Source organism: Leptodactylus fuscus, chromosome 2 (genome assembly GCF_031893055.1).
Source record: "Leptodactylus fuscus isolate aLepFus1 chromosome 2, aLepFus1.hap2, whole genome shotgun sequence".
NCBI lineage: Eukaryota > Metazoa > Chordata > Amphibia > Anura > Leptodactylidae > Leptodactylus > Leptodactylus fuscus.
In genome coordinates, this window is record NC_134266.1 from 114,841,697 (window position 1) to 114,913,785 (window position 72,089).

General features: G+C 43.3%; 1 protein-coding gene across 1 annotated transcript; it reads left to right on the forward strand.

Moving 5' to 3' along the window:
* Window positions 1–5,247: 5,247 nt before the first annotated feature.
* LOC142195022 (arf-GAP with SH3 domain, ANK repeat and PH domain-containing protein 3-like) lies at window positions 5,248–54,096 on the forward strand. The gene is made up of 24 exons (XM_075264520.1): window positions 5,248–5,725; window positions 13,434–13,506; window positions 15,147–15,292; window positions 15,894–15,968; window positions 16,052–16,101; window positions 16,925–17,021; window positions 17,130–17,215; window positions 21,355–21,430; window positions 21,529–21,615; window positions 22,126–22,229; window positions 24,488–24,557; window positions 28,090–28,177; window positions 30,681–30,729; window positions 34,187–34,347; window positions 34,447–34,580; window positions 34,675–34,766; window positions 35,689–35,869; window positions 35,966–36,051; window positions 38,329–38,444; window positions 46,365–46,432; window positions 46,510–46,611; window positions 51,064–51,250; window positions 52,752–52,920; window positions 53,011–54,096. The coding sequence occupies exons 1-24, from the start codon at window positions 5,585–5,587 to the stop codon at window positions 53,093–53,095; spliced, it is 2,523 nt and encodes an 840-aa protein (XP_075120621.1). The 5' UTR covers window positions 5,248–5,584; the 3' UTR covers window positions 53,096–54,096.
* Window positions 54,097–72,089: the final 17,993 nt, after the last annotated feature.

Consider the following 72,089-nt stretch of genomic DNA (forward strand, 5'->3'; position numbering starts at 1 on the left):
CTCCCATACTCCAAAGACATACTGATAGGGACAAATGTACATTGTGAGCCCTATATGGGGCTCACAATCTACATCAAAAGGAAAGAAAAAAAGTATTGCCAAGTGGTGGTGATGTGGGGCCCACTTATGAAACCTTTTCTCTGGGCCCACCAATGTGTTAAAACAGCTCTGCTCATATCTACATCATGTGGTTAGGTCACTGTGTTAGGATATATGAATATAAGGGTGCCTTCACACGGAGTAACGCTTTGCGCATTTTGCTACATTGCAAAAAGACGCGCGTTATATGAAAAAACCCATTGAACTCAATGGCTTACTACATTTTACACGTGTATTTTTACACATGTAAAATGTAGCAAAATGCGCGGAGCGTTACTCCGTGTGACGACACCCTAACAGTAATGGGGGCAAGTAGCCCCTCAGCAAGGTGCTCTCTCTGCACACAATCCCTTCAAGGTAATTGGAAAACAAAGAAAGTAGCTGAATCATTTTCTCCAGAACTGATACCAACCTGTGTATCACCTAATAGTAAGCAGGGATATGTAATAACTCGAGAATCCTCACTTAAAGTGCAGACAAGGAAGGGTAGTCTAGTCGCCTTGTACAGGTGCTGTATTTCTCTGTTTCGGCACAATCAATGTGGAAGATAGTGGTGCTAGTGAAAGAGTCCCCTGACCAAATCTAATGTATGTAAGGATCACTGCACACAAGAAGATTTGAGTAAAAATTAGCAGGTTTTTCTTGTTTATTTCTTGATTTCCAAAGGTAAGAGAAGTCAGGTAGTTATATGCATCACAACTAGAGATGAGCGAACACTAAAATGTTCGAGGTTCGAAATTCGATTCGAACAGCCGCTCACTGTTCGAGTGTTCGAATGGGTTTCGAACCCCATTATAGTCTATGGGGAACATAAACTCGTTAAGGGGGAAACCCAAATTCGTGTCTGGAGGGTCACCAAGTCCACTATGACACCCCAGGAAATGATACCAACACCCTGGAATGACACTGGGACAGCAGGGGAAGCATGTCTGGGGGCATAAAAGTCACTTTATTTCATGGAAATCCCTGTCAGTTTGCGATTTTCGCAAGCTAACTTTTCCCCATAGAAATGCATTGGCCAGTGCTGATTGGCCAGAGTACGGAACTCGACCAATCAGCGCTGGCTCTGCTGGAGGAGGCGGAGTCTAAGATAGCTCCACACCAGTCTCCATTCAGGTCCGACCTTAGACTCCGCCTCCTCCGGCAGAGCCAGCGCTGATTGGCCGAAGGCTGGCCAATGCATTCCTATGCGAATGCAGACTTAGCAGTGCTGAGTCAGTTTTGCTCAACTACACATCTGATGCACACTCGGCACTGCTACATCAGATGTAGCAATCTGATGTAGCAGAGCCGAGGGTGCACTAGAACCCCTGTGCAAACTCAGTTCACGCTAATAGAATGCATTGGCCAGCGCTGATTGGCCAATGCATTCTATTAGCCCGATGAAGTAGAGCTGAATGTGTGTGCTAAGCACACACATTCAGCACTGCTTCATCAAGCCAATACAATGCATTAGCCAGTGCTGATTGGCCAGAGTACGGAATTCGGCCAATCAGCGCTGGCTCTGCTGGAGGAGGCGGAGTCTAAGGTCGCTCCACACCAGTCTCCATTCAGGTCCGACCTTAGACTCCGCCTCCTCCGGCAGAGCCAGCGCTGATTGGCCGAAGGCTGGCCAATGCATTCCTATGCGAATGCAGACTTAGCAGTGCTGAGTCAGTTTTGCTCAACTACACATCTGATGCACACTCGGCACTGCTACATCAGATGTAGCAATCTGATGTAGCAGAGCCGAGGGTGCACTAGAACCCCTGTGCAAACTCAGTTCACGCTAATAGAATGCATTGGCCAGCGCTGATTGGCCAATGCATTCTATTAGCCCGATGAAGTAGAGCTGAATGTGTGTGCTAAGCACACACATTCAGCACTGCTTCATCAAGCCAATACAATGCATTAGCCAGTGCTGATTGGCCAGAGTACGGAATTCGGCCAATCAGCGCTGGCCAATGCATTCTATTAGCCCGATGAAGTAGAGCTGAATGTGTGTGCTAAGCACACACATTCAGCTCTACTTCATCGGGCTAATAGAATGCATTGGCCAGCGCTGATTGGCCAGAGTACGGAACTCGACCAATCAGCGCTGGCTCTGCTGGAGGAGGCGGAGTCTAAGGTCGGACCTGAATGGAGACTGGTGTGGAGCGATCTTAGACTCCGCCTCCTCCAGCAGAGCCAGCGCTGATTGGCCGAATTCCGTACTCTGGCCAATCAGCACTGGCTAATGCATTGTATTGGCGTGATGAAGCAGTGCTGAATGTGTGTGCTTAGCACACACATTCAGCTCTACTTCATCGGGCTAATAGAATGCATTGGCCAGCGCTGATTGGCCGAATTCCGTACTCTGGCCAATCAGTGCTGGCCAATGCATTCTATTAGCTTGATGAAGCAGAGTGTGCACAAGGGTTCAAGCGCACCCTCGGCTCTGATGTAGGAGAGCCGAGGGTGCACTTGAACCCTTGTGCACCCTCAGCTCTGCTACATCAGAGCCGAGGGTGCGCTTGAACCCTTGTGCACACTCTGCTTCATCAAGCTAATAGAATGCATTGGCCAGCGCTGATTGGCCAATGTATTCTATTAGCCTGATGAAGTAGAGCTGAATGTGTGTGCTAAGCACACACATTCAGCTCTACTTCATCGGGCTAATAGAATGCATTGGCCAGCGCTGATTGGCCAGAGTACGGAACTCGACCAATCAGCGCTGGCTCTGCTGGAGGAGGCGGAGTCTAAGATCGCTCCACACCAGTCTCCATTCAGGTCCGACCTTAGACTCCGCCTCCTCCAGCAGAGCCAGCGCTGATTGGCCGAATTCCGTACTCTGGCCAATCAGCACTGGCTAATGCATTGTATTGGCTTGATGAAGCAGTGCTGAATGTGTGTGCTTAGCACACACATTCAGCTCTACTTCATCGGGCTAATAGAATGCATTGGCCAATCAGCGCTGGCCAATGCATTCTATTAGCGTGAACTGAGTTTGCACAGGGGTTCTAGTGCACCCTCGGCTCTGCTACATCAGATTGCTACATCTGATGTAGCAGTGCCGAGTGTGCATCAGATGTGTAGTTGAGCAAAACTGACTCAGCACTGCTAAGTATGCATTCGCATAGGAATGCATTGGCCAGCCTTCGGCCAATCAGCGCTGGCTCTGCCGGAGGAGGCGGAGTCTAAGGTCGGACCTGAATGGAGACTGGTGTGGAGCGACCTTAGACTCCGCCTCCTCCAGCAGAGCCAGCGCTGATTGGCCGAATTCCGTACTCTGGCCAATCAGCACTGGCTAATGCATTGTATTGGCTTGATGAAGCAGTGCTGAATGTGTGTGCTTAGCACACACATTCAGCTCTACTTCATCGGGCTAATAGAATGCATTGGCCAATCAGCGCTGGCCAATGCATTCTATTAGCGTGAACTGAGTTTGCACAGGGGTTCTAGTGCACCCTCGGCTCTGCTACATCAGATTGCTACATCTGATGTAGCAGTGCCGAGTGTGCATCAGATGTGTAGTTGAGCAAAACTGACTCAGCACTGCTAAGTCTCTGCATTCGCATAGGAATGCATTGGCCAGCCTTCGGCCAATCAGCGCTGGCTCTGCCGGAGGAGGCGGAGTCTAAGGTCGGACCTGAATGGAGACTGGTGTGGAGCGATCTTAGACTCCGCCTCCTCCAGCAGAGCCAGCGCTGATTGGTCGAGTTCCGTACTCTGGCCAATCAGCGCTGGCCAATGCATTCTATTAGCCCGATGAAGTAGAGCTGAATGTGTGTGCTTAGCACACACATTCAGCTCTACTTCATCAGGCTAATAGAATACATTGGCCAATCAGCGCTGGCCAATGCATTCTATTAGCTTGATGAAGCAGAGTGTGCACAAGGGTTCAAGCGCACCCTCGGCTCTGATGTAGCAGAGCTGAGGGTGCACAAGGGTTCAAGTGCACCCTCGGCTCTCCTACATCAGAGCCGAGGGTGCGCTTGAACCCTTGTGCAGCCTCGGCTCTGCTACATCAGAGCCGAGGGTGCGCTTGAACCCTTGTGCACACTCTGCTTCATCAAGCTAATAGAATGCATTGGCCAGCACTGATTGGCCAGAGTACGGAATTCGGCCAATCAGCGCTGGCCAATGCATCCCTATGGGAAAAAGTTTATCTCACAAAAATCACAATTACACACCCGATAGAGCCCCAAAAAGTTATTTTTAATAACATTCCCCCCTAAATAAAGGTTATCCCTAGCTATCCCTGCCTGTACAGCTATCCCTGTCTCATAGTCACAAAGTTCACATTCTCATATGACCCGGATTTGAAATCCACTATTCGTCTAAAATGGAGGTCACCTGATTTCGGCAGCCAATGACTTTTTCCAATTTTTTTCAATGCCCCCAGTGTCGTAGTTCCTGTCCCACCTCCCCTGCGCTGTTATTGGTGCAAAAAAGGCGCCAGGGAAGGTGGGAGGGGAATCGAATTTTGGCGCACTTTACCACGTGGTGTTCGATTCGATTCGAACATGGCGAACACCCTGATATCCGATCGAACATGTGTTCGATAGAACACTGTTCGCTCATCTCTAATCACAACGCCATAACATATAGTGTTTGGTGATATGTTGAAAATATACTTTATTCCCTACTTACTTATAGGACCTGATGGTCTTTGCCTACTCTAATGCGTACTTGATTTGTCTTGCACTATTGACTTATCTTTTTTACATTATTGATCTATTTCCTTCTTTTGTTTGCCTTTTTTCACATCCTAGCTCTTCTATAGCACATGTAGCTCTTTCTTTGATGTATTATGTACCTCTATTAATATATAGATGTAATATATAAGTTATTTGATACCGTACCATGACTGTAACAACATATTTTGAGAATTTCCTTATATTGTATTAGGGATCAAGCCTGATCAATACTATATTGTGATGCTTATAACTACTGGACTTCACTTACCTTTGGAAATCAAGAAATAAACAAGCAAAACTTGGTAATTTTCACTCCAACCGTACTGTGTGTGCGGTGATCTCCACATACCTGGTACAGGTGAGCACACACTACAGGTCACATAGTTGTACACAAGGAAACATGCTCAGACTCTGCTCCATAGACCGAGTGGTCACGTGAGAGGGATTGGCCCGGGGAGAGAAGAGAGGGAGAGGGAGGGGGAAGGGGAAAACTAGGGAAGAAGAGAGCAGAGACCCCCCTGCTCCTGTGAAGTGACTTTGGAAGGAATAGCCTTCTTTTCATGGTTATTCCACACCCAGGGAGAAGAGCGACGCAGAACTTGGCTTGTAAGAGAAAGTGAAATCAACAAGACGGTAGAGTTCTAGACTGGAGATTCATGATGCCAACTTCACGGAGCCTCTAGCTGTGAAGATCCCGAAGACATTGACTGTCTATAAGGAATGCAGACAGGCAGCGCATAGTGTCCAGAAAGTGAGCAGTCCTGAGAGCATCCTATATTGCGGGCACTCTGCCCCATGCTGAAGGCGGCTTACATCAGCTGTGGTCCATGAAGGAGGTGGGCACCATGCCGGACTCCACACCAATGTCACTGTTCCAGGAGGTCTCTGCAGAACATCTCCAAGGACCATTACTGGGTGTCCTGGGCAGAGTCCAGAAGTGCAGACAAGGAGTGAGTGCCCTGGAGGAGGTGAGGACTGTGTCTATTGTAATGTCTTTCATATGTATTGTTTGTCACCATTTTGCACCCACTGTTCTGTTTATTGCACATCTTGTTTTGGTTGTGGTGTCTTGTGTGTCACACCTTGTGGGAGAGAAGGGTGTGTTCAGTCAGGGTGAGCATTGAAGCAGAGGTGACTGAAATGAAAGGAGAGGGGAGGGGGGATTATTTCTTCATGTCGGTGGCCATAGCATTGTATTACACCCCTTTGCTTCTTCAGTTCCCAGCCTCACTCCCTAATATAAATCCTTCTTCACTTCTCCTTGGCTGAGGTGATAAATAACAATATCTGTTTTCAGGAACCATTCACACTATCAGGAGCAGATGTCACAGATATGTCAGGCACTAACATTTGCAACTTTTTGATCTATCAGTGGTGACCCAGCAGTAGAGCAACACTTTTTAAGGGAGTCTTGTCGGCAGAACCCGGCGTATTATCCCAGCCCTACAGGTAGACAGGTTAGGTCACCTAAACCTAATGTTGTTTTTCGCACATGAATTGCTGCCTTCGTTGCCCAGATATTGCCAGTCTTGTTAATATGCAGATTACCTTCTCACTTATTTCACTGCGGGGACACAGCACCATGGGGTATAGACCAGCCACTAGGAGGCTGACACTAGGAGAATGAGAAGCTGTCGGCTCCACCTCTGGGCTATACCCTCTCACAGACAGTGGACTAAGCCAGTTTAAACCTAGTGTCCGTAAAAGGCAGACACAACCTTTCTTTCAGGTGCAGGGGGGTCTTCAGTGTGTACGCCACACTAGTCATACCCCCTTGCGTGCATAGCGCTCTTCTTCAGTACCTCGCCGGTCACCCAGTCCCCACGCTCTGCTTGCTGCACTAGCGGACGGATTAAAGAAGACCTTTCATGTTTTTGGGCACCTGTGGTTTTTATACACTGCTAGAAAGCTAGCAATGCTCTGAATTCAGCACACTATTGGCTTTCCCGTTATGTGCGCTGGGTGGTAAGAAACATCTCATCTGACAGTACAGATACTGTCAGAAGGGGCGTCCCTCACAGCCTGTCAGAAACGCCCTTCTGACAGTGAAGAGCTACGGGAACGGCACCGATAGCTCTTCACCAGGGGCACATAACGAGGAAGCCGCAAATTCAGTACACTGTTGGCTTTCTAGCGGTATATAAAACTGCAGGTGCTGGGGGACCTGAAAGGTCCTCTTTCACCGATGACCCCATTCCCATGTTGGAGATCCACCAAGGGCTCAGAAGGGTGAGTATTAGAAGATTAGAACATGAGTGAGTATTCCTACTTCTCATCTAACCCCCTTTCCGTTCCTATGCTGGCTCTTAAAGAGGACCTTTCATCAAATCGGGCACATGCAGTTTTATATACTGCTGGAAAGCTGACAGTGCGCTGAATTCAGCGCACTGTCGGCTTTCCCGATCCGTGCCCGGTGTAAAGCGCTATCAGTCCCGGGACCGTAGCGCTTTAGTGTCAGAAGGGCGTTTCTGACTGTTAGCCAGGAACGTCCTTCTGCCTCGCGGAGCCTATCGCGCTGTACAGTGGTGCGGGGAGGAATGCCCCCTCCCTCTCCTTATAATACTCGTCTATGGACGAGCTGTGTGAGCAGAGGGAGGGGGCGTTCCTCCCCGCTCCACAGCAGTGTATAAAACTGCATGTGCCCAATTTGATGAAAGGTCCTCTTTAAGGGTCACATTTGTGAACTTTCTATCCTTTTTCAGAAGACCCTGGCCTCACCTTCCTCCAGGGCATGGCACACTGTGTCCCCCTTTATCGGCCACCTGTGGATCCTTGGGATCTTAATCTCGTCCTTGAGGTGCTTCAGGTTCCACACTTTGAGCCTCTGAGGGAGATTTCTCTTTGCCTTCTGTCCTGGAAGGTTGCTTTCCTGGTGGCAATTACTCTCCAAGTTTGCTGCCCTATCTAGGCAGTCCCCCTTTCTGCTTCTCCACAGGGACAAGGTGGTTCTTTGTCTGTCTAGGTGGTTTCCTCCTTTCACATTAATGAGGACATAGTCTTGCCATCCTTTTGTCCTGATCTCAAGCATCCTCATGGGCGTTCCCTTCCCTGCCTGGATGTTGTCCAGGCAATTTGGGTCTACTTGTCAGTCAGTGACCTTTTCCTTCGCTCGGACGGTTTTTTTGTGTTTCCAAAGGGCCTGCCTGCTTCCAAGGCATCCATCTCCATATGGATTCGATCTGTGATCAAGGAAGCCTATCAGCTTAAGGCTAAGGAACTGCCCTTTTGTGTGATGGCTCACTCCACTAGGGCTGTCGGAGCCTCCTGGGCTATTCGGCTTCAGGCTTCTGCCGCCCAGGTCTGTAAGGCTGCCACCTGGGTTTCCAATCACACTTTCACAAAGATTTACCAGATCCATCCGGTGGTTTCTATTGATGCCAGTTTGGGTAGTAACATTCTGCAAGTGACTGTGCGCTAGGTTGTTCTCATGTCTGTATGTTTCCCTCCCGCTGGGTCTGCTTTAGGACATCCCATGGTGCTGTATCTCCCAGTGAAATAAGTGAAAAAATGGGATTTTTTTGTACTCACCGTAAAATTCTTTTCTCATATTCACTGATCTCATCCTTGTTTTTGTATGGTTGTTTCTACCTGTGTTTTTGTTCTTCCCGGGTTCAGGACCTGTTGGTGGTTGCTGGTTCTGTGTTTTCTTTTTTGTCTCTCTCCTACTGCTGCGATACAATTTGGCTTAAGTAGTACACTGTCTGTGAGAGGGTATAGACTATGAGGCAGAGCCGAAAGTCTTTTATTCTCCTAGTGTCAGCCGCATAGTGGCTAGGAGATGGCTAGTGGTCTATACCCCAAGGTGCTGTGTTCTCCAGTGAATACAATGAGAAAAGGTGAGTATAATAAAAATCCCATTTTTTTGAGCAATGAGTGAGTTGCTGTTTACCTAATTGAAGTAACAACAATGCCCTGATTGCTCCAAATAGCTCATTTGCATATTGCCAAAAACAGAACAGAGACTCCGACCCTCAAGGGGAAAACACTGTTCATTTGGGTAACCCTATCTATCTGCAGGGCTGGGTTGATCTGCTACGTTCTTGTGATAGATTACTTTTCAAATGGTGAAGGGTGACTCAACAGTCATACAACATTTTTCAGTGCTGTGGAGATGGAGCCAGAGTCAGAAAAAAAGTTTCAGACTTCATAATACAGTGATTATTAATTAAATGCATATTTTGTTACATTTTTACTTCCATAGGAGTTAAATCACTGTTTTTTTTTAATGAATTCAAGGAGCTTTACTGCTTCTAACTGACCATGGCTGACAGCCATTTATCAAGGCGTTGGAACAGGAATCTGCCAGGTTGTGGAAAAATTGTGTTGTCGGAGAACTCTACAGCGCTACCATTTTCACGTGACTTTTGTTCACATTTGTCATTACTTCTATTGAATATCTTGTATGAAAACAGAAATTCCTTGTCCATAGCAGTCAATCTGTGTCCAACATTTGCTTTCTGCACTGCACTGGAAAGTTGACGGCAAGACTTTTTATTGGAAAAGGCTGGACACATGAGAAAAATAGTTCAAGTGGCCATCTAGACTATAAAGTTGATGACCCATCCTTTGGTTGAGGTCCAAATCTAGCCAATCGATTAACCCTTTCGCTGCCAGGGGTCTCCGGATTTTTTACATCTCTGGTAGCCAGAGCAATTTTCACAGCTTTGAGATGGGCAAATAAAACCTAAATTGCAACGTTAAAAAATCATACTAACCCCCCATACCTATATATTTTCTGAAAGTAGATACCTGCAGCATTGTCAGAATACCACATAGTACAGTATATGAACAGGCACCTTCATGCAATTTTGATTTAAAGTGTATATTTTATTTAAGCAAAAAATGCAGATAAATGTACATTAGTTGCTAAACCAACCAAGCAAAAAGTCATATGCACCAAGCATCCTAAAAATAAGAGCTTAGCTTGTGTAGAGTTCATAAATATCACTAAGGCTAGGTTCACACCTATACCTGATCTCCGCTCGGGCATTACATTCCCCATTTTTTAGAAAAATGCGGAGAGAAAAGTTCTGCAAACAGGACTTTTCTCTCCGCAGTTTACAGACGGATTAGGTTTTTTCAGCAGAATAGGTTTCCGTTCATGGGGTCCCCAAGCGGAAACCACGAACGGAAAGCTGAACGCAGGTGTGAAGGGCCTATACCTGCATGCACATATCTTTATAAAATCATCAGAATTGGAAGGAAGAAAAAGCTGCTATGATGCTGGAAATGTTGAAAAAGTATCATACTATAAAATGTAGTGATTTCAAGCAGTGAAAAGAAAGTTCACCCCTAAACCCTTTATATTTCTTGAAAGTAGACAATCTGAAGATTATATGTGTCTCAATAGGTTATCAATAGCCATGTCCACCTTCATGTAACTTTGTGATTAACAGAAATAATTAAAACATATATTTACACCTAAAATTCATATTCAGTTGTACATTCACACACAAAATACATGTAAAATAATAGATCGAGTCCACAATTTATATATACTGCATTCATCAACTACAACAAGAGCTCGTACTCTCAAAAATACTGATACAGAAGACAAGCAAGATTGCTCCATCAGGCCTTCCACAGCTCCTGACTGGGACTCTACACTGAGGGTGCCTTTCCACTAGCAGCGATTATCCTTTCCCCCATTGGCCCAAGGGAAGTCCCATCTTTTCACCCAATCCCCTGACTGCTAATGCTGGTAGGAATTCCTGTTGGAGTTCCTACCTTTTTTCTCAGAAGTGTTTTTCTTTATGAGGTTGTTTTTTTCTGGGCTAGCTGGCTTTCTACAGCCCTGTTAGCTACTGCAGCTGCTCAGGATCTCCTCGAGCTTATGCAGCACACAGCACCTGCGAATTGTATTTATTTAGCCTCCTGCAGCATTCATTGATCACACTTCCTCTCCCTGATTTCCCCTAAGGGACCTTCTCGCCATGTCCTCCCGTGACTTGCCAACTTGCCCCTTGGCATTTTACATATGTGCCCGCTGTAATAGAAAGCTACCTTGTGGTCAGCCTGAGCGTTCTCTGCCTTCTGCAGCTCAATATTCTCCTGGCCCCATTCCGATCGACCCTCCCCCAGATTTTCTTCCCTGGGCTATAAGCAACCTTGCCAAACTTAATCTGCCTATGGGGGAAACTCTGGAATGGCTGCCTTCCCAGACTGCCTCTCTGTCGGCATCATCTAGACCTTTCATCGCTCCTGTTCCAGCTATAGGAGCCATCTCCACAGAGGACTAGGAAATCTTCCTACAGGTGAATTTCCTCTTCCCCTTCCTCTGGGCACTCTCCAGATAGGGCCTAAGATCATGGCTCCACTCCTACAGACAGAACCTTGTCTTCCCCTGGACAGTCTGTTTCTCCTGGGGACGACTCTGACTTCTACTGGGAAAATCAGCTAGGCACATTTACATCTGCTACTGCACAGGAGCTCTTACATGCGGTAAGAGATACCTTACAGATCTCAGAGTACCTGGATTCTCAAGAGGACATGTCCTTCCACCACAGTTGCTGTGCCCCTTTGCTCTTCCCCAGTCATGGGGCAACCATATCTTGAGAGAGCAATAGCTTCATCCGTACCATCCCTTGCCTTCCACAAGGAAGTTGGATGTCTTTTTTCAGACCAATGTGTCTCCAAGTGGTCAGAGCCTCCTGTGGCAGACCCCGCGATGACTAGGCTGTCCCAGGCCCCCAGACTATTTTGCCTTTAGCGAATTCTGACACCCTCAGCGATCCATCGTGGACTCTCTAGCCAAGGAGGCTTTCGTAGAGACTGACTCCTCTCCTTGGTCTTCCTTCGCTCTGTCTTCGGTCAGCAAGGTCTGCATCTCCTGGGCCAAATAGCTACAGATGGGTCTCTCCAATGAAATTTTCATTGGATTTTATGAAGAAGTCCCTTCTTCCCCTTCGTTGGCAGGTGATCTTCTCCGACACCAGGCTTTCTCTCCAATGAAATCCCACTCTAAGAGAACCAACTGCTCATCTCTCAAATCCTGACCTCTTCCAAGTACTTCCAAGTGCAATGCTTCCCTGGAAGCAGCTCGGCCGTTCTGCCTGACAGACACTAATGCTGGCAATCTGCCTTACTTTTTGGATCCATTTGTGAAACATTGAATCTGCCTCTAAGAAGGTGGTCGTGGCCCTCCCCTAGAGGCGTCCTAAGCACGAGCCACCCTCCGCCAGGCGCTCTCAACATTTTCACTCCTTATGTGAAAATTTTATGAAATCCAGCTCGGTAACGGTCTTTGGTGCCTTCACAGTTCAGGGTCTGTGGACCTCCCTCCAACTCAATCTACTGATTCTCAGGGCCATCTTCTTAGCCCTGTCAGACTTTTCTCCTCCAAGGACATCCAGCCGACGCTCTTTTGATTCCACTGATGTAAGGTAGGGGTGTAACATCGGTCCCTGAGACAGAAGGTCAACTTGCAGAGGAAGAGGCCACGGAACATTCACAAGCAGGAATATGAGATGCACTCAAAAGACACAGAAGATGGAATGTCGATTAGGAAATCAAAAGAGCGAATCAAGAGCGTCGGCTGGATGTCCTTTGAAGAGAAAGGTCTGACAGGGCTAAGAAGTTGGTTTTTTCACCCCAACCATCCTCTCATAGAAAGTAGGACCTTATTCTTGTCCTTGAGATACTCCAGGCTCCCCTTTTTGAGCCTCTGCATGATATCTGTCTTTGCCTTCTCTCCTGGAAGGTTTCCTTTCTGGTGGGCATTACTTCCATCCACATGGTCTACACAAGGACAGTTGACTTTCTTTTTTGCCTAAGGTAGTTTCTTCCCTCCACATCAATGAGGACATTGTCTTACAATTTTTATGCCCTTGTCTATTTGTCTCTCACTGACTCCTTCTGTCATTTGGATGCCTTGTTTATTCTCCCTGATGGTTCTAGCTAGGGCCTGGTTGATTCCTAGGCTTCAGTCTCCCATTTGATATCTGGGAGGCCTATTGGCTCAAGAATAGGCCAACGCCTCTCCATTTGACTGCTTACTCTATGAGAGCTTTCGGAGCCTCCTGGACTATTTAGTATCGGGCTTCCGCCACCCAGGTCTGCAAAGCTGCCATCTGAGCCTCTGTCCACACTTCCACTAATTTCTACCAGATCCAGCTTGGGTTCTAAGATTCTACTGTGCGCTAGGTTGGTCGCATGACCATGTAATTCCCACCCTCTGGAACTGCTTTATGATATCCCAAATGTCCTGGGACCCCAATGAAATAAACTCACTGTAAAATCCTTTTCTGGTTGTATTCATTGGGGAACATAGATCCCACCCTTATTGTTGTTTCTGCCCAAGGCTGTTTTGGTATCTTTTTGGGTTCAGGACATGTTTGTGATGTTGGTTCCGTGTTCTTTTTTGTTTTTGTGTCTTTCTTCTACTTTTGCGGTACAAACTGGGTAGCACAGTGTCTGTGGAGAGGGTATAGCCTGGAAGCAGAAGTGACATGTCTTAATACTTCTAGTGCCAACCGCCTAGTAGACAAGCCAATGTGTCCCCCGATGAATTCAACAAGAAAAGGATTTTACAGTTAGTACAAGAATCCATTTTTTCCCTATAGGTTAATGGGTATGCAAAGCCCTAAACTTACTGTCTCTGTACAATACCTCACAATTACTGTAAACCATTTCTTACTGTTATCTTAGTGTTATCTTTTGTTTATTTTTTCCTGACAGAGTTTAGAGACAGACCTACATGTTCTGGGCAGGATCCGAAAGAGTGTTCGATCTATCTATACAACAGGTCTATGTGAGTATATTTGAACATTTTGTGCATTTGTGTTAAAAATGTTTTTCATTATAATTTCAGCTTCATTTGTAAGTGAAAAGGAACATAAAATTTGGATTTTATTTTCTGGTTCATCTTCCTAATTTCAAAATCTTTAAATGAATTTTCTTTGGATTCAGATGATCGCCTCCAACTCCTGTCAGACACATTTGGCAGTTCTTATTATCTCGGGAAACAAAGGGTCAGATTAATATTTGTCTAATGTGTAAGGACAGTTTGAGGCAAGTACAAGAATCGGCATAATCACCTTGTGTTTACCTTTGTGTAGGTCCTTAATAATTATAATTGTATGGAAGTAGAGAAGAATATTTAAACTTCTCAGAATCCCATTCAGAATCTCAGAGATGGAAAGATTGCCCTGTCTTAGCCTATCTTGGCAACCCACTGATAAGCTGTTTTGAAGGGGCTGTGGCACTTGCTTGTGGGCTCTTCGTTCTTTAACTTGAAACCCATTTACTTGAATGGATCACTGCTGTAATCCAGCAGCAAGAACAGCCTGAACAGTATGCTGGCCTGACCAACATCATAGTTACAGTGGCCTGCAAAAGTATTCATACCCCTTGAGCTTTTTCACATTTTGTTACCTTAATCACAAACTTAAACATATTTTATTGAGATTTTAAGTTATAGACATACGCAAAATTGCAGATAATTGTGAGGTGAAGGAAAATTCTACATTGTTTTCAAAATTTTAATCAAATAAAAATCCAAAAAGTGTGACATACAAAAGTATTCAGCCCCCCTATATCAAAACTTTGTAGAGCCACCTTTCACTGCAATTACTGTTTCATACTGTAATCATTATGGGACAGCATGTTGCTGGAAGGCAGGGACCCTAACATCATCTATAACTATTATGCTATGAGTCCGTCTCCCAGGATGAAGTTCAGGCTGGTAAATCCGGTGAACACATGGACCAAGAAACTTAGTCTTGTGACTCTTGGTAAGAATTTAGAGTTGTCATTTTTGGTATTGCAGCACACAATGAAAATGTTGTTGAATGTCTGCAGGGACATTTAGCAGAGTTTTCCACTGCAAAACTGCTGAGGCAGAAACCAACCAAAATTTTCATTGCAAAGTTTGAAATCTGCAGGTTAAACCCACAACAGTAATTGAAATATTGCAGGTATAAGGGTAAGTTCACACAGGGTTTTTTGGTCAGGATTTTGAGGCCATATCCGCCTCAAAATCCTGACCAAAAAGACAGCTTCCATTGAAATGGGAGCCGATCAGTTCTTTTTTCTGGGAGCTGTTTCTTCCGGCTCCCAGAAAAAGAAGCAACATGCCCATTCTTTCAGGCGAAACGCGACATCCGCCTGAAGACATATCTTCCCGACTAGGCCTATTCATTTGGGCCTAGTCCGGAGCGGAGTATGCGACTGGATCCCGGTACACTCCGCCTCCGCCTCAGGTTCCTGACCAAAATACCCTAACTTACTCTAACGCCTGCAGCTCAATTACTTTGCACTGTGGGTTTTTTACATCCACGTGGATAGGAACTGTTTAAATCCCATCCAATATGTTGCAACTGTAAATTTCTGCGGGTTAGATGCCTTATCATTGTTTTTGATTCTCAGTTAATCTTTTTCATTAACTCCCAGCTTTTGTGGAAGCGCAGGAGAGTTTTGTGGAAGCTCTACAAGTTTTAGGTTCCAACCAGCTCTCATCCAATAACCATGAACTAACTACTGGCTTCCTGAACTTATCTGTCCTTTCAAGGGAGCTGAGTGCACTCTTCAGTAACATGGTAAGTGTATTTTTATGACACAACTCTCCTTACTTCTCACTTTATGATTCTTCATTCCTAGCTCCCCACCCCTGCATGTAACTGCTGACCTGACAGCACATTTTCCTCTTCATATGGCTCCAATTAAAGAGAAACACCCATAGATCTTGTGGGAGTACGCAGACTAATGCTTAAGTGTGAGAGGCTGAGAAAGGGAAAGTGTTGTAAGCATGGAAGCAAAGGCAAATAATAAACCAAGAATTTAGAACACAGAAAGATGTCCATTTGAACAACTTTGACTAAGACATTCCTGCTTTGAAATAAACAATATGTTACTATTGTTTTTACTGTATTATTCTTTGGCAGCCATGGTTCTCCTTTACTGCCAAGAGAAGCCACAGCCGTTCGCTAGATACGTCAGACTTTTGCAAAGGTCTTTGCATATTCTGCTGATATCAGCAGACCTGCTAATTTAGGCATAAAGCTCCAAATGGGAGACCGTTTGGGCCATGGTTGCCTGTTCAATGAGAGATCTTTAGCAACAAAGCAAAATAATATTTTAGGAGGAAAGTCAGAAGATAAAAAACATATCATTGTTTTAACCCTTCAACGCATTTGCCAGATACATAACATGAACAGCATCCTGTCGTTTCCTGTGGACTCATTACTACGCAGCGATTTAAAAGATGGACGAATGGTGAGTTGGCATTATTGGCGTTTCACCTGTTTAATTGCATACGACCAGATTTTAGGTGCCTCATACCTAATATGTCTTTACAGGAACTCAGGAAGCAGGCAGACAAGAGCTGGAAGGAATGCGAGATAAGAATGTAAGATTACTGCTTATGGGGGGAGTACTATGTGGTTGATGCAAGAACAGTGGTTTTGATGCTGGGAAATGCTCAACTATGCAGTATATTCTAATCCTAGATTTACTTATTTTGTTTGACGGGCCTTACTGAAATAAGAGGGTGAAGGTACACGCACTACTGTTCAGATCTAGTTGCAAATTCACATAGTTTTGGAAGATTTCTTAACAGGAGTCTATGACCAGATCCATCCATATAAAACCAGCACCACAGATAGATAAGTTAGTAGTATCTTCCCCTTCTAAACCTTTGCCTCCATTACTGAGATACAATAGATTTTCAAAATATGCCAATGAGCCATTTGGAGTATTGAGTGCGTCGCGCTACATTACAGGAAAAAACCTGGAAAATGAACATTTTCAAAACATAGTGTTTTTGAAAAATGCAGCATGGTAATTTTACCTGCGAAAACAACAGACTTATATCGAAGGAGGCAAAAATGCAAAGCGCAGTAAAAGCAATACATTTTTTCCTGCAGCATTTTTTGTGGCCTTAGCATAAATAAGATCCAAATTAAGAAAAGAACGTTTTTTAGATTAGCAGCAGAAATGGGGAAATAAATATCACAGATTTTTTTTCTTGCATTGATGTTTTTTAATTTCCTATTGTTTGCTTCTCAAGGAGAATATGGAGACATAATATGGATCTATAGGGACTCCGTGGGTTGCTTTAAAGGGTACATGCCATGCATCTTTGGCCCTAACTTTGAGATCACAGAAAACTACTATTCTTATGTGAAGGAATGGTGAGTTTCAGGTGAGCTCTGGGTTTTTGTTTCCCGCAGGACAAAGAAAGCTCGCTCTGGAGGGCCCCGGTCAGAATCTGACTGTACAGAAGATGCTAACAGAGAGAAAACGCTGTTTCAATTTCACTTATGTGAGGTAGAGAGAAAGATATACATAAACAAACTATGAAGGGGAACTCTCCCTTTTATAACGTTGTTATGCATTCTTCCTTTACACATTCTTCTTTTATGATTTCTTCACTAGTACCTACTTAAATTAGGAGAACTACAAGTCAAGCAAGGTCCTGACTTCTTGGAGTGTCTCATTAAAGCTTTCCATGCTCAACGCAAGTATGTATTTATGCATTTTCATTTTAAAACCTTGTATGTAATTGTATGATTTCATACATTGCCATTACATTATTATTGCTAGAAACAGTACCCATCACTGCTTAGGTATAACATTTGGGTCGAAAGTATCCTATGGTTGTCAAAAATATCACCTGGCAGCTGCTGCACCTCTTCAAGAATTATGACGAAAAATTTTTATATTTTAAAAAGCATAAAATTCAATGGGGGATGATTGGAGTGGAGAAGGAATGGGAACAAAGGGAAGAGAGCAGGAAGGTGAATTATGGGAAATATATAAGGAAAATGTTCGTTCTTGTACCGTGTTAGCCAGTGGGTTGGAAATATAAAAAAATAAAAAAACTTGATACCTTTTTTATGGCTAACTCATAATGATGACCAATTACGACGTTGGAGGATTTATGGCAAATATAGTTATTCCACAGATTCACTGCATGTAAAAAGGAGCAGCAAGTAAAATAAAGTTGAGCAAAGGCTGCACAAGGCAACAGGGAGTATTTAGCACTGCTGTAGATATATTTGCATATAATTTTTGGAAATTGGGTAACCCTTTTAATTTTTCGCTTATTTCATTGTGGGACACAGCACCATGGGTATGGACCTGGCTACTAGAAGGCTGACATTAGGATATCAAAAGATATTTGCTCCGCCTCACTGATCACCCAGTCCCCATTTGCTGCATGGGCGACCGGAATGCCAGTGACCCCACTCCCATGAGCGAGGTCCATTGAAGCACTTAAAGACAGAAGATAACATGTGCATGAGAGTGTAATTGAGTAAGAGAGAGCCCTCCACCCCCCACAGGGCCCCCTGAGCCCCTAACTGCCTCTCTCCTTGGGTCATTACTGGGGCCCCTGGAGTTAAACCATGATTCTACATAATAAGCCCCTTTTTTCTTGAGCACTTTTGGCCCTTCCTTACTACTCGTACTGAGCTACCCTTGTTGGAGGGGGGAAGCGCCCCGTTTCTCTCCCTGTTTCTGCCTTTCCTAGCCCTCCAGTATTTTTTTCAGGCCTTCGTTGGTCTTTCCAGAGCGCTTCTGACCTCAATTTTTTTTTGTGTAGATTGTGAGCCCGATATAGGGCTCACAATCTACATTTTTTTTTTTCCTATCAGTATGTCTTTGTAGAATGGGAGGAAATCCACGCAAACACGAGGAGAACATACAAACTCCTTGCAGATGTTGTTCCTGGCGGGATTCGAACTCAGGACTCCAGCACTGCAAGGCTGCAGTGCTAACCACTGAGCCACCATGTTGCCCCTGGCTGACCTCACTTTTACTCTGGCCTGGTCTGTTTCGAGGTTCAATCTTTTTCTACTAATCCTGGCTGCTCTTGGCAGGAATTCCTTTCTTTTTTTTTCTCAGAAATGTTTTTCTTTCTGAGGTTATTTTTTCTGGACAAGCTGGATCACGGCAGCCCTTTTTGCTACTGCAGCTCCTCAGGATCTTCTCCAGCTTCTTGCAGGACTCAGCACCTGGGAATCGTCTTTGTGCAGCCCACTGCAGCAGTCACGATGGCACTTCCCCTGGTGATCTGGTAAGTTATCCTCTCTAATTTACCTCTTATGGCCCTTTCTGCCATGTCTTCCTGCAACGAGCCAATTTGCCCCTTGGGCCCTCCCAGTGCCACAACGTTTTCACATGTACCTGCTGTAATAAGAAACTACCATGCAGTCATCCTGAGCCCATCTGCTCTCTCTGTCTTCTGCCTAAGTCAGCTCTAGACTCTCCCAGTCTCTATCCAGCAAACACCTCTGCAGATTGAGCGGCTTCCTTACCTCGGCCATGGCAACCTTGCTAGACTTAACCAGTCTGTGGCAGAATCTTTTAGCAAAAAAGTCAATGGTACTGCACACTCTAAGATTATATGTGGTGCTAGCGAAAAAAGGTCCTTCGACCAAAAATATACTAGTGAAAATAGATTTTGCTGCACACTGTTTTGTGATCAAAGGAATATAGAGATTTATTTTACAATATAGTTAACGCCTTTTGACACAATGCAAAAAATTGGCATAGAAAGACAGGCTAGATCAATTGGATATGACGGTTCGGTCCTTAGACCTTCATCAGAAGCGATCTAGTGTGGTAGCAGGCATTCCTTGACACTTATACTGATCCTGCTACCACACTAGATCGCTTCTGATGAAGGTCTAAGGACCGAAACGTCATATCCAATTGATCTAGCCTGTCTTTCTATGCCAATTTTTTGCATTGTGTCAAAAGGCGTTAACTATAATGTAAAATAAATCTCTATATTCCTTTGATCACAAAACAGTGTGTGCAGCAAAATCTGTTTTCACTGTGGTATAATCTTTGTCATGACTATCTTCCCAGATTGCTTAGTGGGGTATGTCTCTGGTGGAGTCCTTTCTGCTGGGAGTGGAATTCTGTGCTCTTCTTTATCGTACTCCCGTGAAACCGTGAGACCTCTCATCCTTGAGGTGCTTCAGGCTTCCCCTTTTGAGACTTTGGTGAGATCTCCATCCAACTTTTGTCCTGGAAGATTTCTTCCTGGTGGACATTTCTTCGCAGGGTCTCTGGTTTGGCTTCCTGTTCTTGAAGCCTCCCTTTTTTGTTCTCAAAATTCAACAAGGTAATCTTTCATCCACCACTTTCTTTTATCCTCAGGAGGTTTCTTCCTTCTGCAACTTCAAGGATATCTTCTTACCATTTTTTCTGCCTAGACCCCAAGCTAAGCATAAGAGATATTTTCCTTGCCCAGATGAGATAGTCCAGATCTATTTGTCTCTCTTTCCCCTTGTCGTTCGGATGCCCTGTCATTCTTACTGAGGGCGGTTGGTTGGCCCTGACTGTTTCCAAGGTTTCCATCTCCAGATGAATTAGGTCTGTTATCAGGGAGACCTATCGGCTTAAGGATCAGTAGCCGCTTCTCTATTCCAACTCTTCCTTGAGAGCTGTAGGTGCCTCTTGGGCTGTTCATAATCAGACTTTCACCACCCAGGTCTGCAACACTGACATCTGGGCTTTTGTCCATGCCTTCTCCAGGTTCTACCAAATCCATTTTGTGGCCTCTGCCGATGCCAACTTAGGTTATGAGTTTTTGCAAGCAGCTGTGCGCTAGGTTGCTCACATGGCCGTGTAATTCCCCCCCTGTGGGACTGCTTTGTGACATCCCATGTGCTGTGTCCCCCAATGAAATAAGCGAGAAAATTTTATTTTTGTACTCACCGTAAAATCTTTTTCTCATCATATTAATTGGGGGCATAGATCCCATCCTTATTGTTGTTCCTGTCCCAGGCTGTTTTGGTTCCTTTTCGGGTTCAGCACGTTAGCGGTGTTTTGTTCCATGTTCTTTTTTATTTTTGTGTCTCTCTCCCACTGCTGCAGTACAAACTGACCAGCACAGTGTCTGAGAAGAAGGTATAGCCTGGAGGCATTGCTGACCTCTTAGTGGCCAGGTCTATACCTATGGGTCTGTGTCCCCCAATGAATACAAGAAGAAAAAGATTTTACGGTGAATGGAAAAATTAAATCAGTGTTTTTGCTGCGTTTTTTTCAGTAGATTTTTATGTGTTCTGGTGCTTTTGAGGAATATAGATTGTTCACCTTAGAATAGGTCATAATTTGAAAGCATGGTTCCAAGGCACAGCTATTTGGAGAAACTGCAGCTGTCCTTTCTTTACTAATAGTCAAGCACCAACACCATACATTGTATAGCAGCTGTGCTTGGTTTTGCAGTTCCTTCTCATTCGCTTGTGTTGGGATGAGCGTCTTTAAGTCATTGTCATAAATGAACTTGATGTCACATAGCCTGTGAAGCTAATGTTGCACTCAAGTAGTGATATTGTCACGTCAGAAGGAACACACAGTCTGACAGTACAGAGCTATGGATGAGTACTGTCAGAAGGGGCGTTCCTCACAGCCCAGCTAGACTGTCAGGAAATTCCTTCTGACAATGGGCAGACATTGGTGCCATTATAACAGCAAGGATATCTCTATCCCCGGGGCACATACCGGGAAAGCCGACGGTGCGCTGAATTCAGTGCCTTGTCACCTTTCTAGTGGTATATAAAACCGCTTGTACCTGAGGACATGAAAGTATAACATGCAGTCAGTTATATAATGCATACTGCTAATAATAATAATAATTGTGATTTAGTTTTTTTCAGGATGGATTAAATGCTACACAAAATCTCCTTCCTTTCATAGAGAAGCTATCCTCATCCCTGCATACGGTGAGCACCATTACCTTTATTCACAAAAATCCAGACTGTAATATTAAGCAGCCCATCCATTTCCTGTCTGTTCTGCACTGAAATCATTCTTTTCTTAGATTCATCAGACTCAGGATGACGACCTTAAACAACTTTCTGATATGCGGGATAACCTGCAAAAACAGTTACAGATAGAGAATAAGGAGGTGAGCTCACTGTGTAACACTGCGGTTTCTCTTGGGGCAGCGTTTCTGTGTGCTGTATGTCATGTAGTGTTACCGCCCTCTTAGCTAATAGACACTGATATGCATCAACAATAAATGGGCTTAGGTCTGTGGAATAATAGATTTAAATGAAACACCAAAATGTTCAGGATGGCACTTCATTCAGAGAGTGAATAATATTTTGCATTTAATGTGTACCTTTGTATCATATTATTATATTTCTATTACGGTATTCTATAGTATATTTATGTAAACTTTGGACAACCCCTTTAATACTTCTGAAAAACAAAATAATATATCAGGCATGTTGAAATCCATGATATATTTCAATGTTTGATGAATCCGGGAGACCCACGTATAAACTTGAAATTGGATTCATTTTCTCTTCTGTGTATGGGAGTCTTTAGGTTTTACTTCACTTTCAAGAAAAGGTGTAACCATCTGTTGAGGGAGTGGTACAATGTAATACTGATTTTACTTTTGTTATCTCAGGATTCATTGAACAAGAAGGATGCGGGCTATAGCTTACACCAACCTCAAGGGGATAAGCAGCATGGAACAGAGAAATCTGGATTTCTGTATAAAAAGAGTGAAGGGTGTGAATCTTTCTTAATTGTATTTTTAGCTATATAACTCATTTTAATTCTTTGAGATGTTTACTATCTCTGTATCTTACCATTATTGGTAACTTCTTATATGCTTTTAATTTTCTCTGTTGCCTTTTTTTCAATCACTACTTGATAGGATTCCTCAGCTTTTCCATAAATTTAATTTGTGCAGCTAAACATCACTTCTGTCCTGCCTAGTCTTAATACTTGATCGCTAAGGTGTAATTTTTTTCTGCATAATCACATTACCTATACAGTAAATTAAAGCATCAACCATATGTTATATATAGTGCATCTGAGAAATTCATTATTCACACACGGGTGATAATGCACATTGCATTATCAAACGCCTGTTGTATTCTGTTGAACACACAGCATGCCTTCTCTCTGGCATTACAAAGAACATTGCAAATGAAATTCCCTTACCTTAGTACAGAATATATATTCAAGTCAAATCTGAAGTTACTAGGGTCAGATTGCTTGCACCAAAACTTTGCCGCTGTTTGCAGGTCTCTTCCTTATTGTAGTGGTTTATAGGCTTTTGACTATATTGATAAAACCTAATGGCCGAGTTTAAAGGGATTCTACCATTAAAACTCTTTTTTTTTCTAGGTATCAAGTCGGAATAGCTTTTAGAAAGGCTATTCGTCTCCTACCTTTGGAAGTGATCTCCGCCGCGCCATTCATTCGAAATACCGGTTTGTATCAGTATACTAATTAGTTCTCTCGCAGCGATGGGGGCGTCCCCCAGTGCAGGAGATGCGATGGGGGCGTCCCCATTGTTGCTCGAAAACCGACTCCAGTGCCGCCTCTGTCTTCTTCTGCATCCTCCCCTTCCTTCTTCGGCTTGACGTCGGACGCCTGCGCAGTACGCTCTGTTCGGCGAACTTTGCCGAACGTACTGCACATGCCCGAAGAAGGAAGGGGAGGATGCAGAAGAAGACAGAGGCGGCGCTGGAGTCGGTTTTCGAGCAGCAATGGGGACGCCCCCATCGCATCTCCTGCGCTGGGGGACGCCCCCATCGCTGCGAGAGAACTAATTAGTATACTGATACAAACCGGTATTTCGAATGAATGGCGCGACGGAGATCACTTCCAAGGGTAGGAGACGAATAGCCTTTCTAAAGGCTATTCCGACGTGTTACCTAGAAAAAAAAGAGTTTTAATGGTAGAATCCCTTTAATACTTGAAGATGCCAAATGTAAGTAACAAAGGATATTAGCTCTCTAATCTTTTTGCCTAAGTTCAGTTTGAGAATGCATTAAAACACCTAACTTTAGCCCAAACAGACATTGGACAGTCTCTGGATGGCTCTCGTTGAAGTGGGAGCTGCATATACTGGCAACTCTCACTTTAGCCTGTGTGCAGTCAAGAGTATGTAGAGAGATGAATAATTCAGAATACCAAACATTTTGGCTCATGGTATCACTTCACCTCCCTTATCAATAAGAAAACATATTTGCTCTATATAACATATTGAGGTGGTATTTTTGGAGTAATTAGAGGAACATTGGATCATTTAATCATTGTTTTATACCACTGTTTGTTGTCTCGAAAGCCGAGTGGCAGTGGAGTGGGAACTCTAGCATGCACTCTAGCACGCTTCAGCTCCATTCACTGGCTGTGGAACTGTCAGAGCTAACCAGTATTGTGCATGGTTCTTCTGACACCTTATTTGGATGGGGTGGCATGTGATGTGATTAGTGGGTGGTTCCGTGGTCAGACCCTCAACAATCATCTATAAAATTACACATAATTTCCTGGAGACTATAGTAATCTAGGACACGTGTATCTCTTGACTCCTATTAATTTCAGCTGCCATTATGCACACACACAATAGTCAACATTTACTAAAGCAGCTGTGCCTAGAAAGTGTCCAAACCTGCCAGAAGACTGGTGTAAGGTATACTGCAAATCTATGCCAGTTACTGAGATCAAACACACATACACATACATGTGCAAGAATAACTAAGATGCCAGAGCCTGTTAGGAATTCTGGCGTGTCCTATGTATGTTGAGGGAAAAAAATTGGGCGGCAATAAGAATCATAAAAGTATAGGAAGACATTGAATTTCCGTATGGCTACATTCAGGAAAGCTGCAATATTTTTAAAAGAACAAGTATATTTTTGTCTTCTACAGTCTCTGTTAATTAGTCTAAATGTAAATAACAGGTACATTCCCTTTAAAGAGTGGACTGTATGGGATTCGTCTATTTGCATAATAAGATTATATATTTTCACTTAGTATCAGAAAAGTATGGCAGAAGAGAAAATGTGGAGTGAAATATGGATATCTGACAATATCTCACAGTACGGTGAGTAAAAACCTCTCCAAATAACAATAATGCAGCTTGTTTTGTTTTATTCCAAGTATATGAAGAGCAAATATAAATGTGTTACGTGTAACTTTAAAACTGTAACCTGTGTGAGAAGAAACTAAAAATCTAAGGAAAACTTCAGCTTGCCAGGTTAAGGACTTTCTATAAGCTCTGGAAACAAATGTTATTGCTCTGTACCTATAGCAAATAGCTGCCTAGTAGAGATGAGCGAACACTAAAATGTCCGAGGTTCGAAATCCGATTCGAACAGCCGCACACTGTTCGACTGTTCGAACGAATTTCGAACCCCATTATAGTCTATGGGGGGAAATGCTCATTTCAGGGGTAGGCAACATTCGATAAAATCATACTTACCAAGTCCACAAGTGACGGTAGGGCTGGATTCTGCTTGAAGTCTTCTCCCGGTGCAGGGTCCCCGCGTCCTCTTCCGGGTGGAATTCACTCTGCCTAGGCATCCTGAGCAGAGCCGACTGCGCATGCGCGTGCATGCACGCGCATAATCAGTCGGCTCTACCTAGGCCGGATGCCTAGGCAGAGTGAATTCCACCCGGAAGAAGACGCGGGGACGCAGTGCGGAGAAGACTTCGGAAAGGTAAGAGAAGAACCAGCGTTGATTGGCAGAATGTATAGCATTCTGCCAATCAACGCTGGTTCTGCATCGAACCTTAAACTTCGAACAGCTAATAGTGTTCGATCGAGTACAAGTATAAGTACCGTAGTATTCGATCGAACACCTACTTGATCGAACACTACTCGCTCATCTCTACTGCCTAGTACTAATTGACGGAGTTTGAGTTCTAGAGTCGCTGTTGCTTTCCTGCTGTTGTCCTTTTTATTTTAGAATCTTATTTTTATAGGTAAGACAGCCTTAAAAAAAAAACAAAAAAACAAGCATTTAGGAAAGACAAAAGAGTGTATATAGCTATTACTGTAGGATATATTATGGTTTGATCCTATACCACTAGCACTGATGATGAAAATGGGAGAATAGTAGGCACTCGTCTGCTAAAATAAGGAGCGGTGTCTAAGGCATGATAAATCAACCACATTGGATATTTCAGCACAATGCTCAAGTCACAAGGATGGAAAGAATGGTGATACTGCTATAATGTAAAAGTGCTGAATTTCAATATGGAGCGATCTTCTTTCATAAGATTATATGACCAGAATGTTGATTCTTACTGCTCCTACACTGTACAGCATGCACAGCTTGTATCTTTCTGTTTACTAACGCTGGCTTCACACCATCGTCTGGTCCACACTCTGAGGTTTCCGTCTTCTGTCATACCGGATCCGGCCGTGAGCGGCGGTGAGCGTTTTATGCTCTCCGCTGCAAAACCGTTTTTTTTTTTAAAACCGGACACAGAGTACTGCATGTCCGACTCTGTGTCATGTTTAACAAAAACGGTTTCATCATGGAGAGCATAAAAAACTCACCGGCGCTCATGGCCGGACACTTTTCAAACCTATTCAAATGAATGGCTTTAAAAGATGCCCGCATGTTTCCGTCTCCTGCGCTGTTTTGTGCAGGAAATGGAAACCTGCAGAACGGAGTCTGGGGCGCAGATGTGAACGAGCCCTAACAGAGTGCTTGGAACATATGATCTCTTAAACATTTGAAGACAACTGTACCTGTAAATATATTGAATATGGTGATGTCTATGGAGACATTTATTCAAAGTAATTTTATATTGACAGGCTTATGATTCATATCAGAGGAACCAAATGCAATGGGCAGATTTACTAGTAGTGTTTTACACAGCAACTTTAGACAGTCTTAAACTGTGCGAAATGTATTTGATGTAAGTGTCTGATGCTGTTTCGTAAATCTAAAAGTTGGTGCAATTTTGTGCACAGAGTCATAGGTTAAAGAGATAATGCAAATATTCGGACCAACCCACAAGGACTACGCAGAACCAGAACTGATATAGCACAAATGTTTTTTTTCCAGGAAAAATAACAAACACACAACGCGTTTCGGAGACTTAGGTGCCCCTTTATCAAGTTTGTATCACACGATTTCTTCTCCTCCCATCATTCATGCAATCTAGTACAGGCATGTAACCTCCATCCTCAGATTGCAGCTGCTTTATCTTTCTTTGATATAATAATCTGCCATCCATGAGGGTCGGCTGTATCTCCTATATCTCCTGAACAGAGCTTCTCCTGAAGCTCTTCTGTCAGAGGATTTGGCGCCGTCTGTGCAAGGTAAAGATGAAGCAGCTGCGACCTGAGGATGGAGGTTACATGCTTGTATTAGATCTCATGAAAAGAAATCGTCTGATGCACACTTGATAAAGGGGCACCTATATCTGAGAAACACGTTTTTTTTTTTCCTGGAAGTAAAACATTTGTGCTATATCAGTTGTGGATCTGCGCAGTCCTTGTGAGTTGGTCCGAATGTTTGCCATATCCTGTATCCTGGAGGTACAGCCTGGTGGTACACAGTGACAGCAGCAATCCTTCATTCAATGTTGAAATTCTTTTTGCCTATTAAGTTGGTTGTGTTATCAACACAACCCCCAAAGATGAGAAGCTAATGTTCTCCTTCCTTACTGTGATAATTCACTACACACTGCTCGGTGGTATTGCTTTTTGTTTATGTGCACAGCTTAAAGGGAGTCTGTCAGCAGGAATAAGAAAGATATCTTTGGAACATGTTGTTTAATAACTCTTCTTCATAGCAGTGCTTGCAGAAGTGCCTGGAAACTCATGCATATGACAACTGGTGATGCATGTCATAATTTATCTGTATTCATCTGTAAGAAATAAAATGGTTGAGGTCGATATATCATGTTTTTTTCTGGCAAACAGGTCATGAAAAAGTGAAATTTTTTGTTGCATGAGACTGTTTTTTGTTTCAATAAATTGCAACAGTTTTTCTCATTTTTGCTCCATTCTTCACTTTTCTAAAAGTGCCTGGAGCGGGACTGCTATCTAAGTGGCCTGGGGGCTGACGGTTCGACCCTCCACATTTACTATTTTACATGCAACTGGCGTGAGTTATACAAGAAATCTATGCTTGTTCCTGAATGGTGTAGATTTCATTTATGGAGAATCTGAATTCCACATGTTTGTTCTATACACTAATATTCTGTTAACCACAGTACCATGCATAGCCAGACTTGTACAGACAGTCTCGATGTGGCAGATCCTTCAGGGAAAAAATAGGCTATCAGTGAAAGAAGAAATTCAGGCTTGTAGGACAAAGAAATCTTGATGCAGGATATGAGTTAAATCAATAAGTCTCTTTAAAAAGGATAAGGCACCCAGAGGCAGGCTTCTGTTTCAGTGTTTCATCAGCACAGAGCAGGGGACTGGTTCGCTAGTTGAGAAGCTATTGACGTAGGTCATTAGGATAATATGTTTGAGAGAATGCTCCTTTAACCTTTATCTAGAATACATATTTTTCTATTAAATAAAGTTATTATCTTGGAGTTTTCTTGAGCTAAATATACAGTGCCCTTCATATATATTTCATATATACTGTTCTTCTTCTTAATTGCAGATTAATCGACCTCCAGCCAAAATTAAATTGCTGACATGTCAAGTGCGGCCAAATGTTGAGGACAAAAGAAGCTTCTTTTTAATCACACGTGAGTTATGGGACTCGGCTTGTTCATATAAGCATGTACAGGCGTGCATGACAGTGTGCATGAAGTTCATACACATGTTGTAATGAAAGGAGGAAAAGGGAACATTTTTATCTCCTTTAAAATGTTGTAAGCGCCAGAAAAAGAAGGTGTAATTGTGTAGTTTCCATCCCTGCCATTACTATGAAATATCAAGAAGGAGCTGTGATTCTGTATGCTACTAATCCTATCACAATATGAAAATTATATCTTTCTCTCTACATCTAAAGAAGAACGCTTAAAGGGGGTTGTTCAGGCTAAAAGTTTATTTATTAATTAGGTGACAAAAATAAAAAGAAACCATACTCACCTGTCCTCGGTGCTCCACGCATGGTCCAGTCCTGCATGCCAATTGTCTTCCGGCAGAAGTACCCGCTGCATGTGACAGGGAAGTACCTGCTGCACGGTAGAGAACCGGGCACGTCGCTACCTGTGATGTCCCCAGCTACCTCCCAGAGGCCGCTGATTTCCCTCAGCAGTATTGGATTAATATTTGGTGTCCTAGTGGTTTACTCATCTACGCATGCTCTATCAGCATGTCCTGTCAGTGCAGGACAGGAAGGGAAACTGAAGATCATTGGTGGGAAGGAACTTGGGATTATTGTACAACAGTGTAACTCTTCACAGCTCGTAAACACTTGAGCTCTCTGCCCTATTATGTAATAAAGTAGTCAGTGGAGTTTATTGCCACCAGGCACCTAACGGAGGACTATATGATTTTTCTCATTATATATCATTGGGGGACAAAGGTCCATGGATAAAGGCATGACCACTAGGAGACTGACACTAGGAAATATCAAAAGGTATCGGCTCCACCCCTGAGCTATACCCTCTCCACACACACAATGCATACAGGTCTTCTGCTTTGTATCCTTTTTTTTATTTTTATTTTCTCTTAAAGGTGCAAGGGGATCTTCAGGTGCAGGGGGATCTTAGTTGCACCATTCTGTGGATGCTGCTCTCTGTCAAGCACCTTGCCAGTGACTCAGCCCCACTGCTGCATCCGCAGCCATAATTTTGGTGAACCCACTCTCATGTTTAGAAGATGACCCCCTTTTACCCGGTGCTGCCGTTTTCTTGTGTGTGAGTTTTAGGCATAATGGTGTCAACCTTCAAGGCCATTTCTTATGCCCAATTCCACTTGTGTCCACTTCAGTTGACACTTCTGGCATGAATGGGTCAGGACTTTGTCCAGCCTTGACCGCTTGATCCTCCCTGGGTTCGCCAGGAATTTATCCCCCTCTATTGGCATGTGATTCTCCAGTGACGCCAGTGAAAGGTCTTCGGTGCATTTATTATCCAGGACCTATGGTCCAAGTTGGAGGCCTCCCTCCATTTCATCCTTCTGGAATTGAAGGTAATTTTTCTTTCCCTGTCTCATTGGAACACTATCGCTGCCCCTTTGAGTGATTGCTCACTCTATGAGATCTGTTGAAGCTTTTTGGGCAGTTGGGCATCATGCTTCTGCCATCCAGGTTTGCAAAGCTACCACTTGGGCCTCTGTCCACACTTTTACCAAGTTCTATGAGATCCATTCTGTGGCTTCTGAAAATGCCAATTTGGTTTGTAAAGTTCTGCAAGCGGCCGTGCACTAGGTTGCCTGTATGGCTGTTGTCTTACTACCCTCTGGGACTTCTTTGGCATGTCACATGGTGCTGTGTTCCCAAATGATATAAACAAGAAAATTAGGGGCAGCACGGTGGCTCAGTAGTTAGCACTGCAGCCTTGCAGCGCTGGAGTCCTGGGTTTGGCAGAAGACGAAAACCTGTCATGCCGAGTCCCGCCATGAGCGGGACTCGGCATGAATGGGTTTGAAAGATGCCTGCAGGTTTCCTTCTCCTGCCCTGTTTTGTGCAGGAAACGGAAACCTGCAGAACGGAATCCCGGACGCAGATGTGAACGAGCCCTAACACACGTTTATTTCACATGCATCAACAGCTAAATAAAAATTGCACGTTGTAAAAGCACCCTTAGGGGGCATTTACACGGAGTAACGCCGGGCGTGTATTACAGCCGTACACGCCGGCGTTACGGCAGACTGCCGAACACTTCCCATTCACTTCAATGGGAGCGCTCGTAAACGCCGCTTGGATGATTGTGATCTTTGATGTTGTTGCACCTTGTCAGAGCACAGTCCATGCCTCAGGATATTAAGAACAGATGTCAGTGGGTTTTCCTAATATTTCATTACTGTTTTGTTTTCAATGGCTTATTTGAATGTTCCCACCCTCAAAGCTAAATCTATTTTTTCTTTCAGTACAGTATGTTTTATAAAGAATGCTCTTACTTCACAGCTCTGTGCTTAGTTCCTAACAAACACTGTCTTTGTGGCCATGTGCTTTAGTGGAAAATATTAGCACATTAACACATCTTTGTATCTCAAGGAGATTTTGTGCTATAATTTTTATGCATGGTAAGTGATCTAATAATATGCATTGCTACATATTTTCCACTTCTTTTCTTGTAGATTACAGAACATATCATTTTCAGGCTGAGGATGAGGCTGAGGCATTTGTGTGAGTAATAAAATAGATTCTTTCTGCTTTTCAAGAGGTTATCCAGTTTCTATTATTGATGGCCTATCTTTGAGATACATTGTACAGCAAGTGGGCAGTGCAGCTCCTGAGATGTAAACAGTACCAGCAGCCAGTGACGTAACGATGTCGGTTGCAGGGGCCCAAAGGAGTATGAGCCCACGACTTGCTGGAAATAGGCGCGGCATCTGGACCACCATAATCGTGGTTGGGGAAAGCCTGGTTCCCTGACCACTTTACCTATTGTTAATGGAAAGGGGACCGCCTGGGCCTCATTCCATTATATGCCAGCCCAGGGGAGTTGACAAAAAATACTTATACGCTCCTGTCCTGGGCTTAGCATCCTTTCTGGTGCTTTTCCAAATGGTGACTCAGACCTCACTGCTGGGGCCTGTGATTGGGCCCCAGCAATCACATGGGATGCGCCGGCATAATGACGTCATTGCATCCCATGTCACCGCTGAGGTCCAATCAAAGGCCCCAGCAGTGACGTCTGGGGAACAGGACCTCAGTCACCGGCAGAAGAGGAGCAAGGAAGATGGGAAAGGCATAAGGTCAGACCGAGGATGCCCCGGACAGATGAGGTAAGGTGAGTATAAGTAAGTGTTTGTTATTTTTAATCATTTCTCCTGGGCCTCTACTTATAGTCTGGTGACTGAGGAAACCGCAGAGTATAATAGAACCGGCTCTGTGGAAGGGGGGCTCTTGGGAGCATATAATACTGTGTGGAGACCACAGTGGGCTATATAATACTGTGTGGGGACCACTGTGAGCATATTATACTGAGTGGGATCACTGTAGGCAATATAATACTGTGTGTGGGCCATTGCGGCGCATATAATACTGTGTGGGGCCACTATGAGCATATAATACCATGTGGGGGTCACTCTGGGGATTTAATTCTGTGTGGGCCATTCTGGAGCATATAATGCCATGTACGGCCACTGGGCAGCATATAAGGCTGTATGGGGACCACTGCACAACATATAATGCTGTATGGGGACCACTGCATCGCATATAATGCTGTGTGGGGGCCACTGCAAAGCATATAATGCAGTGTATGGGCCACTGTGCAGCATACAATACTGTCCCAGGATTGTTTGTATGCCGGGCACTGTGCTGCTCACTCACCATATTCTTCATAACTGCAGTTGTGGGTGCTAAAGCTATATCTCTTTCAAGTATCTAACATATTGCTACAGCTCCCTAACTGTCACTATCAAAAATTCGCTCTAGGGAGGTGGTAGGGGGCCTCTGACAAAAGCTTTCACTGAGGCCCACAAGACCTTAGTTACACCACTGCCAGGAGCTTCACTGTCCTGGAACAGCTGATCTCCAGGAGTCCTGGGTATCTGATCCTCACAGATCTGATATTGATGGCCTGTACTTAGATCTGTATAGATTTGGACTTTGACCTCCTGTTTATTACAGGATATGTTTGATCAGATTTACTATTTAAAATGAGTCAGAATTCTGGTAAAGTTGGCTCTGAAAACTGGCGTCCATGCCTTATATGACATTTATTAACACTTTCTGAGTGTTTCTGTGCCTTGTATGACAAGTGGACAGGGCTTTTCAGAACAGGGCAATAGTTGGATTGGAAAGTGGTGGTGCTTAAAATCCAAGTATTGTACCAAAATTTGAACTCTATTTGTGAAAAAAAAAAATAGTGCAAACTAAACATTCTAATAATGTGCTGGTTTTATAATCTGCATCAGTCTCTGTGATAAGTCTGGCACAGTTAAAACCTATCTAGTTTAAGTTTGCACCATGTGAAACTAAAGGTATGTTCACACTACAGTTATTATAGTCCATGATCCAACACAGAATGAGAGCAACAGACATTAACGGACATATATGGCGCCCCCTATGTCTGCGCCTGTTCCCATCGACTGTAATGTAAAACACATGTTTATTTTTGTAATGGAAAAAAAGTCAAGCATGTATAAAAATAAAATGTAACGAAAGCTTCATGTTATGTCCTGGTTGTTATTAATGTTTGGTGCCTTCATCCTATGATGGAAGAGAGCAACAGGCATTAAATATTAGTAATGTGAACCCAGCCTTAGACATTCTTTGTAAATCTGCCAAATTTTCTGCATCAGAGGAGCAGATAACTTTACAATGAAACTGTCAGTAAGTTATTCAATAACTATACAATAACAAAGGTTCATTTAAAAATAATGTTCTTACTGGAGTGGAGACGCTATTACAGTTGGATATGCTATCACATTCCGAAAGTATTCTCTGCATAGTGATTCTTGGTAAGTCCTCATTTATTTGAAAGAAAACAAGGAAGCACGTATACAGGAAAGCTAAAAAGACCTATATTCCTTTATTTTCAAGATGAATGGGGCTCCCAGATACGGCTGAAGGATCCTAATGGACAAGGCACTGACTGATGTTATAGCTGCCCCCTGGTGGTGGGGCATAAAACTTCATGCTATGTTTCCCCAGCAGTTGGGCAAGGAGACGCTGAGCCAGGGCAACAAAATCGCCTGTTGAGCCACTGGCATTTACATCTCCAGGTTACTTAAGAAGTGATGAGATTATGCCTAAGGGTGCATTCACACGATGTAACGTTGAGCGTGATCTGGCACGTATACACGTGCCGGCAGATGATGCGCTCAAAATGCTCCCATTCATTTCAATGGGAGTCAGGAGCGTATACGCCATGTTATTTTGCGCCCGTAATTTTGCGGTCGCTGCTTATAGAGGTACCCACAGTATTCCGTCCCCCAAATATAATTTATGCCATCGTATATTAAATGGGTTATCCAACTTTGTAATATTGATGGCCTATCCTTAAGATCCTATCCTCTGCTTCATAGTCCGAAGGGAGCGGTGGTTGAACAGGTTAGCCCTGCACCATTCAGACTGGAGAACAAAACACCTCTGTTCTCGTGTCCATTGGGTGTCTCAGTTGTCGCACCTCCCACTGATCTGCAACTTATCTCTTATCCTGTGGCTAGGGAGATAAGTTGCTTTGGTGGGGCCGTTTTAATAGTAAAAGGATTATACCTCTGCATTGTAAAAGATCCCCAGAAAAATAATTTTCAATGAAAACTTAGGTGACAAATGCAAGGCCTCCTAACTTGTTGTTGGATTCTCTACTTGGATTTTGGATCACGCCTTCTTCACTAAAATGTTACACATGTCCCAATTGCCAACATCTGTCGGTATGATGCATGGATGGCTCAAACATACCAAAATGGGTACTCTTCTCTATGCAAATAATGAACCAAATATTGTGCATATTTTTTGAGGTGGTAATGTTTCCACTTGTATGCAGTGTCATTATCCAGTGATGGAAATGGAGAAAAGAGAAGGCCACAGACAAGAGCATATATGATTATATAGTGGATAAACTGTGGTGTCATACACACTGTGCATGAACACAAGTTTATACACTACCTGTTCATTTTTTATTCTCATGAAGATGGATATCGGTTCTTCAGAACAGTAAAGATGAGTCCTTGAATGCAGCTTTCACTGGCGATACAGGCTCAAATGACAACTCTAACCAACTGGCAAAGCAGGTCATTAATGAGATCAGATCTTTACCTGGGAACCAAGTGTGCTGTGACTGCGGAGCTCCTGGTAATGTCTCATATCCCTCCATTCATTCTTTACCTTCTCATCCTTGTTGTTTTATAATTTACATATTTTGTTTCTTTCACTACATCATACTCCTTACAGAGCCCTCTTGGGTATCCACAAACTTAGGAATTCTCATCTGCATTGAGTGCTCTGGAATTCATCGTGATATTGGTGTGCGCTATTCACGAGTCCAGTCTTTAACTCTTGACTTACTGAGCACCTCCGAGCTCTTGGTAGGTATCTTGCTATATTTGAACACCCCTGTGTTTTTCAGTATGCCATGTTTTGCATGTCATTATATCTCAGTATTGCCCTTTGTTTCTTCAGATTGCTGTTTCAATTGGAAATACTAAATTCAATGATGTTTTTGAAGTAGTTCTTCCAACACCAAGTCCTAAGCCCAAGCCCATCAGTGACATGTAAGTACAAGTAAAACATTCTTGTGCACCAGGATTGATAATGGATATATTGTAACTGTTAAGGAACAAGCCACAGATAAAAAGGTGCACAGAAAAAATGGGTGCCACTATTTAGAGGGTTAGTCCTGTTGAGACCAACAGCCACTTTGTCTGCAGAGGCACAAAAACCCTTAAGATTAATCTACAATGCATTAAATAAAAGGGATAATATAATATAAGGGGATAAACCAATTATATAATGCAAGTAAGAAGGAAATAGAGTGATGTTTCAGAGTATCAGAAATATAACAACTGGGAGGGGCTTCTGATGCATGGCGATTTTTGTTGTTGCTGACACAAAAACTTAAAATTGCAATGTAGTCATCATTGATAATGGTGGACTGTAGGACATCATCAATGTTTTACCCAAGAGAACACAGAAGCTGATATTCTATATTAAAGTTATGATACTTTTGTGCCTTCTTCACCATTTTCCTGATAAGGGGACGTGGTGAGGACGGGCAGGGAGTGTGGCAGATTTATCATCAAGTAAGACAGAAATTTGGCGTAAATTATGTGAGAAATGTCCACCAGCTATGAGCTGGTGTGCACTACCCCTCCAGTGCATGGCCCGGGGGAAGGTGTGCGTGCTATTTATGATGAAGCATATGTCTCAACATACTGTATGTGAGGCGTCCCCTCTGGCGCCAATGAAGACTGGCATTACTGATGATCATAAATATGCTCATTGTTTATACTTAAAAGTTGCACAATGTCAAAATTGTCATCCAAAAATATCATCCAAAATCCCAAACACTTTGTTTAAAAATAGGTCATTTGCTGATGGCATATTCCCTTTAAATGGCATATTGTTATTTTAGGATATGCCAGTGACTATTTAACTGTTCACAGTGATTCTGTAGGGATCCATGTGTCTTAATAGGGCTTCCAGGAAAGATTACATCATTGCAAAATATGTTGAACACAACTTTGTGGACAGAGAAAGGAGCAACAATATGCATGAAATTAGAGAGGCTATTCAACAATATGACTTGATAACCTTGCTACATTGCATGGCGAATGGGGCAGATCTGAGTAAACCTCTTCATCCTATGGACAATCAGGTATTCTTCACATGTATTAGACACTACAGCCTTCTGCAAGTATATGTCTCTCACTACCATTTATACATGGGTTTTTTTTTCCCCCTATTTTGAAAGGATGTTGTGGAGTATCCCCTTCACTTTTCAATCTATATGAGTGACAGAAATTCCCTCCCAATTGTAGATTTCCTGATCCAAAATGGGTATGTACATCCTCATCTAATGTTTCATTAATGCAGCATATATGTACATATGTATGTACTGTGGGGAAGGTAGCTCGGTAGAAGCAGTGGTGCGGACCCAAACAGTCAAGACAGGGACACAAAAATGTGCAGCAAGCTTGTTTATATAGAAAAACAGGAAAATAAATAAACCTTGACTTCAGGTACAAATGAGCAAAACAAAATACAGCCTTAACTTCAGGCAAAAATAAAACAAAATCCTGCTCGTCCGAGCAACTAACTAAACAGAAGTTACAACCTAACTATTTGTATGGCTTACTGGCAGCCACATGAAAAACAAGCATAATATTTGTCTCACCGGACTCAGTGTTACAGGATGGACTCAGGGTTACAGGACAGACCCAGCCACCTCCTTACTTCCTGGATATGCCCTGTAGTGCAGGCTCTGCAACCTTTTATGGGCCAGTAACGAGCCTCAGGACCCACATCTGGGGCTGAAACCTATTCCAGACCCACACTGGACCACAGGTCAGGAATCTGGGGCTGTTATAGCGGAACTCCTGCACCTTGCCTTTCACCTTCTCACAGTACATATATACAGTCCTATGAAAAAGTTTGGGCACCCCTATTAAATTTAATCATTTTTAGTTCTAAATATTTTGGTGTTTGCTACAGCCATTTCAGTTTGATATATCTAATAATTGATGGACACAGTAATATTTCAGGATTGAAATGAGGTTTATTGTACTAACACAAAATGTGCAATATGTATTAAACCAAAATTTGACCGGTGCAAAAGTATGGGCACCTCAACAGAAAAGTGCCAGTAATATTTAGTAGATCCTCCTTTTGCAACGATAACATCCTCTACTCGCTTCCTGTAGCTTTTAATCAGTTCCTGGATCCTGGATGAAGGGATTTTGGACCATTCCTCTTTACAAAACAATTCAAGTTCAGTTAAGTTTGATGGTCGCCGAGCATGGACAGCCCGCTCTCAAATGATCTGAAAAGAAAGATTGTTCAACATAGTTGTTCAGGGGAAGGATACAAAAAGTTGTCTCAGAGATTTAACCTGTCAGTTTCCACTGTGAGGAACATAGTAAGGAAATGGAAGACCACAGGGACAGTTCTTGTTAAGCCCAGAAGTGGCAGGCCAAGAAAAATATCAGAAAGGCAGAGAAGAAGAATGGTGAGAACAGTCAAGGACAATCCACAGACACCTCCAAAGAGCTGCAGCATCATCTTGCTGCAGATGGTGTCACTGTGCATCGGTCAACAATACAGCGCACTTTGCACAAGGAGAAGCTGTATGGGAGAGTGATGAGAATGAAGCCGTTTCTGCAAGCACGCCACAAACAGAGTCACTGCCTGAGGGATGCAAAAGCACATTGGGACAAGCCAGCTTCATTTTGGAAGAAGGTCCTGTGGACTGATGAAACAAAGACTGAGTTGTTTGGTCATACAAAAAGACGTTATGCATGGCGTCCAAAAAAAACTGCATTCCAAGAAAAACACTTGCTACCCACTGTAACATTTGGTGGAGGTTCCATCATGCTTTGGGGCTGTGTGGCCAATGCCGGCACCGGGAATCTTGTTAAAGTTGAGGGTCGCATGGATTTCACTCAGTATCAGCAGATTCTTGAGAATAATGTTCAAGAATCAGTGACGAAGTTGAAGTTACGCCGGGGATAGATATTTCAGCAAGACAATGATCCAAAACACCGCTCCAAATCGACTCAGGCATTCATGCAGAGGAACAATTACAATGTTCTGGAATGGCCATCCCAATCCCCAGACCTGAATATCATTGAACATCTGTGGGATGATTTGAAGCGGGCTGTCCATGCTCGGCGACCATCAAACTTACCTGAACTTGAATTGTTTTGTAAAGAGGAATGGTCCAAAATACCTTCATCCAGGATCCAGGAACTGCTTAAAAGCTACAGGATGCGACTAAAGGCTGTTATCTTTGCAAAAGGAGGATCTACTAAATATTAATGTCACTTTTCTGTTGAGGTGCCCATACTTTTGCACTGGTCAAATTTTGGTTTAATGCAGATTGCACATTTTATGTTAGTACAATAAACCTCATTTCAATCCTGAGATATTACTGTGTCCATCAGTTATTAGATATATCAAACTGAAATGGCTGCTGCAAACACCAAAATATTTAGAACTAAAAATGATTAAGATTAATAGGGGTGCGCAAACTTTTTCATAGGACTGTATATGTACATACATATAAATAGATATGTAGAATTTCTCTGTTTTACTGGATGGATGACTTTAATTCCACAGGGGAGCTCTGGATAAAGTTACAGCAGATGGACAAACCGCTCTGCATTATGCGGTCAAATATAATAAACCAGATTGCATACGTCTTCTCCTGAGAGCTAAGGCATCTGTGAATGCTGGTAAGCATGTGTCTATTGTTCCCAGTTTCCAGTTACCTTCTTTATTCTGTTTGTTTGACTAGTGTAAGAATGAGGTTTAAGTTTCAGACAGTCAGTTCTGCAGTCGCAGGACTGTCGCATCACTAATAAGTGACATATTGATTAATTCCTGGCTATTTTTCATTACTGAGGGGGTGACACACTATGTACCTGGATGTAGTTATAGCTGCAGTCAGTTCTGGGGTCACAGGTACAGTCAATACTAAGTGACATATTGATTAATTCCTGGCTATTTCTCATTACTGAGGGGGTGACACACTATGTACCTGGATGTAGTTATAGCTGCAGTCAGTTCTGGGGTCACAGGTGCAGTCAATAGTAAGTGACATATTGATTAATTCCAGGCTATTTCTCATTACTGAGGGGTGACACACTATGTACCTGGATGTAGTTATACCTGCAGTCAGTTCTGGGGTCACAGGCACTATCACTAATAAGTAAGTGACATACTGATTAATTCCTGGCTGTTTCTCATTACTGAGCGGGTGACACACTATGTACCTAGATGTAGTTATAGCTGCAGTCAGTTCTGGGGTCACAGGTGCAGTCAATAGTAAGTGACATACTGACTAATTCCAGGCTATTTCTCATTACTGAGGGGGAGACACACTATGTACCTAGATGTAGATATAACTGCAGTCAGTTCTGGGGTCACAGGTACTATCACTAATAAGTAAGTGACATACTGATTAATTCCTGGCTGTTTCTCATTACTGAGGGGGTGACACACTGTGTACCTGGATGTGGTTATACCTGAAGGCAGTTCTGGGGTCACAGGTACTATCACTGATAAGTAAGTGACACACTGATTAATTCCAGGATATTTCTCAGTGCTGAGGGGTGACACACTATGTACCTGGATGTAGTTATAGCTGCAGTCAGTTCTGGGGTCACAGGTGCAGTCAATAGTAAGTGACATACTGACTAATTCCAGGCTATTTCTCATTACTGAGGGGGTGACACACTATGTACCTGGATGTAGATATAACTGCAGTCAGTTCTGGGGTCACAGGTACTGTCACTATTAAGTGACATACTGTTTAATTCCAGGCAATTTCTTATTACTGAGGAGGTGACACACTTTGTACCTCTCCTGAATGTAACTATAACATCAGTCAGTGCTGGGGTCACAGGTGCTTTCACAAGCTATTTCTCATCAAATAAAAAGTAAGCAATTTATATTTTGGTTTTTTTTAGCAAAAATATTCTTTATGAACCCAGCCTCGGGATGATTTAGGTTAGGGCTACACGGCAACCACAATTTCTAGTCACAAATAGATTGGATCAATTGTGATTAGATGCTGCGATTGTGGCACCTTCAGGTCCCCATGCGACTCCATTCAATAACATGAATGAAAGAGTTCTCCGATGGGAATTGATGCTGAATTGATGCTTTAGTTGAAACACAATAAGAGTGCTGTCACATGTTATTCTGTCCACACAACAGCATCATTCAATGCTGGGGCTTCCTCCACTGTCTCTTAGACTGGTATTACACAGTGTTTTTTCAGGCTGGGTTCACACAATGTGGTAATGCACAAAAATGCATGCTAAAACGCATGTGTCTTTAATTAAAAACTGCATGCGTTTTTCAAAATCCTCATATGCGTGAGAAACTGCATTTGTTTTTTTTGTTAAACATATGCGATTTTTTTTAATGTAGATTGTGAGCCCCACATAGAGCTCACAATGTACATTTTTCCCTATGAGTATGTCTTTTTTTGGAATATGGGATGGAAATCCATGCAAACACGGGGAGAACAAACAAACTCATTGCAGATGGTTTTTTGCCCTTGGTGGAATGTGAACACCAGGCCCCCAGCACTGCAAGGCTGCAGTGCTAACCACTGAGCCACCGTGTGGCCCCTAAACATAAGCAATTTCTCAGGCATTTTAGGGTAACTTTCGACTGAGTTTGTTATACTGGAACTCTGCTCCGAATTAGGCCCAATGAATGGTTACAGGCCTTTGGCATACTGGTAACACACAGAGTGACATCTTATACCCATAACTGCAATTAAAAAATGCAAGCAGTTCTTCAGTAGAAGTAGCGATATGTAAACCAAGACACACAGGTCAATAAAACAATTCATTATGGGTTATTTCTCATTGCTGGCTCATTGCAAATAATGAGAAATAAGGTGGAAATTAATTGATATTTCACTTACTTATAACTGAAAGCATCAATGGGCCCAGCAATTTTGATTTTAACACACATACTGTATCAGTTTGCTTGTAGCTTGACCATATGCTATAACTATGTACTTTTACCTGTGTGTAATTAGAAAATTGGTGATAAATCTAAGTAAATAACTGGAGTGTAGATGGGTTGCTGAATATAACATCTTGGGTGGATTGTGTATTAAAACTGTAAGCAAATACAGATGTCTGGTATACTGCACACGAGAAGAACAATGTGTACTAAGTAATTCATTTGCCATTTTTCTTATATTCTACTCGCATCCTAAAGTTACAGGTCTCTATTTAAATAGGTTATGTCATCTTCAGTCCGGAAATGTTTCATTTAGTAATTTCTTCAATTATGAAATTATTATGTAGCATTTTTTCCTAGAACTGTTATCCTCTTGAAAAAGTTTGAACGAAACTAGTACCTGGGTACATCCATTCTTCCATTTCCCTTGCACAGGAAGTGTCTGTGCACATTTTGACATTGACCTATCATCTAAAACTGGCAGACTGTAGGCAGAGCTGAGCTAAACACAAAGGCTGACATACAGTATTGTAGAAAAGGCAGGTGCGGAAAAATGCTTTCAAGAATAAAAATGTTAATGGTTTATTTTTCTCAATTAACAACATGGAAAGTGAATGAACAAAAGACAAACATAAACGAGAACAGTATTTATTGTGACTGCCCTTTGCATCAATTCTTCTAGGTAAACTTGCACACAGTTTTTGAAGGAACTCAACAGGGAGGTTGTTCCAAACATCTTGGAAATGCTGCATCTTCTCCACATATATAATTGGGGGGAAAGTCATAAATTAAAAATGCATCAGAAATGTAGAATGGTGGTGGTGGTGGGGGGTTTCTACATAATTTTTTAGCTGTAATTTTCTGCATGAGGCCTCTTCTCATGAAAGGTAACCAGGACTTTCTTGACCATTTTAGTGAATTCCTATAGTCAGAGTTCCATAGTATCAGCACTCTTCCAGTTAACTCCACAGATGATGCCCCTTTCGTTACTTACCCCTCGTTCACATCTGCGTTGGTATTCCGTCCGGGGAAGTCCACATGGGTACCCCCCGAACGGAATACCAAACGCACGGGTTCCGTGTGCTTGCCATGCGATGCCCGCACAAATCATGCGGACAGGAAAGTTGATTGTGAAGTACTTTCCTGTCCGCATGTTCTGTGCGGAGATCTGGCGGCAAGCACATGGACCCCATTATAGTCTATGGGGGATCCATGTGCTTTTACTGTACAGCGTCTGCAATTGCGTTTGGTATTCCGTTCGGGGGGTCCCCCATGCAAACTCCCCTGGATGGAATACAAACACAGATGTGAACCTACTCTTATTGTCTAGGTTTGAAGGATTACTGGCAGGGATCTCTATACTGATCATTGATAGATTTATACATAGCCATTAGATTGCCACTCAGTTCTTTTTTTTATTTTTTATTTCCAAACGAAATAACCCCAGTATAACCGTTAAGAATTAGATCTGCATTAAGTTTTGTGTCTCTGGATATAAACAACTTGCTCTCTGTCAATCATACCTAAGGAAATGCTGGTGGTTTCCCTATAGCAAATTAAGCAGAAAGTCCGCAGAGGAAAACTCTGCAGGCTGTCTGTGAAAAATGCAGCGGGAAAAAACGCAATGCGTTTCAGCTGCGATTTATCCCTCACTGCTTTCTCGCTGTGACTTGCTACCTGTGGCCTTAGAATAAAAGTTTTTGGCTTAGAGTCACAATTTAAGTCTTGTCCCTTTCCTGTTATGCCATACTCCTTTCCGATAGGCCATGTTCTTCTTGTCTAAAAAGTTTCTAAAACACTTGATAAATGTGGTGCACAGCATGTTAGGCTGACGCCCCAAATTGCGGAAACACAGCTTCTTTTGTTACAGATTTTGCTTTGTTTTTTTGAGCCAATGCCAACAATGGCTACAAAAGGAATGGAAAATATATAGGAAGCTCTTATACGTCTACCTTCTTCTCAACCTACTCCTGGTTTTGGCTCAAAAAACTGCAGCAAAATCTACACAAAAAAAGCTGCATTTTTGCAAAGTAGGGCCTTAGCCTTAGATGTTTTTTTGGGGATATTGTCACTCCTTAAGCAGAGACCACCATGTAGGTGTGTGGAGGGTTTTGCCAAGTCAGTATCATCCCAACTGTGGACGGCACCATTTCAATCTGATTGGAACTCATCAGCACAATCTAGGGAGAACTGACTTGGCAGAGGTGAGAGACTTCTAGACCAGATTATGGGGATATTGTCACTCCTTAGGGAGAGACCACCATGTAGGTGTGTGGAGTCTTACAAAGCCCTTTTTGCTCCACTGTGGGGGATTATGGGAAGAATATGCAAATATGTTTCCCAGGATTTAATTAGGGAAACACTGCCTCTGTATGCTGCCTTCTATGGGAAGCTCCCTGAACATCATGCCCGACTTTCCAACAAGCCTTTATTGCAATTATGCGGGATTTTGCCAAGTCAGTATCATCCTAACTGTGGACGGCGGCATTTTGATCGATTGGATCTCATCAGCACAGTCTAGGGAGAACTGACTTGGCAGAAGTGAGAGACTTCTAGACCAGATTATGGGGGTATTGTCACTCCTTAGGGAGAGACCACCATGTAGGTGTGTGGAGTCTTACAAAGCCCTTTTTGCTCCACTGTGGGGGATTATGGGAAGAATATGCAAATATGTTTCCCAGGATGTAATTAGGGAAACACTGCCTCTGTATGCTGCCCTCTATGGGAAGCTCCCTGAACATCATGCCCGACTTTCCAACAAGCCTTTATTGCAATTATGCGGGATTTTGCCAAGTCAGTATCATCCTAACTGTGGACGGCGGCATTTCAATCTATTGGATCTCATCAGCACAGTCTAGGGAGAACTGACTTGGCAGAAGTGAGAGACTTCTAGACCAGATTATGGGGATATTGTCACTCCTTAGGGAGTGCAGCATACAGAGTCAGTGTTTCCCTATTTACATCCTGGGAAACATATTTACATATTCTTCCCATAATCCCCCACAGTGGAGCAAAAAGGGCTTTGTAAGACTCCACACACCTACATGGTGGTCTCTCCCTAAGGAGTGACAATATCCCCATGATCTGGTCTAGAAGTCTCTCACCTCTGCCAAGTCAGTTCTTCCTAGATTGTGCAGATGAGTTCCAATCAGATTGAAATGGTGCCATCCACAGTTGAGATAATACTGATTTGGCAAATCCCTGCATCATTGCAATAAAGGCTTGTTGGAAAGTCGGGCATGATGTTCAGGGAGCTTCCCATAGAGGGCAGCATACAGAGGCAGTGTTTCCCTATTTACATCCTGGGAAACATATTTGCATATTCTTCCCATCTTTTTTTTGGTACAAATTATTCCAGAATTCCAGCACATTTTTCTTATTAAATCTCTTTCAACTTCTTTCATGACTTGTATAACACTTTTCTGGCGCACAAACTATTATAAACCTGCCCAATATGTTTGAGTGCTTATTTTTTCATATATATGTGGCAAGCCATGTAAAGAACTACCAAGCTAAATTAGAAGTTATCCTTTCACATAAAGAGCCACACAGCGGTGTAGTTTGACAACCAATAAATACAGCCCTGACTGTCCGCTTGGCACTTACAGTGCAGCTTACAGTTCAGTTGATTTGCTTGTATAGTAGTCATATAGTATATAATAAGATAATATCCGTATGTACTGGTCAGTGATATTAAACATTGAAATGTATGGATTAAGGCATAACTAAACTTTAATTTATTTTTCCTAAATCCATAGTGCAGGTGAAGATAACAAACTGGAAGATAACAGAATAGTGACTATTTCTTCCACTTCCGTCCACTCATCAAATTTGTACAATCAAAGTCAGTGGAGAGGGAAGGCGAGAGCGCCTCAAAGCAGAATGACATCTGCACTGCAGAGCGACTGTTTTCTTTCACAAGACAGTTCTGTTATGAGGAATTACTGTCCAACTTTCTTCTGCCAGAAATGACTCATTTAATGCTGTAGATAACCTCTATCCTCTTCCCTGCTTCTCTCTCCTTAGACTGCAATGTTGAGCCTACAGTGTTGAGGAAATGCAAACGAAATTATGTCTAGCTATTCTGTATGTACAATTTCTACTAATCTGTCTAGTTTAGAGGTATTGCATATAAAGTTGTAGGGAAAGTATGTTGGATAATGAGATATATGTCAGTAGCAGTCAATAATTACAAAGTACATGACTGAATTTTATTTTAGATCATTAGTTTTCAGGCCAAACTGATTCAAAGCGGCTGGAAGCCAGAAATACTATTTTAAAGAAGGACCTGGCAACATAATTTGCGAAGCCCAATGGTTTAGAACCTTTAGAATATGGTCACACTGTGGAAAATGGTGCTGATTTTAAGGTGGATTCCAACTTAAAATCATCATCTAATGACATCCTGGATCTGCCATCCATTGTATAGCAATGGGTTGCAGACAATGAAACAGGATGCTGAAGAAAATGAGGGCCATGGTCGGTCTTGCTGTGGATTCTATGGCTGATACAACTGCAGAACCGGTGACGTGAGTCGCTCTGCTGACTACCCCATTCATACGATTCTAATCAGTGTCAGAAAGCTGCAGGGGAAAGCAGGAGGGGTGAGGAATTTGAAGTGGATGTCTGCCTCAAATTCCTCTTCCATTTCTGCCATGTGAACATACCCTTAAGCCATACCTCCCAACCATACTGAATTCTATGGGACACTCCTGGATTCAACTCCTCTGTGTCCAGAAAGGATGCAATGAAGTTGAATACAGTGATGAAGCAGGAGCGGACAACTCCCGCCTCACCACTGTTCCCCTCCCTTTGTGCTCTGGCTCCGGGATCTTCAGGTGTGAAGTGATGACGTGACATTGTGCTTTCGGCTCCCTCACCACTACGAAACAAGAGTCCTGCAAAAAGCAGCAGCAAGGAAGCGAGGGGAGGTAAGTATCAGCTGGAGGGGTACATTAAACTATGGAGCAGCTGGAGGGTGACATTAAACTAAGGCAGCTGGAGGGAGACATTAAAGCGTGGGTGTACCAGGAGAGAGACTTTATACTGTAAGGTCAATTTGAGGAGAAAATTAAAATGTGGGAGCATATAATATTAGAATTATCGTGTTGGGAGCATGAAAAAGAAATGGATTGGAATGTGCATAGTTTAGAAGTGGGTGGAGCTAAATTTGTCGCTGTGCGCTGTATATTTTGTCCTTCATTCTGTCCTTCGAAAGTTGGGAGGTTTGCCTTAAGCCAGAGTACTAAACGGCAACCATGAATGATGTCATCCGTTTTCCACATTGTGCACTGGCTGTGCTTCCACTGCCCTTTTTTTCCAAGGAATAGGAACCGCGGAAGCAGGCCTGCAAATCAAACAGTAATAGGACCTGTTCCATATTTTGTGGCCCAGACTGTGTAATTCAGTCATGTGTACGGACCCAGAAATGAATATGTCAGTGTGCTATCCAGAAAAATTCATATGGTCGTGTGCAAGGGATCTAAGTTTGGATCTGGTAATGCTGTAGAAGGCTAGACACTAACAGTGATTTAAAATAGAGGAAAGGTAGTTGAAGAACACTTAACTAGTATCTTGCTTTCTGAGATTACAAATATCAAGTAGTAATTATTACCTTACCGACTTACTTGCTCAATGGTTTAACTTAAATGCCCCTTGTTGTTTGGCAGTCAACCATGTGGGATTAACTCCTTTGATGTTGGCTCAGAGTCTTAAACACACAGAATGTGAAGAACTGGTAAGTTGCCACAAGTGGTAATTTTCTATTTCTGTCTGAAATAAGACTCATATTACAGTATATTTAATTGGTTACAGCTGGAAAGAGCAGGAGATGGGAACTTTAATAGTGAATTGGATTTTGACTGGTTCCACATAGAAGAGGAGGCAAGCTATAGTGATGATGATGATGGAGAAAAGGTAATTACTATGTGCTATACTAAAAAGAAGTGTTTTTCAGCATTATGTACCCACATTAAAGAACATATTTATGCTCCATAATCTGTATACATGACATAAATGCCTTTCACGTTTTGGAAACTAAGTATGCCTCCATAGAGCCAGAGTACAGGTTTGTGCAACAGCTACAAGAAAGCTAATGAATGTGGCGTTCATAGGATTCTAAGTGGTTATGGAAACAATGCGGCAGGAAGGAGGGTGTTGTAAGGTCTGTAGAAGTAGATGTCATCCTCAACTTACTACCAAAAGATGTGCTGTGAGGCACAAGGGAAGCCAAAGGTCAAATCGTATGAAGTAGTGTGAATAAAAGTTTTTGTCAACTTTCTTGACAGTGTAGAAACATATTTGGAAAGCGTGTAAAGAGCAGTGCAAGGTACTGCCATTGCTTTTATTACAATTTCCCACTGACAGACTCCCTTTAAGAGAAGATGCCAGTGAAAGCTGAAAGCAGAGCCATACCTGCAGGACCAAGCAATCAGCATAACCTGATGTTTGATACAGACTTGCATACTGACATTACTGTTAAGGGTTACTTACATAAGTATTTTTGTTTCATCTGAGCAGACACATTTTCGATACAGAAAAAACATGTTAAAACGTGTTGCTCAAAATCCCTATAGGCTTCATTTGATTACAAGGACGTCAAAAGTGCATACTTTTGACTCTGTTTTACCTACATACTCCATAATCCATTTTATTTAATAGACAGAACACCATGGCATACCATGTACATACTGGCATACTTTTGTCATCCATCCAAATGAACAGATGAATATGTATACTCAGAGTGCAAGGGAATTGTCCTAAACTTGACCCAGCTCCTATCCCTACCTACTTACCAGACCTGCCCTAGGCGATAGATGGCAACATGGCGACAGTCCCTTCTCTGAAAAAATGTAACACAGAACAAGACAAACAACACAGAAGAGGAGTCAGCAAGCCAAGGGTCAAAGCCAGAGAGACAATGCAGTACAAAATCGTAATCCAAAAGAATAGTCACAAGGGAAGCCAAAGGTCAAAAAGAGTCAAAATAGCCAGCAAATCTGTGTGGCCTGATGACCTGTATATAGGAATTCCAGGACCTGCCCCAGACTTGATTGGTAGATAAGCTGTCAATCACACAGGCAAGGCGAAGAATAACTATTTGATGAACAGAGGGAAACAAAGTGCAGGAGATGGGTGTGGAGGAAATTCAATTACAGAGGAGAGGAAATTGAGCAGTGTTGACACAGAGCAACAAAAAACGCTAAGCAAAGAATCAAGCTGAACACTCCTCCTGTGCCGCAGCATGCGAGCCGAGGGTGACGCAGAGACCCGAACAGGCAGGGGAGGTGAGGGAAAATAACAAACAGCTATTTCTCACTTCTCCTGGACATCCGGTGGACGCTTTGATGTGTTGTAACGTCAGTGAGTCTCACGTGAACACTCAGCAATGACCAAGGGGTATATGATGTCATCCAGGGGCCAGAAGAAGGCAAAATAAGATGCCAGTGGACTGCCAGATGCCCAGGAGAGGTTGGGCTAGATGAGTATAGCTATTTTATATAGGTTATTTTCCCTCACTTCCCCAGGTGTAAAGGTAACAGTAGCAAATACTTTTGTAGCTGACGGGACCCAAACAACCCTTTGCTACCATATAGACACCAAAATTATAGATATAGTAGGTGAAGAAGTGGCTATTAAAGAATTTGCTTTGGAGGCGCGATGGGTTCAAATTACACCTTTGCTTGTCAATATTTTGCAAGCAGAGATATAATGTAAAGCCCCCAGGCCTAGTTTTTTTTTAGCTAGTTATCCCTTGTAAGACATTCTGTAGAGTAATTGTAAGGCACTCAGTACTGTATCTGTTATTACTATACAGGGCAATAACCTTTATCCCGTATGGTTAATTAAGTTGAACAAAGAGAAATAATCATCATTGTTGCCTGTTTGCTTTTATTCCCTATATAAAAGCCTCACAACATGAAAATATGCAGTTTTAATTTTGATACCATGTTCACACCTTGCAAAATAAAGAGAACTCTAGTCGTGAATTGGATGTCTCTCCTGCTTTGAGAACCTTCACTACATACTACCCCATACAGCGCTGTTCACACCCTTCCCTATCCCTCCACCATGCAAAAATAGTTTAAATACTGTATAGTCAAATACAGTTGACTGCTTTACTAAAACTGGCTGTTGAACAGTGGTCGATGACATCAGGGTACTCATAGATGCATGTAAGGATATGTTCACACAGAGTATTTTGCAGGCGATTTTGACGTGGAACCGCCTCAAAATATGCCTGCTAAAATTTCTCCCATTCAATTCAGTGGGAGGCACTCGCTTTTTTTTTCCCGCTAGCAGTTTTTTTTATCTAGCGGGAAAAAGAAACAACATGCCCTATCTTCCCGCGGCTTGAGACATCCTCCTGCTTAGGCCCATTGATTTGGTCCTAATCAGGAGTGGGCTGCCGCAACGGGATCGTAGGTAGCTGCACCAAATAGCCACATGGCGGAAAGGATTTCCGCTGTGTGAACTTACCCTTAGAGGGATGTATCTGGCCAGAGAGCTAGTAAGCATCTATATGCCAGTCTCTACATTGGCTGCCTGTTCATTATAGAATAAAATATAAAGTTATTACTCTCATCCACAAGGCTCTCCATAATGCTGCACCTCCCTACATTTCCTCCCTCATCTCTGTCTACCGCTCAACCCGTGCTCTCCGTTCACTCAATGACCTAACACTTACATCCTCTATTATCAGAACCTCCCACGCTCGTATACAAGACTTCTCCCGAGCTGCACCACTTCTCTGGAATGCTCTACCCCGGACAATCAGATTAACTCCCAGTTTCTACAGTTTCAAACGCAAACTAAAGACGCATCTTTTCAGACAGGTCTATCACAATTTCTAATGTAAACCCTTCCATAATATAATTAGAATCCCCTAAATGTAACTCTCCTCTGTCCCCGCTCCCACATTACCCCACATGATATGATGCCATTTCAGGCTAACTCTATATGTCCAAGCTCCATCCACATGTTAAAGGACACGACTAGTGACGGCTCATAAAGTTTTATGTTTGTGTAATGACAGTCACCTCTATTACAACATTGTCTGACCTCTGCATAAGCAATGCCGCCACTACTACCTCTTGTGTCACCCCCTCTACCTCATAGATTGTAAGCTCTCTTGAGCAGGGCCCTCAGTCCCATTGTGTGAAGTGACTTTCTTTGTTATGTATCTTTCTGTCTGTATTTGAACTTTACAAATTGTACAGCACTGCGGAATATGTTGGCGCTATATAAATAAAATGTATTATTATTATTATTATCATATGGCAGACAGTGAGACACTGTGATGATAGAGCCCATTTATGACATTGGATGTCATGCAGCGGTATCTGTCAACCACAGGCTAATATGGTATCTGTTACACAGATCTGTTGTATTACAAGACATTGCAGAATGGAACAGTATATTCTTCTACTTTTTCATCACTCTTTTTTTTTTTGCAGTATACTAACCTATACTAGCCAGATAGAGGCGGAAATGCCTCTGTCAGTCAATAGAAGCATATGGACATGTTTAGTCTGTATGTCGGGAGCTTTCCCAGTATACACATTAATTGTAAGGAAAATCTGATGTGAACAGGGCATAATTCTCATATTGGTAAAAAAAAAAACAAGAAATGTTCTGATTGTTTGCTAACAGCTATGGCTATACTTCTTTCAGTCTGAACAAAATCTTCCACATTTATTGCCTTCATCCTTCACACAAAGTTTGTTGCCAATGTGACACTGAGTCTTATACTGTAGTTCTTTTAAGGCTTATTTCTTGAGTAGATGAGGTCGCCTTGGAGCAAATTATAGATTAAACAGTATGATATTTGTTGTTGTGCTAGTTATGACAATTAATGGAAAGGTTTTAATACTTCTTACATCATGACAATCTTAGAACATTGTCAGTGTTGATAATTGTTAGCTTCTATCGTTGCCACCTGTCACATTGTGTGTAGTTACTGTGCATGTTTTCTGCCAATAACTGCAGGGTTCAAGGCTTTCTAAATGCTAACAAAAATGATAATGTCCTTGAAGGTTTTCATTGTGTTTGGAATTATGTTTGTGCATGTTTTGATAGAATTATTGCATTATTTAATTTACAAACCATCCTGAGAAAAGAATGAGCCAACGGTACAGTAGGACCTCTTTTAAAGCATACATGTCCTTCCAATGACAATGTCATCAGGATGAAAGCTGTATGGGTGATCTTTATAACAGTGATTGTCATTCGACTTTAGAATAACTCTGTGGAGTCTAATAGGAGCAGTAACTTTCCATTGTGCTTGTGTGTTTCTATAAAGAGAAGTGTAAAAGAGTTATTTGGAGTGGTATTATGAGACCTTCATCTTCTCTCCCTTCTTTCTTGTAGCTAAGCCCATTATCACAGAATCCTGCCTTGCCTTCAGCAGTCAGATCCTACCAAAGACAATCCTCAGTGGGAGTGGACATCACAAACAGAACTTATGAGACCTTTCTTATTCCCTCTAAACCACCACCCCCTAATAGATCTCGGAGTGAGGAGATGCCACCACCATTACCTGCCAAAACACATCGCAGTGAGTACCTATCATATGAAAGGGATTTTTCCCTTTCTTTTTTTACTACATAGCATGGCTTAAAACAACAAGCACTCACCAGTCCTTTCAGCCAGGAATCCAGTGGAGAGGGTCCATTCGGGTTACCAATCTTTGGTCATTTTCTACCTACAAAAGGAGTACCTTACCCATTCAGTGGCTGAGCATTGATGCTCTATATAAACACAGCATCACTGGTCAGATACTGACTGGCTGATGCTCTCCCATGCAGACCAAAAGATCCCTGAGCAATGGAACAGGGGAGTATATAGTGTTTATTATAGAGGGGTTTTCCCATCATCATCTCTCAGCAGCTTTGCTTAGAAATTAACCTCTAAACTAAACCCCCAACCCCTGCCTAACTTCTAATCTACTTCTATTAGAAAAAAATCTATAATTACTCACATTTTCTGATAATCCAGTGACGTTCCGTTTCACTGCTTCCAAACCGTATGTCACCAGTACCCTCCCCCCTCCAACCCCATCAATAATTTGTGTTTTCTGTCTGAGAATGGCTCCTCCCCTCTTCCTTTCTGCAAGCGCTTGCGCAGTCTGCGGGACATGCAAAGTAGAGATGGCACTCCATCTCTACTGTGCAGGCATCACAAGTTGTTCCAGTCTGTGCACTGACTAGGTGAGTGGAAGAGAAGCGTCTCCAGCCTGCACACAGTGAAGGAGAAAGGAGGAGCCGTCTCCTAGAGAGGAAGATAAGGTAAGTATGATACAATGGAGGGGCTAGTATTGGGCGGGATAGCTTAGCTGGGGAGACAGGGAGGGATGTGTAATGGAGTGAGAGAGGAGGAGGGATGGCAGTGAGAAGGAGGTAGTGTGGAAGGTACACAGGAAGCTACACAGCAGGAAGACATACCAAGTAAACAAATACAGAAGATGCCAAGAGCTCCCAGAGACACCCAAAGTGGCAGGGCCAACAGTATGTGCTCGCTGCGAAGAGAAAAAGTTTCCTGAGAATCATTTTCATATGCACATAAAAGGCTTTTTTGGACAAATGGTGGTGAGGAGAAGAGTAGTAAAGGACTCCCTTTAAATCTTATTTATATTTTTAAGGGGGTTGTCCAGTACCTAGCAAAGTTGGATCGGTCAGGGTCCAACAATCCGACTTTGTGCCTCTCAGCTGTTTGTAAACAAATACCAGACATACAGCCCGAATCAGCTCTGCTCTTATTAAGCACTGAATGCAGTATATGGAGCTCTGCGCACTGTCACAGTGGCACCTGGAACTGCAGCTCTGCCCCCACTCTCTTGAATAGGAGCATATCTGATCTCGGCCATATAATTGGTATATGACTTCTGGCTGTCAAAACAGCTGATCAGCATGGGGTCTGGGTGTTGGGCCCTGACTAATCTAATACTCGTGGATAAGCTATCAGTATCCAATTTTGCTAGGTCCTGGACAACCCCTATAACATATTTATAGCTTTAACGTTATTTTTTTATGAATTCTGTTATTTTCCCCTCTTTCCAGAAGGCCATGATTTTTCTTTGCACTCACCTGTCACTTCGGACCGCCCTCTAAGCATTTCCTCATGCCCTCCTACTGGACAGGATTGGGAAGTAGTTTCAGAAGTAGGTTTGCAGCGTCGGTCATCTGAGCCTACTCGATATACAGTTGATCATAGCCATACAAATAGCAGGTAAGACTGATTCTATTAAAACCCCTCTTATACTTCCGGAATGAACTTATTATTTTTTTTATTTCAAACATTTTTGTGTTTATTTTTAAGCATGGATGGAGTAAAGTCTTACAGAAGAGTGAGATGTTCTCAAAATTTAGAAAATTCAACTCAAGCAAGACCTCCGTTACTGTAGACGTCATCATCATGTACTACCATAGACAATGAAGAGGCTGCAGTGCACACATGAATGTCTCGGCGCCTTCAGTCAGCTGAATGGCAAAGATTCTGAGAGGAAGCCCTCCACCAATGTTATACTAAAGATAAGTAATCAATATCCTGGACCTATCCTACCCTGGTAGCACAATACAAGTCTATGTAGAAATATCAGTTTCTTAAAAGTGATTTATCAGACAGCATCTGATGTGAACATATTTTTTTCTATTTTATCTGCTTGTTGCTTTTGCAATATTATATGATTGTTTATTGCAATAAGTTGCAGCTCCTTATGACAACCTTCATCATGAAGACATCAGCTTATCATTGCTTCATTACTCTGAATTTTTCCCTACTGACAACCCTATGCGCCAGCAGTGGATAACATATAAATACCAGGGGAAATTGCTATTATCCTTTATTTATATGCTGTACACACGTTTTTCAGACGTTGAAGAATGGACTCTGTTTGAAAGCATATTCAATTTTAAGACCCCCAAATGGATAACATTTTCGGTAGGTGCATTTCTGATCCACACAGGATGTTTCCCATGGACTGGAAATTTGCCGGAAGATAGCATACTGGCTGTTTAGATTTTTTTTTCCTTTTGCACATGCTGTGGATTCAAGATACCAACAGATGTGCTATATGTACATGCTTTATCATTTCAGATGGAGATTTGGACAGGCACCTTTCTCATTGACTTAAATGTTGGAAACCTAAATAGATAATGAACTATATAAATTGTGAAGCAATTGTTCTACAGTCATTTCTCATGGTCAGACTGACTATTGGATTTTTCTGTAAATCTGGAACAGATATGTGAAAGAAACAATAGAACAAGTGTGACACTTCATAACTAAAGGGACAGTAGCTAGAAGCATGTGGCCTTTTGTTGACTATATCTATTTTTGAGGATTCTATTCATTTTGCACATCAAAGCAATAAATGTGTGTGATGTAAGAGACTTATTTATTAAAACGTTGGAAGACTCATAATAAATATATCTCATACTAAAGAAATAACTGACTTATCATACAGAAGCATCTTCTTACCTGTCCTTCTTGGTGGGACATATCTAGATGTGAATCAGAAGTTCAGCAGCTTTTGAGATGTTTTATAACAAGTTATCGCAAAGTAAGATGCAAATTATTCTGCTTATGTCTATGTATGACCATCCTTATTGTACCTAGATGGGACTACAACCGCATCCAGTACCCAGGCTACTATTGCTTTCACTTCTCAGTAAGTCATACGCCACCTCGTTTCAGCGGACCGTGCAGTTTTGCTGTTACAACGTGGCCAGTAATGATATACAGACAAAAGCAATTGGTGCTCTACTTACTGATAAGTGAAAGCATGGGCAGTCCAAGCTCTGGCCGTAACTCTAGTCACATTCAGATACATTGTGTGGCACCATACTTGCATGCTGGGATATCGTGCTGAATAAAGCAACAACCAGTAACCAAATTGGAGATCCTTAAATGTTTCTGATTGTTCTACTTATGACAAATTAGATTTGGTGCCAAGGAGCCTTAGCCTAATTAAAGAATATTTCTTTGTAATTAACCGTAATTCTCGAAATATTGTTAGAATAATTCTTACAAAAAATGTATTTGTAAGCTATTTTTGGTGAATCAAAAAGGATGAGGTAAAAACAGCAGAATGGTCTATGGCTAAAAAGACAAAGCAAAACTGGTGTAGATATCTATAGCAACCAGTTACAGCACAGCTTTCATTTTTTTAAGATCCAAATGTGAAACGCTCTTACATAGTGTGAAATAAGAAGGAAGAAAAACTTTCTGCATGTTGGGGTCTGTTGTGACAACACATTGAAACTTTCCGAATGGATTTGATAAATGTGCTCTGCATAGAAACTGCATATCGTGTTGGATGGGTGTTAATGGCATGGGAAAAGTCTGGGCTACCCAAAGACATTGGAAGGCAACAGGATTCAAACAATGTAGAAGCAAGTCTAGAAAGTCAACCTAGTGGTCTATTATGGAACTACACTTGTCACAATCCATGGTATGGCATATCTTATGAAAATGTCTACGCTGTAATCTTTGTAAACATTGCATTTCTAAAACAGTGTGGTCCATATCTAAGACTAAGTTTACATTGCATATTAAGTCCTGACGCTGAAGAGTCCAAACTAAGAATATAACCATACACTGCTAACACTCACTTTTATTCATTTAATATGTAAAAGAGTATTCCCATCTCAAGGATCCTATCTGGACTGCTAGCTGCTTTAGTAAAGCTACGTTTTTTGTAGGCTATGTTAAATTATTTCTCCCACACATTATTTTCATGGACCCCTTCTATAGCCATTCTAAATGCAGCGGTCAGGCTCATCTATCAGTCTAGACACTACACTGATTCCTCCGTTCTGTGTCAGTCGCTACATTGGCTGTCTATTAAATACAGACTACAATATAAACTTTTCACGTTCATCAACAAGGCTCTCCATAATACTGCACCTCCCTACATTTCCCCTCTCATCTCTGTCTATCATCCAACCCGTGCTCTCCGTTCAGTCAATGGCCTAAGACTAACACTCTATATTATCAGTCCCATATTTAAAACTCCTGAATTGCATCATTTCTCTGGAATGCTCTACCCCAGATCAGATTAAGTCCCAATTTCTACAGCTTCAAGCGCATCCTAAAGACACATCTTATCAGACCTATGACAGTTCCTAATCTAAACGCTTCCACAGTTAGAATCCCTAAAACTAACCCTTTGCTGTTCACGATCTCACATTATCCAACAGGATATGATGCCTTATATGTAGTGGGGGTGTGGCTGGACATGCTGAAGCCTGCTATGGCTGTAGTTATTCCCCCATCCCCATCCAATAGAAATTAATTGGTATTTATTAACTACACTACACTACAGCCAACTACATCTGTAATTTCATCCATGCACAAGGTACCATCTACACGTAATAGAACACTGACTGGCAGCTCATACAACTTTATTTATATATATATTGAAAATAACCTTTATCACAAAACAGCTGGACCACTGTATATGAAATGCTACCTTCTATGCTGTCCCTGCTACCTCTTGTATCACCCCCTCTACCTCATAGATTGTAAACTCTTGCCAGCAGAGCCCTTAATACCATTTTTCTGTACTTGAATCGTAGAATTTGTAAAGGACTGCAGAATATGTTGGCGCTATATAAATAAAATGTATTATTATAGCTGATAATACGTGGAAGGAATGACTCAGTGCTCTCTGGAGGGGGCTGAGTTTTCTCGCTGTTATGTACAACTCTACAGTCAGGACAATCATTTCAGCTAATTGCAATTTGCTGATAAAGGCTTGGATGGGTTTTATTTCCGTTCTATGAACACAAAGATAACATTGAGTTTATGTACTGTTAGTCCGCTCCCTGTAGAAGCATGGTAAGTGTTCTCTCCAAACTTGTGTAATTTGATATACATTTACTCTGCATATTATTTGATCTGGATTTCTATTAGATTTCAAAGTAATGATAATAAATAATTTCTCATGTTAAAGGCAATGTCTATATCCAGAGGCGTAACTACCGCCATAGCAGCGGAGGCTGCTGCCACAGGGCCCGGGATATTAGGGGCCTGGTGACAGCCACTACTGCTGCTATCATTATACTTGGGGGTCTTTTCGGACCCCAAATATAATGATCGGCGGACCGGGAGAGGTAAGAGAACGTAAAAAACACTGTTACTTACCTCTCCACGATCCTGCCAGGCCTCCTTCCTGCTTGTATGACGTCTCTGACGTCACATGAACCCGGCCAGCTTCCCGGGTCATGTAATGTTCGACGTCATAGAAGAAGGACGGCAGTGGAGAAGACAGCGAAGGTGCCGGGGACAGGTATGAAACAGTAATTTGTTATGTTTTTATTCCCCCGGGTCTACGATTATTATACTCTGGGGTCTGAAAATACCCCAGAGTATAATAATTGTTTATGGGTGTCCACTATGGGCTATAATACTGTGTGCAGGGGCCACTATGGGGGATAATACTGTGTGTAGGGGGTCACTATGGGACATAATACTGTGTACAGGGGCCACTAAGGGACATAATACTGTGTGCAGGGCTTACTAAGGGACATAATAGAGTGCGGAGGAGGGGGTTGGTTGAGGTCGTCGGTGTCGGTTGGGGGGGGGGGCCATGTCAAAAGTTTGCCACGGGGCCCCGTCATTCCTAGTTACGCCACTGTCTATATCTAGTTAGTTGCTTCATAGTGTCTTGTCCATCAAACACTCAAAGCCTGCACACCAGCTTATTGAAGAAGGCAGTAAGTGAGAAGAAGAGACCGCAGGCAAAGCTGCTGAGACAGAAAGATGTGATAATGATACCAACAGTGTGCTATAGTGGAATGTGAAGGTGGATCAGGCCACAGGACATGTCTTCCTGAGTGGTGGTAGCTGTGGAAGTGTGTCAGGGACTAATATAATGGACCAGGCAGCAACACATGTCTCCCTGACTGGTGATGGGCAGTAAGCAACAATTGCAGCATGTGGACAGGCCGCAAGACATGTCTGCTGAGTGATGGCAATACAGCATATCCTGATAATATTATTTTTTTCTTCATTTTGAGAAGCAGGGGAAAATTCCCCCATTTTGTCTTTATAGCGGGGGTCTAAGAGTACTGCCATCCAGTACTCATACCTTTCCTTAATTTTAATAATATACTTGGTACTGAGTAAGATGTGGAGAATACAGCCTACCATGCTTGCCAGTGTATGTGCAAACCCAGGGGCCTACCATGGTTGGTATTCTTCGCCAGGGTGGTCGTCATATTCATCATCATCATCATCTTCTTCTTCTTCTTCTTGAAACAGATAAGGGTCAGCCTCTTCCCCTGGCTGTGTCTGACATATCGAGTCCCTCCTCTATAATAGAGGAACTAGGACTCCAAGACTGGAAGAGGAGGAAAATTCTCTCTTGGATGCAGAGGGCGCACAGCCAGGGAAGGAGGCATGAAGATGATGACAATGACCGCGCTGGCAAGAACACCAACCATGGCAGGCCCCTGGGTTCACACATACACTGGCTACCATGGCAGGCTATATGCTCCACAAGCCACAAAGCGACAAGCGTATTATTAGCATTAAGCAATGGGATGAGTACTAGATATTAGACTCTCACTATGAAGTCGATATGGGAATTCTTTACCCTTACACTGATGCAAGGATGTAAAAGGAGGAGTGGTGTACATTTCCCCAGACTGAAATATCAAAGGAGAGGCCCACGTACTCCGACACATGGTCATATAAAGCAGAGATAGTTTTCCTAAAGAAATAATGGTGGCCAGGTATCCTCCTTCAAGGTTTTGGACATGCCATCAGTTGTTGAAATGCAGTGGAATCCACTAAGTTGTACAGCAGCGATTGCACCGCCAGCAGCTTGGTCAGGTGTGAGTTAAAGGGGCTCTATCAGCAAAATTATGCTGTATGAGCCCCACATATGCATGAATAGCCTTTAAAAAGGCTATTCAGGCACCGTAAATGTTATTTTAATCCCCTCCCCGTTTTAAAATAAAAACAAATATGCAGATTATTCTTTCCATGCACGGTGGGCGGTCGTGCACTGTCTGACGTGATCTTCTGTCACGCCTTCCTCTTCTTTCGGCGACGCACTCCGGTCCTGGCTCTTCCCTGCCTTGATCTTCCTCTTCTTCCGGTAGGCTTGGTTCAAATCCAGAGCGCTACTGCGCACACTCCTGCGCCATTTTTCTCAATGGCAGTTCGTGAGCGCACTGCAGATACGCAGTACGCTCATGTAGTTCTAAGGGAAACTGAGAATACTGAGTTCCCCTTAGAACTACACAAGCGTACTGCCATTGGGATCAATGGCGCCAGAGCATGCGTAGTAGCACTCTGGAGGGAGCGCTACTGCGCACACGCCGGACTTGAACCAAGCCCGTCGTAAGAAGAGGAAGATCAAGGCGGGGAAGAGCCAGGATCGGAGGGCGTCACTGAAAGAAGAAAGAAAGAAGAGGAAGGCGTGAGAGAAGATGATGTTGGCCAGTGCACGACCGCCCACCGTGCACGGTAAAAATCATTTGCATATTTGTTTTTATGGTTTTATTTTGAAAGGGGGGTAGTTTAATTAGCGGTGCCTGAATAGCCTTATACATTATACTGTGTGGAGGGGCCTCTATGTCACATTATACTGTGCGGAGGAGCCGCTATGTGACAGGGACTTCTATGGTACATTTCACTGTGTGCAGGGAACACTAAATTATACTGTGTGAACATGCCACTATGAGACATCATACTGTTTGAAGGGGCCACTAGGGTACATTATACAGTGTAAAGATTCTGCTATAGGACATTATACTGTGTACAGGGGCTGCTATGGATTATTACACTGTGTGGAGGGGTCACTATGATACATTATACTGTGTGAAGGTGCCGCTATGGATTATTACACTGTGTGGAGGGGTCATTATTAGAGATGAGCGAACACTAAAATGTTCGAGGTTCGAAATTCGATTCGAACAGCCGCTCAATGTTCGTGTGTTCGAACGGGTTTCGAACCCCATTATAGTCTATGGGGAACAGATACTCGTTAAGGGGGAAACCCAAATCCGTGTCTGGAGGGTCACCAAGTCCACTATGACACCCCAGGAAATGATGCCAACACCTCTGGAATGACACTGGGACAGCAGGGGAAGCATGTCTGGGGGCATCTAACACACCAAAGACCCTCTATTACCCCAACATCACAGCCTAACAACTACACACTTTACACACTCAATACCACCTCTCTGACAGTAGGAAAACACCTTGAAACATGTGTATTTGGCACTTGCAGTGAGGAGAGCTTGTCACCAGCAGTGAATTTGGCCCTTGTAGTAAGTTGAGGTTGGCACCAACATTTGTTTTGAAAATCAGGGTGGATTGAGCCTCTAACCAGCAGAGTTTGGGCAAATTCATGGTGGAGGGAGCCTCTAAAAACCCCAGTTTGGACCAATTCATGGTGGAGGGAGACTCTAAAAACCCCAGTTTGGACCAATTCATGGTGGAGGGAGACTCTAAAAACCCCAGTTTGGACCAATTCATGGTGGAGGGAGCCTCTAAAAACCCCAGTTTGGACCAATTCATGGTGGAGGGAGCCTCTAACCAGCCCAGTTTGGACCAATTAATGGTGGAGGGAGCCTCTAAACAGCCAAGTTTTGGGAAATTCATGGTGGAGGGAGCCTCTAACCAGCCCAGTTTGGACCAATTCATGGTGGAGGGAGCCTCTAAACAGCCCAGTTTGGGCAAATTCATGGTGGAGGGAGCCTCTAACCAGCCCAGTTTGGACCAATTAATGGTGGAGGGAGCCTCTAAACAGCCCAGTTTGGACCAATTAATGGTGGAGGGAGCCTCTAACCAGCCCAGTTTGGACCAATTAATGGTGGAGGGAGCCTCTAACCAGCCCAGTTTGGACCAATTAATGGTGGAGGGAGCCTCTAACCAGCCCAGTTTGGACCAATTAATGGTGGAGGGAGCCTCTAAACAGCCAAGTTTTGGGAAATTCATGGTGGAGGGAGCCTCTAACCAGCCCAGTTTGGACCAATTCATGGTGGAGGGAGCCTCTAAACAGCCCAGTTTGGGCAAATTCATGGTGGAGGGAGCCTCTAAAAAACCCAGTTTGGACCAATTCATGGTGGAGGGAGCCTCTAATTAGCCCAGTTTGGACCAATTAATTGTGGAGGGAGCCTCTAACCAGCCCAGTTTGGACCAATTAATGGTGGAGGGAGCCTCTAACCACCCCAGTTTGGGCAAATTCATGGTGGAGGGAGCCTCTAACCAGCCCAGTTTGGACCAATTAATGGTGGAGGGAGCCTCTAACCAGCCCAGTTTGGACCAATTAATGGTGGAGGGAGCCTCTAATTAGCCCAGTTTGGACCAATTAATTGTGGAGGGAGCCTCTAACCAGCCCAGTTTGGACCAATTCATGGTGGAGGGAGCCTCTAATTAGCCCAGTTTGGACCAATTAATTGTGGAGGGAGCCTCTAACCAGCCCAGTTTGGACCAATTAATGGTGGAGGGAGCCTCTAAAAAACCCAGTTTGGACCAATTCATGGTGGAGGGAGCCTCTAATTAGCCCAGTTTGGACCAATTAATTGTGGAGGGAGCCTCTAACCAGCCCAGTTTGGACCAATTAATGGTGGAGGGAGCCTCTAAAAAACCCAGTTTGGACCAATTCATGGTGGAGGGAGCCTCTAATTAGCCCAGTTTGGACCAATTAATTGTGGAGGGAGCCTCTAACCAGCCCAGTTTGGACCAATTAATGGTGGAGGGAGCCTCTAACCACCCCAGTTTGGACCAATTCATGGTGGAGGGAGCCTCTAACCACCCCAGTTTGGACCAATTCATGGTGGAGGGAGCCTCTAAACAGCCCAGTTTGGGCAAATTCATGGTGGAGGGAGCCTCTAACCAGCAGAGTTGGGGGAAATCAGGGTGGAGGGAGCCTAGTATTAGCAGAATTGTGCAACGCTTATGGTGGATGAGTATGAGGATGCGGAGGAATTGGAGAGGTTGAGTACAGACATGGAGTTTCATGTTGGGGTGCTTTACACAGGTGGGCACAAAAATGACGGCTCTACCCAGTGGTGGTTCATTTTTATCAAAGTGAGCCGGTCGGCACTCTCAGCTGACAGACGGGTGCGCTTGTCAGTGATGATGCCACCGGCTGCACTGAACACCCTCTCAGATAGGACGCTGGCGGCAGGACAGGACAGCACCTCCAAGGCATATAGGGCAAGTTCAAGCCACAGGTCCAACTTCGACACCCAATACGTGTAGGGCGCAGAGGGGTCGGAGAGGACAGGGCTGTGGTCGGAAAGGTATTCCCGCAACATGCGCCTATACTTCTCACGCCTGGTGACACTAGGACCCTCCGTGGCGGCACTTTGGCGAGGGGGTGCCATCAAGGTGTCCCAGACCTTAGACAGTGTGCCCCTCGTTTGTGTGGACCGGTGAGAACTTGGTTGCCTACTGGAGGAACTGCCCTCCCTGCCGCCAACGTCACATGCTGGAAACATCTCCATCATATTCTGCACCAATTGCCTGTGGCAAGCATTGATGCGATTGGCCCTCCCCTCTACCGGAATAAAAGACGAGATGTTGTTTTTATACCGGGGGTCAAGGATAGCAAAGATCCAGTACTGGTTGTCCTCCATGATTTTGACAATACGCTTGTCGGTTGTAAAGCACCCCAACATGAACTCAGCCATGTCTGCCACAGTGTTAGTTGGCATGACTCCTCTGGCCCCACCGGAAAGTTCAATCTCCATTTCCTCCTCATCCTCCATGTCTACCCATCCGCGCTGCAACAATGGGACGATTCGAAGTTGCCCGGAAGCCTCCTGTATCACCATCACATCATCGGACAACTCTTCTTCCTCCTCCTCCTCCTCCTCCTCCTCCATTAAACGCAGTGAAGCGGACAGATGTGTGGACCTACTCTCCAGCTGTGACGGATCGGATGCTATCCCTAACTCCTCTGTGTGATCTGAGTTATCCCTGATGTCAATCAGGGATTCTCTCAGAACACACAAGAGCGGGATTGTAAGGCTCACCATCGCATCCTCAGAGCTCACCCTCCTTGTGGACTCCTCAAAGACCCGTAGGATGTCACAAAGGTCTCTCATCCATGGCCACTCATGGATGTGAAACTGAGGCAGCTGACTTTGTGGCACCCTAGGGTTTTGTAGCTGGTATTCCATCAAAGGTCTCTGCTGCTCAACCACTCTATTCAACATCTGAAACGTTGAGTTCCAGCGTGTGGGGACGTCGCACAAAAGCCGGTGTTGTGGCACATGCAGGCGTTGCTGGAGAGATTTTAAGCTAGCAGCGGCTACTGTCGACTTGCGAAAGTGGGCGCACATGCGCCGCACTTTCACCAGTAGCTCTGGAACATTGGGGTAGCTCTTTAGGAAACGTTGCACCACTAGGTTGAAGACGTGGGCCAGGCATGGAACATGTTGGAGTCCGGCAAGCTCCAGAGCTGCTACCAGGTTCCGGCCGTTATCACAAACGACCATGCCTGGGCCCAGGTGCAGCGGCTCAAACCATATTGCCGTCTCATCGAGGAGGGCATCCCTCACCTCGGAGGCAGTGTGCTGTCTGTCCCCCAAGCTGATCAGCTTCAGCACAGCCTGCTGACGTCTACCAACGCCAGTGCTGCAACGTTTCCAACTCGTAGCTGGGGTCAATCTAACAGCGGAGGAGGAGGCGGTGGCGGAGGAGGAGGCGGTGGCGGAGGAGGAGGCGGTAGAGGAGGAGGAGGAGGAGGGGGGTGTTCTTCTCGTGTCCCTGCCAGGAATGTTAGGCGGGGAGACGAGGTACACCGGGCCAGTTTGGGAAGCAGTCCCAGCCTCAACTACATTCACCCAGTGTGCCGTCAGTGAAATGTAGCGTCCCTGTCCGCATGCACTTGTCCACGCGTCGGTGGTCAAGTGGACCTTTGTGCAAAGCGCGGAACTAAGGGCCCGCCTGATGTTGAGTGACACGTGCTGGTGCAAGGCGGGGACGGCACACCGGGAGAAGTAGTGACGGCTAGGGACGGCATAGCGAGGTGCCGCAGTTGCCATCAGGTCCAGGAAGGCGGGAGTTTCAACAAGCCGGAACGCCAACATCTCCTGGGCCAGCAGTTTAGCGATGTTGGCGTTCAAGGCTTGCGCGTGTGGGTGGTTAGCAGTGTATTTCTGCCGCCGCTCCAATGTCTGAGAGATGGTGGGTTGTTGTAAAGAAACGCCTGATGGTGCCTTTGATGGTGCAGGAGAAGGAGATAAGACAGGACCAGGGGAGGATGAGGTAGAAGTCAACAAAGTGGCGGAGGCAGATGAAGTGGTGTCCTGGCTCGTCCTCTGGAGTGCATCGCCAGCACAGTCAGCAGTGGCAGTGGCAGAGGCAGAGGCAGAGGCAGTGGCAGTGGCGTGAACGGCAGTCGGCCTTTGTCCTGCCGTTGCTGCCTGCCACTGATTCCAGTGCTTGGATTCCAAATGACGGCGCATTGAAGTGGTGGACAGGTTGCTCTTCTCAGAGCCCCTAATCAATTTCGAGAGGCAAATTGTGCAGACAACACTATATCTGTCCTCGGCGCATTCCTTGAAAAAACTCCACACCTTCGAGAAACGTGCCCTCGAGGTGGGAGTTTTTCGGGGCTGGGTACGAACTGGAACATCTTGGGAGATTCCGGGTGTGGCCTGGCTTCGCCTAAGCTGCTGACCTCTGCCTCTGCCTCTAGCTACCCTTTTTGGTGCTGCACCTGCCTCAACATCCACACTACTTTCCCCGCTTGACATCCCCCCTGTCCAGGTCGGGTCAGTGTCCTCATCATCCACCACTTCCTCTTCCAACTCCTGTCTCATCTCCTCCTCCCGCACAATGCGCCGGTCAACTGGATGCCCTGACGGCAACTGCGTCACATCATCGTCGATGAGGGTGGGTTGCTGGTCATCCACCACCAAATCGAACGGAGATGGAGGAGACTCTAGTGTTTGAGCATCTGGATACAGATGCTCCTCTGTTAGGTTCGTGGAATCGTGACGTGGAGAGGCAGGTTGAGGGACAATGAAAGGAGCGGAGAACAGCTCTGGGGAGCAGGGACAGTTTGGGTTATTGTTCTGTAAAGCTTCGGAATTTTGGGAGGAAGGAAGACAAGACTGTTGGGTAATAGGAGGAGAGGAGGCAGAGTCTGACTGGCTGCTGGACAATGTGCTGTAAGCGTTCTCTGACAGCCATTGCAAGACCTGTTCCTGGTTCTCGGGCCTACTAAGGTTTGTACCCTGCAGTTTAGTTAATGTGGCAAGCAACCCTGGCACTGTGGAGTGGCGCAATGCTTGCTGCCCCACAGGAGTAGGCACGGGACGCCCTGTGGCTTCACTGCTACCTTGCTCCCCAGAACCATTCCCCCGACCTCGCCCACGGCCTCGTCCACGTCCCTTTCCGGGAGCCTTGCGCATTTTGAATTCCTAGTTAGAAATTGGCACTGTATACCAGTAGTAAAAATTGTGGGTGCACGTAACCCCAATATATTCTTTGAATTCCCAGTCAGAAACTGGCACTATATGGCAGTAGCAAGAAATGAGGGTATTTGTATTCCCAATATACTCTTTGAATTCCCAGTCAGACAATGGCACTGTATACCAGTAGTAAAAATTGTGGGTGCACGTAACCCCAATATATTCTTTGAATTCCCAGTCAGACACTGGCACTATATGGCAGTAGCAAGAAATGAGGGTATTTGTATTCCCAATATATTCTTTGAATTCCCAGTCAGACAATGGCACTGTATACCAGTAGTAAAAATTGTGGGTGCACGTAACCCCAATATATTCTTTGAATTACCAGTCAGAAACTGGCACTATATGGCAGTAGCAAGAAATGAGGGTATTTATAACCCCAATATATTCTTTGAATTCCCAGTCAGACAATGGCACTGTATACCAGTAGTAAAAATTGTGGGTGCACGTAACCCCAATATATTCTTTGAATTCCCAGTCAGAAACTGGCACTATATGGCAGTAGCAAGAAATGAGGGTATTTATAACCCCAATATATTCTTTGAATTCCCAGTCAGACAATGGCACTGTATACCAGTAGTAAAAATTGTGGGTGCACGTAACCCCAATATATTCTTTGAATTCCCAGTCAGAAACTGGCACTATATGGCAGTAGCAAGAAATGAGGGTATTTGTATTCCCAATATACTCTTTGAATTCCCAGTCAGACAATGGCACTGTATACCAGTAGTAAAAATTGTGGGTGCACGTAACCCCAATATATTCTTTGAATTCCCAGTCAGACACTGGCACTATATGGCAGTAGCAAGAAATGAGGGTATTTGTATTCCCAATATACTCTTTGAATTCCCAGTCAGACAATGGCACTGTATACCAGTAGTAAAAATTGTGGGTGCACGTAACCCCAATATATTCTTTGAATTCCCAGTCAGAAACTGGCACTATATGGCAGTAGCAAGAAATGAGGGTATTTGTATTCCCAATATACTCTTTGAATTCCCAGTCAGACAATGGCACTGTATACCAGTAGTAAAAATTGTGGGTGCACGTAACCCCAATATATTCTTTGAATTCCCAGTCAGACACTGGCACTATATGGCAGTAGCAAGAAATGAGGGTATTTGTATTCCCAATATACTCTTTGAATTCCCAGTCAGACAATGGCACTGTATACCAGTAGTAAAAATTGTGGGTGCACGTAACCCCAATATATTCTTTGAATTCCCAGTCAGACACTGGCACTATATGGCAGTAGCAAGAAATGAGGGTATTTGTATTCCCAATATACTCTTTGAATTCCCAGTCAGACAATGGCACTGTATACCAGTAGTAAAAATTGTGGGTGCACGTAACCCCAATATATTCTTTGAATTACCAGTCAGAAACTGGCACTATATGGCAGTAGCAAGAAATGAGGGTATTTATAACCCCAATATATTCTTTGAATTCCCAGTCAGACAATGGCACTGTATACCAGTAGTAAAAATTGTGGGTGCACGTAACCCCAATATATTCTTTGAATTCCCAGTCAGAAACTGGCACTATATGGCAGTAGCAAGAAATGAGGGTATTTGTATTCCCAATATACTCTTTGAATTCCCAGTCAGACAATGGCACTGTATACCAGTAGTAAAAATTGTGGGTGCACGTAACCCCAATATATTCTTTGAATTCCCAGTCAGAAACTGGCACTATATGGCAGTAGCAAGAAATGAGGGTATTTGTATTCCCAATATACTCTTTGAATTCCCAGTCAGACAATGGCACTGTATACCAGTAGTAAAAATTGTGGGTGCACGTAACCCCAATATATTCTTTGAATTCCCAGTCAGACACTGGCACTATATGGCAGTAGCAAGAAATGAGGGTATTTGTATTCCCAATATACTCTTTGAATTCCCAGTCAGACAATGGCACTGTATACCAGTAGTAAAAATTGTGGGTGCACGTAACCCCAATATATTCTTTGAATTACCAGTCAGAAACTGGCACTATATGGCAGTAGCAAGAAATGAGGGTATTTATAACCCCAATATATTCTTTGAATTCCCAGTCAGACAATGGCACTGTATACCAGTAGTAAAAATTGTGGGTGCACGTAACCCCAATATATTCTTTGAATTCCCAGTCAGAAACTGGCACTATATGGCAGTAGCAAGAAATGAGGGTATTTGTATTCCCAATATACTCTTTGAATTCCCAGTCAGACAATGGCACTGTATACCAGTAGTAAAAATTGTGGGTGCACGTAACCCCAATATATTCTTTGAATTCCCAGTCAGACACTGGCACTATATGGCAGTAGCAAGAAATGAGGGTATTTGTATTCCCAATATACTCTTTGAATTCCCAGTCAGACAATGGCACTGTATACCAGTAGTAAAAATTGTGGGTGCACGTAACCCCAATATATTCTTTGAATTACCAGTCAGAAACTGGCACTATATGGCAGTAGCAAGAAATGAGGGTATTTATAACCCCAATATATTCTTTGAATTCCCAGTCAGACAATGGCACTGTATACCAGTAGTAAAAATTGTGGGTGCACGTAACCCCAATATATTCTTTGAATTCCCAGTCAGAAACTGGCACTATATGGCAGTAGCAAGAAATGAGGGTATTTGTATTCCCAATATACTCTTTGAATTCCCAGTCAGACAATGGCACTGTATACCAGTAGTAAAAATTGTGGGTGCACGTAACCCCAATATATTCTTTGAATTCCCAGTCAGACACTGGCACTATATGGCAGTAGCAAGAAATGAGGGTATTTGTATTCCCAATATATTCTTTGAATTCCCAGTCAGACAATGGCACTGTATACCAGTAGTAAAAATTGTGGGTGCACGTAACCCCAATATATTCTTTGAATTACCAGTCAGAAACTGGCACTATATGGCAGTAGCAAGAAATGAGGGTATTTGTATTCCCAATATATTCTTTGAATTCCCAGTCAGACAATGGCACTGTATACCAGTAGTAAAAATTGTGGGTGTATATAGCCCCAATTCTATTGCTAGGGGACTTGCAGGGTATTTCTGGGGTGAAGGTGGGGGGGCACACCGTTGGAACGGGTATCGGGGTATATATCGGGTATACGGGAATACACTGACAGTGTATTCCATTCAGGATCCTGGGAAAGCTGGGTTGCGGCGATTGAGCCCGTCAGTGCCACGTTACACTGACAAGCTTCTCCCTGGAATTTAGCTCTTACAAGAGCTGTTGGTTGTCTTCTCCTTCCTATCCTAGCCTGTCCCTGCCTACCCAGAATCTAAGCCCTAGCTAGCTGGACGGAAACCTCCGTCCTCGGTGAATTGCAAGCTCAGAATGACGCGAAGCTGGGCGTCGCTGTTCTTTTAAATTAGAGGTCACATGTTTTCGGCAGCCAATGGGTTTTGCCTACTTTTTTCAACGTCACCGGTGTCGTAGTTCCTGTCCCACCTACCCAGCGCTGTTATTGGAGCAAAAAAGGCGCCAGGGAAGGTGGGAGGGGAATCGAGTAATGGCGCACTTTACCACGCGGTGTTCGATTCGATTCGAACATGCCGAACAGCCTAATATCCGATCGAACATGAGTTCGATAGAACACTGTTCGCTCATCTCTAGTCATTATGGTACATTATACTGTGTGGAGCGGATTCTATGGGACATTCTAAAGGTATGTAGGGGCCACTAACAGACATTTTTGTGGAGGGGCCTTATGGAACATTATACAGTATGGAGAGGTCGATATGGAATATTATACTGTCTGGAAGCCGCTTTAGGACATTATAGTGTGTGTAAATGGAGCATTATACCATGTGAGGGCCAGGAATGGGTTGGGAACTATGTGATGTAGTGAGGTTGGGGGAAGGCGGGCAAGTTGAAAGTTTGCTGTGGGGCCGAGTCTTTGCTAGTTACATCCCTGGCTGCAAAGGAACTGCTGGACCTACCCACTTAGTTCTCACATTTCTGTCTCAGCATCAGGAACATATTTCACTTGACAACAAATAGTGAACAGCAAATTTAAAAAATTGGAGCCCTCTAGGGGCAGGACTTTCAAAATAGTCCTTAGGGTGGAAAACATCAGATTTTTTAATGAAAGTGATTTAAAAATATGTTCATGATGGGGTATATGCGGTGTAAAAAGATAGTGACTTTTTAATTCCTACAATACTATTCTGTTAATAAGACCATAATGTATGCATTATGAAGTAATACTCCTCAGGAATGTTTACTGAAGGGTTGTATCCAGGCACTAAACAGGAGTCAAGCCATATACGTTTTTATTTCACAGAGTTAGTCTAATACTATAAAACAACAATGTATGCCACACTACTGTTCAAAAGTTTGGGGTCACCAAGACAATTTTGTGTTTTCCATGAAAACTCACACTTTTATTTATCAAATGAGTTGCACAATGAATAGAAAATATAGTCAAGACACTGACAAGGTTTGAAATAATAATTTTCTTCTTCAAACTTTGCTTTTGTCAAAGAATGCTCCTTTTGCAGCAATTAGAGCCTTGCAGATCTTTGGTATTCTAGCTGTTAATTTGTTGAGGTAATCCGGAGAGATTTCACCCCATGCTTCCAGAAGCCCCTCCCACAAGTTGGATTGACTTGATGGGCCCTATTTACGTACCATAGCGTCAAGCTGCTCCAACAACAGCTCAATGGGGTTCAGATCTGGTGACTGCGCTGGCCACTCCATTACAGATAGAATACCAGCTGCCTGCTTCTTCCCTAAAAAGTTCTTGTATAATTCGGAGGTGGCTTTGGGTCATTGTCCTGTTGTAGGATGAAATTGGCTTCAATCAAGCGCTGTCCACGGGGTATGGCATGGTGTTGCAAAAAGGAGTGATAGCCTTCCTTATTCAAAATCCCTTTTACCTTGTACAAATCTCCCACTTTCCCAGCACCAAAGCAACCCCAGAGCATCACATTCCCTCCACCATGCTTGACAGATGGCGTCAGGCTCTTCCAAAATCTCTTCAGTTGTTCTGCGTCTCACAAATGTTCTTCTGTGTGATCCAAACACCTCAAACTTCAATTTGTCTGTCCATAACACTTTTTTCCAATCTTCCTCTGTCCAATGTCTGTGTTCTTTTGCCCATATTAATCTTTTCCTTTTATTAGTCAGTCTCAGATATGGCTTTTTCTTTGACACTCTGCCTTGAAGGCCAGCATCCCGGCGTTGCCGCTTCACTGTAGACGTTGACATTGGCGTTTTAAGTGTACTATTTAATGAAACTGACAGTTGAGGACCTGTGAGGCATCGATTTCTCATACTAGAGACTCTAATGTACTTGTCTTGTTGCTCAGTTGTGCAGTGGAGACTCCCACTTCTCTTTCTACTCTGGTTACAGCCTGTTTGTGCTGTCCTCTGAAGGGAGTAGTACACACCGTTGTAGGAAATCTTCAGTTTCTTGGCAATTTCTCACATGGAATAGCCTTCATTTCTAAGAACAAGAATAGACTGTCGAGTTTCACATGAAAGTTCACTTTTTTCTGGCCATTTTGAGAGTTTAATGGAACCAACAAATATAATGCTCCAGATTCTCAACTAGCTCAAAGGAAGGTCAGTTTTATAGCTTCTCTAACCAGCCAAACAGTTTTCCGCAGCGCTAACATACTTGCACAAGGGTTTTCAAGGGTTTTCTAAACATCCATTAGCCTTCTTACACACAATGTACCATTAGAACACTGGAGTGATGGTTGCTGGACATTGGCCTCTATACACCTATGTAAATATTGCATTAAAAACCAGATGTTTGCAGCTACAATAGCCATTTACCACATTAACAATGTATATATATAGTGTATTTCTGATTCATTTCTTCATTGAAAAAAAACCTGTGCTTTTCTTTCAAAAATACAGAAATTTCTAAGTGACCTTAAACTTTTGAACGGTAGTATATATATCTTAAATAGCAGATATTTTTTAAGTATTTTATAGGCTTTTCCCACACTTATCATATGAAGAAATCAGTTCTTTCAGCTACTGCAGAATAAAGTTTGACCGATGTGGGTCACAGCCAATAATAATAATAATAATACATTTTATTTATATAGCGCCAACATATTCCACAGCGCTGCACAATTTATAGGGTTCAGATACAGACATACATAACAAAGAACGTCATTTCACACAATGGGACTGAGGGCCCTGCTCAAAAGAGCTTACAATCTATGAGGTAGATGGGGTGACACAAGAGGTAGCAGGGGCGGCAATGTGAGACGGCAAACACTGTGCGCAATGTTTCTGTGTCACACAAATAAAAAGAAGTGACTCATAAAATCTGACTAGGGATAAGCAAATATCCAGATTACCCTGGTTCTTTATTGCTAAGACAGTAATGTCACAGTAACAGCAGCATATATGGCAATGGAAGGAGGCTAGCTAGTTTGAAAAGACTTTGCTGGGTTATTCTTTCTTTTTCTGTAAAATGAAACCTCCATTTTGATCTTTTTTTGTGCAGGATGAATCCCTATAGCGTCAGATTTGCTGAAATCTGAACCTTTACAAATTTGATTCATTGGAGGGATATCGATTTGCTAAATATGATTTTTCAGTTCAAAATGAATCTTGATGAAAATGATGGGATCATATCAACCTTCAGAAAAGTATGAGGGGATGTAGGTTTAGGATTTATATGCAGGGAATATGTAGGTTTAGGACTAAATGATATGTTTTATAAATCTGTTATGAAAATATGGTACAATAATAAATAATATGGCATTTATTAATGTTTAATCTTCCCCAAATGTAACAAAAAAAGTACAAAAGTCAATCCATTCAAGTTTCTTGGGTTATTCTACTCAAGTCTGTTTCCTATAAAATAATATCTGATACTTGAAGCAACCGACGCGGTAATGGGTTAATATCTGCAGCGGAGCACTACTTTCAGTTGCTGAGCAACCAACATGCAGCGTATCCTGATTTACCCCGAAACATTTCTATTTAAGTCCA

Bases quoted from the DNA above. Each gene is read 5' to 3' on its own strand.
- LOC142195022 (XM_075264520.1), top strand. From the start codon at position 5,585: ATGAAGGAGGTGGGCACCATGCCGGACTCCACACCAATGTCACTGTTC. The intron at 13,507-15,146 runs GTGAGTATATTT...ATTAACTCCCAG, and splicing joins TATCTATACAACAGGTCTAT to CTTTTGTGGAAGCGCAGGAG. The intron at 36,052-38,328 runs GTATGTACATCC...TTAATTCCACAG, and splicing joins GATTTCCTGATCCAAAATGG to GGGAGCTCTGGATAAAGTTA.